General features: G+C 34.2%; 1 protein-coding gene across 1 annotated transcript; it reads right to left on the minus strand.

Annotated features, from left to right (window-relative positions):
* Window positions 1–28329: 28329 nt before the first annotated feature.
* LOC142222628 (fatty acyl-CoA reductase wat-like) lies at window positions 28330–54917 on the minus strand. The gene is made up of 8 exons (XM_075292868.1): window positions 54810–54917; window positions 42891–43003; window positions 42547–42798; window positions 39058–39322; window positions 35940–36141; window positions 35630–35872; window positions 35291–35548; window positions 28330–28681 (listed from the first exon to the last, which is right to left on the minus strand). The coding sequence occupies exons 1-8, from the start codon at window positions 54883–54885 to the stop codon at window positions 28582–28584; spliced, it is 1509 nt and encodes a 502-aa protein (XP_075148983.1). The 5' UTR covers window positions 54886–54917; the 3' UTR covers window positions 28330–28581.
* Window positions 54918–72089: the final 17172 nt, after the last annotated feature.

The raw sequence follows: 72089 nt of genomic DNA on the forward strand, positions 1-72089 counted from the left end.
TCAAAAATTTATTTTTGTAGAAAATTTTGCCAAAAATTTATTTCTATAGTTGGAGAGGAATATTTTGCAAACTCTTCCAAAACATCAAGAATTCTACCAATCTACCAAACAGTAAAAAAATATGACATTTTTGGTAGATTCGTTTTCATAATTGTATATTGCGCCCATATAAAGCGACCCCGATATTTCAATTGTGGCTCTATAATTACCGCACAAAAGTTCATATCGGCTCGTAATTATTTCTTCCTTATATATACCGGTCAAGAACTAAATATATACGTATTTAATGGACCTTTCTTTTGTCTACTATATATCCCGCAAGGACTAACTTACAATTTAGAAGATGATGTTAAGAAGTTTTAAGATGCCTTGCCATCGGCCGCAACCCAAGTAATTTAACTGTGGATGACAGTCTTTCGTAGAAGTTTCTACGCAATCCATGGTGGAGGGTACATAAGATTCGGCCTGGCCGAACTTACGGCCGTATATACTTGTTTTTATAAATACTTTTTGTCTCAGTTAATGAAATGTTCTTTTTCAGTTTTAAACAGTTTGTACAGCTCAGAATCATCAACACGTTGTTGTTATTGGTCAAATGTGAGCTCGCGCGGCACCCATTTTGCACAGAGCTTCCGCATATCCCAATATTGATGAATGATATGACCAACACGTTCCTTTGATATATTTAATGCCTCTGCTATCTCGATCAAATTCATTTTACGGTCATTCCAAATAATTTTGTGGATATTTTTGATGTTTTCGTCGGTGAACGCAGTGGACGCCCGAAAGAGGTAACCACCTCTTTGGGAGCCACCGTGGTGCAATGGTTAGCATGCCCGCCTTGCATACACAAGGTCGTGGGTTCGATTCCTGCTACGACTGAACACCAAAAAGTTTTTCAGCGGTGGATTATCCCACCTCAGTAATGCTGGTGACATTTCTGAGGGTTTCAAAGCTTCTCTAAGTGGTTTCACTGGAATGTGGAACGCCGTTCGGACTCGGCTATAAAAAGGAGGTCCCTTGTCATTGAGCTTAACATGGAATCGGGCAGCACTCAGTGATAAGAGAGAAGTTCACCACTGTGGTATCACAATGGACTGAATAGTCTAAGTGAGCCTGATACATCGGGCTGCCACAAAACCTAACCTAACCTAACCTACAACCACGTTTGCCACAGTTGGTAGAATTCTACCCAAAATAGTAATCTTTTTTGTTAAATCTCTATAAAAATAAAATTTTTCTATACAAATAAAATTTTGACAATAAATTCTATAGAAATAAAATTTTGAAAAAAAAAATTGCATAGAAATAAAATTTTGAGAAAATTTTTTATAGAAATAATATTTTGAAAAAAAATTCTATAGAAATAAAACTTTGACAAAATTTTCTATAGAAATAAAATGTTGACAAACTTTTCTACAGGAATAAAGTTTTGACAAACATTTCTATAGAAATATTTGTTTGGTAGATTTGTGGTAATCTTCAAATTTTGTTAGATTGTTTTTGACACGAGTGGTAAATGCTGTTACCACACATTTTTAAAGATCAAGCCTAGCCGGCATGGCTTAACAAGAAGGTTAAATCATGGGGCCGTATGATTACAATTTTTTTATTTCGACCAAATTTTAAGATGTCAAAATCATATGTTTATGGTGATTGCAGCTCTCCAAATGACACTGCATAGCAAATGCATCTCAAACAAACTCGCGCATTCATAGCTGGAGAATTGTTCAAAGATGACTTGAGTATCTTGATAACATATTCCAGACCCAAAATACCAAGCACATCAGTTTTTAAACTGCATCATAAACTGTTTTTGTTAATAGATGGCGAATATCAATTTGACTGACTTCCATTATTAACTTTGGTCTCATATCGGCGTTCCTCGGATGAATTATCCACTTCACAATAACTCATAGGTGACGCAATTAAATTTGAACCTTTATTTTTCTATGGATTTGAATTATTTTTTCAGGACAATTGAAGGAATAAATAATTGCCACTTTTACCAATGCCATACGATTCTTTTATCAGCTGATTTTGACTTCTTAAAATTGTAAACAACATATTGAAATTTGTTGTTTTTGTTATCGTGATTCAACCTCCTTATTCAGCCATGCTAGCCGGCTTCTAATTTCCTCCACAAATTGTGTTGAGTGAAAATGACCCTACATTGGGGTCCTACATGCCTACAAGATGCTAAATATTAGAAAACCCCTATATATAGGGAAGTAGGGAAACTTCTAGCAACACTGGCTGTAGTTGATATTGCCACTAATATTGAGCCCATTATTAAAAAAGAGAAAATCGTTCAATTAGTGTGGGTAATAAATCCAAATTAGTAAAAATCGAGCAATATTCTTATGTAAGAGCTACAGGTACGTATAAATACGATCGGCCAGTACATCAAAATTTGAAATTTGAGTAACATTGGTTAATATATATGAGTACTATGGCCAAATTTGGGAAAATCGAGCGATGCATATATATAGAAGCTATATCTAAATCTGAACCAATTTGCATAATATTTTGCGGGTTTGATTAATACCCCAAAAGGTTACATTGTGCAAGATTTGAGTAAGATCAGTTAAGAAATGAGGCCTGTATGGTCAAACATAAGGTTATTAAGGGCGAATTTTTCAAAATCGGGCGATGCATATATTTATTTATTTATTTATTCAGTCTTTGGATAATTCACAATATAATCCTTACAGACTCGCTAATTTCTAATTTGTATATATACTTCTAAAATGTTCTACTTAAAAATGTACTAATTTCTAAAATAAAATACATCCAGAATTTGATCAAAATCTTTTAAAGGAACGGATAGATCAATATTACAATTTAAATTTATTGAATTAAATTCTCTCAAAGCTCTTGTAATAGGCTCATTGCAAGCATAATTATTCCTATGCATAGGTACATGAAAGTATTGGAAAAATCTTAAACTCCTAGCAGGAACATTGAAGCCAATTTCACGAAGCAAAAGCGGGCAATCAATATAACCATTAATTAACTTATACAAAAATAATAACGAATCTTTCTTTCTCCTATTGGCCAAAGTCTCCAAATGTATGAGTCTACATCTGGATTCATACTCAGGAAGAGGTTCAGTAAAACGAAGACTTATTAGTGCAAATTTTATGAATTTCTTTTGCAATCTCTCAACTCTATCAGAAATACCAACAGTATACGGGTTCCAGACCATTGACGCATATTCCAACTTTGATCTGACAAACGAAGTATATAAAATCTTGCGGGTATATGGACTGATGAAATCCTTACTATTCCTTTTAATAAATGCAAAAGTAGAATATGCCTTAGGCAAGATATAATCAATATGGGATTTGAAATTTAGCTTACTATCAAAATAAACACCTAGATCTAAGATCCTATCAATCACTTTCAAAGACTGATCATGAATGCAATAATTCGAAGAAACGCGCATATTACCCCGACAATAAGGAAGAAAATAACACTTCTCAACATTCAACGGCAAATGATTCTCACTACACCAAACAGCAAGCCTATTCAAGTCATCCTGAAGCAGTAACGTGTCCTCCAAACATGATACATTCAAAAACATCTTAATATCATCTGCGTAGATCAAATACTTAGCAAAACGAAAACATTTACCTATGTCATTAATAAATAAAATAAAAAGTAAAGGCCCTAAAATACTACCTTGGGGAACACCCGAAGTAGCAACATATAAATAAGAGCTTACTCCATTGAATGATACATAACATCGCCTTCCATTCAAATATGACTTAAACCACCTTACAATCAATGGATGAAAACCAAACTTTGCTAATTTCAATAACAGAAGTTCATGGCATACTTTATCAAGGGGAGCTATATCTACATCTGCACCGATTTCGATGAAATTTTGCACATATAGTTAGTACTATAGAAGATTACATTTAGCCAACTTTTAGTAAGATCGGTTAATAAATAAGGGTTCTATGGCCAAATTTGGGAAAATCGGGCTATACATATATATGGGAGCTATATCTAAATCCGAACCGATTTCGATGATTTTTTGCAAATATAGTTAGTGCTATAGAAGACTACATTTAGCCAGATTTGAGTAAGATCGGTTGATAAATAAGGGTTTTATGGCCAAATTTAGAAAAATCCGGCGGTACATATATATGGGAGCTATAGCTAAATCTGAACAGATTTCGATTTTTTTTTGCGCATATTGTTAGTACTATAGAAGATTACATTTAGCCAACTTTTAGTAAGATCGGTTGATAAATAAAGGTTTTCTGGCCAATTTTGGGAAAATCGGGCGATACATATATATGAAAGCTTTACAAATCTGAACCAATTTGGATAAAATTTTGCAGACTTGAAGGGCGATGAAAAAGATTACCATTTGCCAAATTTGGTGACGATCCGTTTGAAAAAAAAAACGCAACGTGACCCCTTTTGTCGAAATCGGGCGATACATATATATGAGAGCTATATCTAAATTTGATCCGATTTCTTCCAAATTCAATAGCTTTAGTCCTTGTGCCCAAAAAAACTCCCTGTACCAAATTTCATCAAAATCGGTTAATAACCGGAATCCTGTGAACAACAAATACATGGACAGACGGACGGACGGACACAAGCGCTAGATCGACTCAGAAGGTGATTCTGAGTCGATCGGTATATATTTTATGGGGTCTAAAATCAATATTTCTGGTAGGCACAATTTTTGGCAGATCAAACTTATTATACCCTGACCACTATGTGGTTTAGGGTATAAAAATGTGCCATGTAGATATTCTTTTTTACCATTTTTGCATATTGTATATTTTTTTAGGAATCGGTGTTCTTGTGCATTTAAGGGTTAAGGAAAATCTGCCTTTGTTCGAAAACATACGACTTTACAGGAGGGACACAAATTTCCTAGATTCGTGTCCTAAATATTAAAAAAAAAATAAATCTAAGATTACAAAATTTCTTTTACTTAATTTTTTTTAAGAAATTAGTACTTAATGTTGTGTAAATTGCATAATTTTTCAGTGTAAGTTTTTTTTTTCTTCTTAGAAACTCAAAAAACTGGAATATGCATTTAACGCATCGAAGCTATACGACTACTTTCACTGGGTTATTATACGTTCTTCATTTCCATTCAACCGAACGAAGTATGGGTATAGTGTGAGCGTTGATGTTTGGCCTTAATTTTAAACGGATGCGGAAATGAACCATAGTTACGGATGTGGTTGTGTTCTTGTTTTTCCTTCTACGTCATAGACCAATGTTGTGTGCATGTTACGATCTAGGCATTAAAATAAGGTGCAATGGTGGAAGCAATGAACATTGTTGTGTACTAAAAGAAATTGTTTTATAGCAAGAAAATACTTACACTACGACACTGCCTATTCTCGGGGATGCTTTGTTAGACTTTTTGTCTAGAGGGACGTTAACGAGGGACAGTGATAGTAGTTAGGATGAACAAAAATATGTACCAATATAACCACATTGCTGAGTACTTTACAAAATGGTATATTACACTGCTAAAAATTATTTATCTAATATGGGGATTTTTTACTAGTTTATGAATAATGTGCTAGAAATTAAAAACGTTTGTATTAAATTTACAATAGCGTTCATACTTGAAATAAGAAGTAGACTCCATTCAAATATTGAAATACTAGTGAATATTTTCAAAATAAATGTCGAAATGTATTTTATCCTCTGAAAAAACAAAACTTTAAATTCATAACTGATTAAAATGAATTGAATGACACTTGAATAGAGGTTCATAATTTCATAAAATTAAAAATGTTTCAAATCAAAACCCAATAGTTCTATAATACATCTTTGAAAGTTTTTTTTTTATATATGATAATATAGTTTTGGTGCTTTTTACCCTTCGGGAGTTGGCATCACTGCTTGAGGTACTAAATTCTGTTGTTTTAATTAATGTGTCTTTGTCTTTTTATACCCTCCACCATTCCGTTTGTCATTCCGTTTGTAACACATGGAAATATTGCTCTAAGACCCCATAAAGCATATACTCGTATATTCTGGGTCGTGGCGAAATTCTGAGTCGATCTAAGCATGTCCGTCCGTTCGTCCGTCTGTTGAAATCACGCTAACTTCCGAAGGAAACAAGCTATCGACTTGAAACTTGGCACAAGTAGTTGTTATTGATGTAGGTCGGATGGTATTGCCAATGGGCCATATAGGTCCACTTTTATGTATAGCCCCCATATAAACGGACCCTCAAGTTTGGCTTGCGGAACCTCTAACAAAAGCATATTTCATCCGATCCTGTTGAAACTTAGTACGTGGTGTTAGTATATGGTCCCTACCAACCATACAAAAATTGGTCCACATCGGTCCATAATTATATATAGCCCCTATATAAACCGATCCCCAGATTTGGCTTACGGAGGCTCAAAGAGAAGCAAATTTCATCTGATCTTGCTGAAATTTGGTACATGGTGTTGGTATATGGTCCCTAACAACCATACAAAAATTGGTCCACATCGGTCTATAATTATATATAGCCTCCATATAAACCGATCCCCAGATTTGGCTTGCGGAGCCTCTAAGAGAAGCAAATTTCATCTGATCTTGCTGATATTTGGTACATGGTGTTGGTATATGGCCTCTAAAAACCGTGCCAGATTTGGTCCCTATCGGTCCATAATTATATATAGCCGTCATATAAACCGAAGCCCAAATTTGACCTCCGGAGACCCTTGAAGGAACAAAATTAATCCGATCCTGTTGAAACTTAGTACGTGGTGTTAGTATATGGTCTCTAATAACCATGCAAAAATTGGTCCACATCGGTCCATAATTATATATAGCCCCCATATGAACCGTTCTCCAGATTTGACCTCTGGAGCCCCTTGGAGGAGCAAAATTCATCCGATCCGGTTCAAATGAGGAACGTGGTGTTATTATATGGCCGCTAACAAACATACCAAAATTGGTCCATATTGGTCTATAGTTACATATAGGCGATCTCCAATCACACAAAAATTGTTCCATATCGGTTCATAATCATGGTTGCCACCCTAGCCAAAAATAATCTACCAAAATTTTATTTCTATAGAAAATTTTGTGAAAATTTTATTTCTTTAGAAAATTTTATTTCTATAGAAAATCTTGTGAAAATTTTATTTCTATAGAAAATTTTGTCAAAATTTTATTTCTATAGAAAATTTTTTCAAACTGAATTATATACGTATTTAATCGATCTTTTTATACACTCCATCATAGGATGGGGGTATATTAACTTTGTCATTCCGTTTGTAACACATCGAAATATTGCTCTAAGACCCCATAAAGTATATATATTCTGGGTCGTGGTGAAATTCTGAGTCGATCTAAGCATGTCCGTCCGTCTGTTGAAATCACGCTAACTTCCGAACGAAACAAGCTATCGACTTGAAACTTGGCACAAGTAGTTGTTATCGATGTAGGTCGGATGGTATTGAAAATGGGTCATATCGGTCCACTTTTACGTATAGCCCCCATATAAAGGGACCTTCAGATTTGGCTTGTGGAGCCTCTAACAGAAGCATATTTCATCCGATCCGGCTGAAATTTGGTATATGGTGTTGGTATATGGTCTCTAACAACCATGCAAAAATTGGTCCACATCGGTCCACAATTATATATAGCCCCCATATAAACCGATTCCCAGATTTGGCTTGCGGAACCTCAAAGAGAAGCAAATTTCATCCGATCCGGCTGAAATTTGGTACATGATGTTGGTATATGGTCTCTAACAACCATGCAAAAATTGGTCCACATCGGTCCATAATTATATATATATATACCCCATAAAAACCGATCTCCAGATTTGACCTCTGGAGCCTCTTGGAGGAGCAAAATTTATCCGATCCGGTTCAAATGTGGAACGTGGTGTTAGCATATGGTCTCTAACATCCATGCAAAAGCTTGTTCACAGTTATATATATCCCCCATATAAACCGATCCCCAGATTTGGCTTGCGGAGCCTCTAAGAGAAGCATATTTCATCCGATCCGGTTGAAATTTGGAACAGGGGTTTAATATATGGTCTCTAACAACCGTGCCAGAATTGGTCCATATCGGTCCATAATTATATATAGCCCCCATATAAACCGTTCTCCAGATTTGACCTCCATAGCCTCTTCGAGGAGCAAAATTCATCAGATCCGGTTCAAATTTGAAACGTGGTGTTAGTATATGGCCGCTAACAACCATACCAAAATTGGTCCATATCGGTCTATAGTTATATATAGCCGATCTCCAATTACACAAAATTGGTCCATATCGGTTCATAATCATAGTTGCCACTCGAGCCAAAAATAATCTACCAACATTTTATTTCTATAGAAAATTTTGTGAAAATTTTATTTCTATAGAAAATCTTGTAAAAATTTTATTTCTATAGAAAATTTTGTCAAACTGAATTATATACGTATTTAATCGATCTTTTTTTATTTAATAACAGGTTGGCTGATAACTCCCCGGTCTAACAACGAAAAAAACATTTTTTTTGTCAAAATTCGTTTTTATTATTCAACATAGTTCCCTTCAACAGCGATACAACGATTATAACGACCTTCCAATTTGTTGATACCATTTCGGTAGTACTCCTGCGGTTTTGCCTCAAAATAGGCCTCAGTTTCGGCGATCATCTCTTCATTGCAGCCAAATTTTTTCCCTGCGAGCATCCTTTTGAGGTCTGAGAACAGGAAAGAGTCGCTGGGGGCCAGATCTGGAGAATACGGTGGGTGGGGAAGCAATACGAAGCCCAATTCATGAATTTTTGCCATCGTTCTCAATGACTTGTGGCACGGTGCGTTGTCTTGGTGGAACAACACTTTTTCCTTCTTCATATGGGGCCGTTTTGTTGCGATTTCGACCTTCAAACGCTCCAATAAGGCCATATAATAGTCACTGTTGATGGTTTTTCCCTTCTCAAGATAATCGATAAAAATTATTCCATGCGCATCCCAAAAAACAGAGGCCATTACTTTGCCAGCGGACTTTTGAGTCTTTCCACGCTTCGGAGACCGTTCACCGGTCGCTGTCCACTCAACCGACTGTCGATTGGACTCAGGAGGGTAGTGATGGAGCCATGTTTCATCCATTGTCACATATCGACGGAAAAACTCGGGTGTGTTACGAGTAAACAGCTGCAAACACCGCTCCGAATCATCAACACGTTGTTGTTTTTGTCCACTCCGTTCACCGTCCTCCGTGCTCATTTCACCACGCTTGAATTTTGCATACCAATCAATTATTGTTGATTTCTGTGGGGTAGAGTCCGGAAACTCATTATCAAGCCAAGTTTTTGCTTCCACCGTATTTTTCCCCTTCAGCAAACAGTATTTTATCAAAACACGAAATTCCTTTTTTCCATTTTTTTTCACAATAACAAAAGTTGCATCACAAAAGACGCTCCATCTCACAAACTAATTGACTCAAGGGAGCCACCGTGGTGCAATGGTTAGCATGCCCGCCTTGCATACACTAGGTCGTGGGTTCGATCCCTGCTACGACCGAACACCAAAAAGTTTTTCAGCGGTGGATTATCCCACCTCAGTAATGCTGGTGACATTTCTGAGGCTTTCAAAACTTCTCTAAGTGGTTTCACTGCAAGGTGGAACGCTGTTCGGACTAGGCTATAAAAAGGAGGTCCCTTGTCATTGAGCTTAACATGGAATCGGGCAGCACTCAGTGATAAGAGAGAAGTTCACCACTGTGGTATCACAATGGACTGAATAGTCTAAGTGAGCCTGATACATCGGGCTGCCACATAACCTAACCTAACCTAACAGACGTCAAATTTTGACACGAATCATTTGAAGGTTGGTACTATATAAAAATAATATTCATTTAATACCAACCTGTTATATACCACGAATGGACTTACATACAATTTAGAACACGGTGTTAGGAGGTTTTAAGATACCTTGCCATCGGCAAGCGTTACCGCAACTTAAGTAATTCGATTCTGGATGGCAGTGTTTAGAAGAAGTTTCTACGCAATCCATGGTGGAGGGTACATAAGCTTCGGCCTGGCCGAACTTACGGCCGTATATACTTGTTTTATCTTGTGTCCAATATAATGTAATTGTTGAATCACTCCAAACATACACATCTTAATCCGTTTTGACAACACTAATTATTCTAATAACCGTACCACAGCGTAAATGTTCATTCATTCTCAAATCCTGAAATTTTAATTTTAGTACTGGATGAAGTGTTCAGCCATATGGATACTTGGACTTCTTGTAGAGATGAAATCCAAGTAACAAACTCTCTCCAGCATTCCTCAATCTCCCCATTTTTTGATACTGATCCAAGCAGATCAAAAATGTTCGCAAGTCAATATCAATTATAAAATTAGTTGTATCAATTAATTTCATAATCGTAACAAATGTTGTTTCTAGATATGTGGTGGTGGTTTGTCACAACATTGAAATTCTATTTGCCATTCTGGGACTAATATTCTAAATCTGCAATATCGTGCAGATATAAAAAAACGATTCCCCAAACTGCCTACCTTCTTCGTCGGCATGGTATTAAGGTATCTCCCATTGCTTACATTCATACTTTTGGGTTTTGGGGTTACATCTCAACTTGGAGATGAAAGCTAGTGTCAACATTTTTGAAGTTGGAACTTTTGGTGGTTTTGTTTTGTTCTTATCCTCAACACTTTATTTCATGAATGAGTTTTAGTCCTTTTCCACACAAGGCTGACTGCATACTGGCACTCGTGTGTTTTGTACATTTGGGTTTTTCAACACACACTCATATATTTAAAGGGTGATTCTTTTGAGGTTAGGATTTTCATGCATTAGTATTTGACAGATCACGTGGGATTTCAGACATGGTGTCAAAGAGAAAGATGCTCAGTATGCTTTGACATTTCATCATGAATAGACTTACTAACGAGCCACAACGTCGAATTTTCAGTGAATGGGCCCTAGAAAAGTTGGCAGAAAATCCGCTTTTTTATCGACAAATTTTGTTCAGCGATGAGGCTCATTTCTGGTTGAATGGCTACGTAAATAAGCAAAATTGCCGCATTTGGAGTGAAGAGCAACCAGAAGCCGTTCAAGAACTGCCCATGCATCCCGAAAAATGCACTGTTTGGTGTGGTTTGTACGCTGGTGGAATCATTGGACCGTATTTTTTCAAAGATGCTGTTGGACGCAACGTTACGGTGAATGGCGATCGCTATCGTTCGATGCTAACAAACTTTTTGTTGCCAAAAATGGAAGAACTGAACTTGGTTGACATGTGGTTTCAACAAGATGGCGCTACATGCCACACAGCTCGCGATTCTATGGCCATTTTGAGGGAAAACTTCGGAGAACAATTCATCTCAAGAAATGGACCGGTAAGTTGGCCACCAAGATCATGCGATTTGACGCCTTTAGACTATTTTTTGTGGGGCTACGTCAACTCTAAAGTCTACAGAAATAAGCCAGCAACTATTCCAGCTTTGGAAGACAACATTTCCGAAGAAATTCGGGCTATTCCGGCCGAAATGCTCGAAAAAGTTGCCCAAAATTGGACTTTCCGAATGGACCACCTAAGACGCAGCCGCGGTCAACATTTAAATGAAATTATCTTCAAAAAGTAAATGTCATGGACCAATCTAACGTTTCAAATAAAGAACCGATGAGATTTTGCAAATTTTATGCGTTTTTTTTTTTTAAAAAGTTATCAAGCTCTTAACAAATCACCCTTTACAATCGTATTCACAAATGAAAATATCCTGTCGTGTTGCAATCGTTGCAGTCAAAGGTTTTGCATCTTTTACTGTCGCTGCTGCTACTGCTGTTCCCGAATGGAAAAGAAGTTAACAAGATAGTATGAGATACGAAGGACAGGGATTCGAATAAACTCCATGGAATAAGAGTTCTTATGTCAGCTTTAAGCATTCAGTTGAAATTGAATTCTCATGTAAGACGAATGAATTGTTGTTCGTCCATTAAATATTGGTATTAAGTGGAATATTAAAAAAAAACGGACGAAATTTTAGCGGGAAATTTTAAAGCGTCTGAGAAATTGAGTTTAGCTTGAGTAAAATCTAATTCATATACGAAAAGAAGAAGAAGAAGACAGTGATAGTGTGAAAGACGTATAAAATTTCTATTGACAATGTTTTGTTTTATACAAATTGTTGTGATATTTACCTTTTCTTCAATCTTACAACGAACTTTTGTACAAAGTTCTTCGGCTAGCGGAAATGTTGATTCCGTTTCTGATTCTTCACAATTGTTGTTGTTTCCAAAGAATGATGTCGCAGATAATACAACACAAAGTACTTTGTGCTTGGATACGAATGCAGTTGCTAAGAATATTAGTAATAATAGTGCTACTGGAGTACAAATTGTAAATGCAACGAACCGTAAGTAAAAGTTCTAGATGGTGTTGTATGTTTAAACATAAAATATTTTTTTTATTACAAAGGTGTAAAAGAGTAGAAAGTTAAAAATTTACTTTAAGACACTCCAAAAATCCCAGCAAAAAAGCGTAGGCGAAAAAAAGCAATAAAAAAAGTTCCTTTTCGATCCGGATGTGGTGCAAAATTGGCTCAGAGGCAATGAATTTTACATGCACCGAAAAAATGTGAACTGTTTTATAGGATGAATGAACTACCACGCACGACAATTGAACTAAATTTTACTCCATATTTTGAGATTTCCACAAAGCGTTGTTAAAACCAGGAAATTTTAATGCCCTGTTGTACTTTTTTAACTGCAGTTCACGAAATTACATCATCTCATAGAAGAAAAAATTAAGTATAATTAAAGAAGAAAATCATTGGCGCCAAATCATGACCATTTTAACCATACAGTAGTTCATTCTTACTATTTTTGGGGATCGTACGAAAATTTTCATTTGTTTTAGTTCATATTGAACTTATGTTTACCGTCATTGAACTTTATACTCACGTTTAGTTCATAAAATTTTTGAGACATACTTAAAAAAGTAAGATTTCATTAAGCTGTGAAAAATTTCAATAAAAATAATAAAATTTAAATACAGTAGAATTCGGTTATAGCGACCGCCAAGGGACCGAAATTATACGTCGTTATAACCGAACGTCGTTGTATCCAAATAAGTGTACACAATATTTTTAAATTTTTGTTTTATATCATGTATATTCATATTCATATTTATTGAGATTGGAAATAGTTTAGAATTGTGGTTTGTTTTCTATTTACAAGAATTTCTTTTAATAATTTACTTTCAATAATTTCAACGGAACCATATAAACTCACTGATATATCAGAACACCCAAATCGTAAATACTGTTTTAATGTGTGCACCGCACACAAGGTTTCTGTCCTAGTTGGAATTTTGATTGGCTCATCTTCGTCATCTGGTTCATTATCGCTGTGAGTTTCATCATTTTCTTTTGTGTTCTCCACTATTTCTCTCAATGAAGGCTCTTCTGATGTCACGACGTTGTCATCGACATTTACGAACTCATCCCAGTCCTGGTTTGATCTCGAACTCATCCCAAACTGGTTTGAAAATTTCTTCTTTGTCATTTGCACCTCTGTTTGGGATAGTCGAAAACAAATTCTGTGATTCCCCGCAGTACATGTTTCTTTATTTAGTATTGGCTGACGACAAAAAATTGAATGAAAAAAATAAAAATTAGTACACAGAGCTTACATCGTCGTTATAACCGAATTTCCATTCCAAAGCAGACGTGCAAATTGGTCGTTAAAAGCAGATGGTTGCTAAAACCGGAGTCGTTCTAAGCGAATGCTTGCACATGTACAAATTATTAAGAACCAAACTTGCTTTGAAAATCCGTCGTTATAAACGGATGGTCGTCATAACCGAGGTCGTTATAAATTAATTCTATTGTACAAGCAAATAATTTTTTTTCCAATAAAAATAAGTTAAATTTAGCATTAGTTTAACTGCGGAAATTTTTTTCATTATGGGCTTTTGTCATAAGGCGGATGTAATCTTTTTAAGCAGCACTGCATTGATTTCGCATTAGTTCTTCAGATGTAATGCTACACGCAAAACAATAATTCTTTCCTCCCAAACGAAATTTTAGACAAAACCAAGTATATACGGCCGTAAGTTCGGCCGGTCCGAATCTTATGTACCCTCCACCATGGATTGCGTAGAAACTTCTACGAAAGACTGTCATCCACAATCGAATTACTTGGGTTGTGGTATCTTAAAACTTCTGAACATCGTTATCTAAATTGTGAGTTAGTCCATACGTGGTATATATTAGCCAAAAAGTTATGTATAGCTAGGTCTACAAATAATTACAAATCGATATGGACTTTTCGCACGATACGTAGAGAGCCAGAATTGAAATATGGGGGTCGCATATATGGGGGCTATATACAATTATGAACTTGATATGGACCAATTTTTGTGTGATTGGGGATCGATTTATCTGAGGGCTATACATAACTATAGACCGATATGGACCTAGTTAGGCATGGTTGTTAACGGCCATATACTAGCACAATGTACCAAATCCAAAACCAAATCTCGGGATCGGTTTATATGGGGGCTATATATGATTATGGACTGATATGGACCACTATTGGCATGGTTGTTAAATATCATATACTAACATCACGTACCAAATTTCAACCGAATCGGATGACGTTTGCTCTTCCAAGGGGCTCCGGAGGTCAAATCTGGGGATCGGTTTATATGGGGCCTATATATAATTATGGACCGATTTCGACCAATTTTTGCATGAGTGTTTGAGGCCATATATTAGCACCACGTACCAAATTTCAACTGAATCAGATGAATTTTGGTCTTCCAAAAGGCTCCGGAGGTCAAATCTGGTGATCGGTTTATATGGGGTATATATATATAATTATGGACCGATGTGGACCAATTTTTGCATGGTAGTTAGAGACCATATACTAACACCAAGTACCAAATTTCAGCCGGATCGGATGAAATTTGCTTCTCTTAGAGGCTCCGCAAGCCAAATCGGGGGATCGGTTTATATGGGGGCGATATATAATTATGGACCGATGTGGACCAATTTTTGCATGGTTGTTAGAGACTATATACTAACACCATGTACAAAATTTCAGCCGGATCGGATGAAATTTGCTTCTCTTAGAGGATCGGCAAGCCAAATTTGGGGGTCCGTTTATATGGGGGCTATACGTAAAAGTTGACCGATATGGCCCATTTACAATTCCGTCCAACCTACATCAATAACAAATACTTGTGCCAAGTTTCAAGTCGATAGCTTGTTTCGTTCGGAAGTTAGCGTGATTTCAACAGACGGACGGACGGACATTTTCAGATCGACTCAGAATTTCACCACGACCCAGAATATATATACTTTATGGGGTCTTAGAGCAATATTTCGATGTGTTACATCGAAATATTGCTCCTATCGTGGAGGGTATAACAAGTTCGTTTCTCATTTGCTTTTCGCTGTAAGGAAGTTTCTTTGGGAGAAAAGTATATACCTTTTGTGATAAACGTTTATTCTTTTCCAGGATGTAAAAAAATTTCATAAAGACTAACTCAAAAACATTATTTTCTGGTTAATTGCATTTCCCCTTACATTTGTCTCACTTCCACGAGGTTTTTTTGTTCTTAGCACCTTTTTCTGTAATACAAACAATGTAGAAGAAATTATTCGATTTTATAATTTTTTTAAATTTTACCTTTTGCCTGGACGGAGAATCGAACCGCGGACCATGCAATTTATAAGCCTGTCATCAATAGATAATTATCCATATAAGTTATATTAATATAGTATAGCTTGCGGCGCCCACGAACCGATTAAACAAACTTTATTTAACAGAAACAAACATTTAGTTGGGCACCGTGGAGCAGTGGTTGCTACGTCCGCCTTGGATGCCAAGAGTCGTGGGTTCGAGCCCTGCTTCGACCGAACTTTTTTTTACATATATATTTTTTACATATATTCCAGAAAAGGTGTTCAACATTACATACTACTATATTAAATGTTTACTATTAAACTGTAAAGTGTGTCTTATTAAAGACTTAAAGTCAGAAAAGAACAATGCTTGATATAAACGAAATGGACTGTGTTGTTAGTTCAAAAATATTTTTTTTTATTGAAAAAATAAAAACTTTGTAACAAACGAATTTTTTTGGTGATAAAAGTTTAAAATTTTCGAAGAAATTCAAAAAACTCTAACAATAGAAAACCGTTTTCGGTACACGTTTTCCAAACGTTTTTTTTTTTCTTTGCGTGTATTTCAATATTTTGGTTTAAAAAAAATGGGAATAACTTACAAAAAAATTAAATTTCTCTTAACTGTTTAGACTTATCTCAACGTAAAGATTGTTTGAATAATACTAGCCAATATTTTATAACAATTTTTATTTCAGTGGAGAAATGGATCCGTACCCTTTTCAAATATTTATTTGGAAATTTCTATTATTTTATTAGTCCTTTTTAATTTTTTATTTAATTGTAAAACCGTGTTAAATAAAAGATTTTTATATATTACCTCAAAATAACTTCTTGTTAAGTCCATCTCTAGAAAAGCATTTTTCGATGTACTTTAAAAGTAATGACATAGTAAGAACTTCCAAATTTGTTTGCTGGGATGTTACCTCCAAAGAATTTGACATTTCCTTAAGAATTTTGGTATGGATTCCGAGTGGGACTTATATTCTAAAATTAAAATTAGAATACAGATCTCATTTATACACCCTTAAAAAAATCGGTTCTTTAACATATGTTCCAAACATATTTTGCAGGAAGCACATATATTGTTGGATACTGCCGAAACAGTAATATGTTTGTTTTATGTGAACATATTATATGTTTGGAAGCATTTTGAGCCCAAAAATATTATATGCTTGGAAGAATTTTTCCCAAAGACGATTGTGCTCATTGCCTAACATACTCGTAATTTTCACTTCCACGAAATATTTTAGTTCTGGGCACCTTTTTCTGTAATACAAATAATGTTGAAGAAATTATTCACTTTTATAATTTTTTTAAATTTAAAAAAATTATAATAGTGAAAAAATTATAATAGTAAATTTTTCGCCTGCACGGAGAATCGAACCGAGGACCATACAGTTTGTAATCCAACACACTATCCACTGGACTACGTAGCTGTTATAGTTACCAGTAGATAATTATCGTTATAAGTTACATTTATATAGCATAGTTTGCAGCGCCCACGAGCCCATGCCAACATAACATTATTTAACAGAAACATACATTTGTTTGCCACGTGGAGCAGTGGTTAGCATGTCTGCCTTGCATGCAAAGGGTCGTGGGTTCAATCCCTTTTTAACAAATCTATTCATGGACAAATGAATGTCGCTTTTTAAAACTGTTCCCAATGGTAACGCAGTTTAAGCCTGGTAAAATATATGTTCCTGAGTACGAATCTCTACACCGAAAAAAATATTGTCGTTAGGCCAAAGATTTCATGTCCTTAAAATACTAATGCAAATTTTGCTTAGCATAGAAGACGCATTTCTCTAACATAAAGTTTTGTTCCTTGTCCAAAAGTCGATAATCTTTTCAATGAAGTCGTATTATCCTTATAATTAAGTGATTTCACTTAAAAATGGGTGTCACAACATTAAAAAAAATTTTTGGGGTAAGGTCAACTTGACTTTAATAGTTCAGAAAATTTCTTTAAAATAAATGAAATTTTCTTTATATTTGTTGTCTTTTTGCATCTTGACTACAAAGCAAAAATCGTTCAAAAATAGGACATGTTTTTCAACACTTTATTTTAAAGGCATTTCTTACTTGAAACATAGAATAATTTCTCCTGGAAGTCAAGTCTGAATTTGGAAAATAAAGTTGTCGTTATCTCGTTGTTAAAGGACTTTGATTGTATATATAGAAAAACAGCTGAAAAAATGAAAAATTAAAATTTGCTTCCTAGAAGCAAGTACACAAAACCTGATTTTAAAAGAGAATTGTGTCTTAAAAGTATCCTTACTTGCATTCTCTGTTTCTTTGGCTCGGAATCAATACCAAAAGGAGAAAGTCTTAAATCCCGGCCAAAGGCCATCCACGCAAAACGTAAACCTGATGCGATACAATGCTATTCGGAACAACAAAAGTGTGTATAGGTTCCAAATCCCAGAATGCGAAAATTGAAAACGAAACACAATCCCAAAAAGGATATTGGGGTTCATTGTAATTTATTTTCTAAAATAGGTTTTAAAAGTAAAAAGAAGTTACTCCCCAAAAAAACATAAAAATTTCATATTGTTGTTTACCATATAATTTTTTTGGGGTCCATTGTCATAGCGCCAAAACATGGACGATTTTTGGTTTTTTCTCTTAATTGTATCAGCGTATACTAAATGGAAGCCACCATGGTGCAATTGTTAACATGCCCGCTACGCATACACAGGGTCGTGGCTTCAAATCCAATTTCGACCAAATACCAAAAAGTTTCAGTCGTGGATTATTTCCCCTCAGTAATGCTGGTGAAATTTCTGAGTGTGTCAAAGATTATCTATGTGGGAGCCACCGTGGTGCAATGGTTAGCATGCCCGCCTTGCATACACAAGGTCGTGGGTTCGATTCCTGCTTCGACCGAACACCAAAAAGTTTTTCAGCGGTGGATTATCCCACCTCAGTAATGTTGGTGACATTTCTGAGGGTTTCAAAACTTCTCTAAGTGGTTTCACTGCAATGTGGAACGCCGTTTGGACTCGGCTATAAAAAGGAGGTCCCTTGTCATTGAGATTAACATGGAATCACAATGGACTGAATAGTCTAAGTGAGCCTGATACATCGGGCTGCCACATAACCTAACCATCTATGTTGTTGCACTGAAATTTGGAACGCCGTTCGGGCTTGGCTATGAAAAGGAGGTCCTTTTCATTGAGCTTAACATGGAATCGGGCAGCACTCAGCGATAAAAGAGAAGTTCACCACCAAGGCCGTATTCAGGGGGGGGGGGTGAGGGGGATCAAACCCCCCCCCCCCCCCCCGAAATGAATGAATATTTTTATATAAATAAATATATATTTTTAGCTGCATACACTGAAAAAACAGTGAACCCTTTTCCATTGCAAAATGAACTAAACTGTAGTAATATTGACCATGATTTAGCCCTTAAGATTTTTTTCAACTTGTCTAGTTTATAATTTTCTTGAATTTTAGTTCATCTATAACATTGTAGTTTAGTTCATTTTTACAACACCATAAGATTTATATACCCCTACCAAGTTAAAAAGTCAGTATTATTTTGGTTTACTTGCTTATTTTGTGAGAAACCCGATAATAAAAATTGGTTAACAGTCTCTTTAAAATGCCGACGACTAAACTATTTTTAAATCAATCATTCCACAGTACAGAGAAATTAAATAATTAAAGGAACAACAAACCGTTTTACTATTATGAAAATTGTCATACATTAAAATTAAACTTTCTTTAAGCAAAAGTACTTTATTATAAAAACTTATGATGAAAGTTCTTAATACAATGTTTTTTGCGAATAAAAATTATGACCACGTGGAACAGAGAGTAGTTAATTTGAACTCGCTGTTTGGACATTTTGACTTATCCTTTTTTATTCATCGTAGGTAATTTTTTCAAATATCTTGCTGGAAAAAAATGGAAACAATAATGAAAACTGTTAAAAATTAACACCATGTAATGAAATATAATTTTTAATTCTTCATTTTAGCTTGTAACTTACAATATTTGGGGCATTTTATCAAATGGTGTAAGGAATTTAACTTTTCTTTGGAAAACGTATTTCATAAAATTTGTACCTGAAACAATTAGAGAAATAATGATGTATTCTAAATAAACTCATAAAACTGTGTTGTTATCGATGTGAAAGATATAATAAAATAAATATTCTAGTTGAAAGAAAGCCAAAGTTTTAATTTAAACTTACCAATTCTCTATTAAATTGTACGCTGAGGGGAAATATAAAAAGTTGTCCAAATTTATTTGGGTTACTCTGAAATTATATATTTATTTTTTACATTAAATAAAATTATTAAATAGGTTTTCAAAAAATCTAATGAAAAAAATAATAATATGCATAAAAAACCAAATATTCTTGATATCCCTAGACAGTCATCATTCGTCAAAATGACGACACGTAATTTCATTTTCGATTTAAAATGCATTTTAGTCTATTGGGAAATGGTAAATTTAAGTTATACTAATTCGACCGTTTTATGAATTTTTGTTTTATACTACTTAAAACCAACTTTAGTAAGAAAATAAATTCAAGTTTGGTTCACTTTTCGCTCACGATGAAAATTATAGCGTCTTGAAATCAGCCGTAGTCAAAATGACGAAGGATGACGTTAATGTACAAAAAATAAGGATGACTGTCCAGGGTTAAAAGAAAGTTAAAGAATACTTACCAATTCACTATTAAATTACAGGCAAAGGAGTACTAAAAATTTGTCCAAATTTTTAAAGGGTTATTCTGAAATTAAATATTTGTTTTTACATTAAAAATATTACATTGGTTTCCAAAAAATTTTATTAAAGAAATACTAAAATAAGGTATTAAAAACTGTAATTTTGATGATAAAAAGGTCATAAAAACGTAAATATTCTAGTCGAAAAAAAGGCAATTTTTAAAAGAAAACTTACCAATTCTCTATTTTTTAAATTTGTTCGAATCCATCTGGAGTTGCTCTGAAATGAAATATTGTTTTTACAACAAAGAAAAACATTAAACTGGTTTCCAAAAAAAAAATAATTAACAAATAATAATATACATAAAAAATATTCTTTTTAAAAGAAAGTCATATTAAAAAAATACTTACCAATTTATGAATAAACTATAGGCTGAGATATAATAAATTCATCTGGAATTGAATATTAATTTTTTACATAGAATAATACAAATTTCAATACACTTTCAATTTCAACATATTTTCCTAAATATTCTTAATAACTTTTTTCTAAACTACCGATAAAATATTAATAACTTTCATTTTAAAGGTTTAATAAACAAACACCAATATATGTCTCAAAGATCCAAAATATTCCATGCCTTTATATTCCCTTGTTGCATACCAGCTAAAAAGATGCAACAGCCCACGCCAACGCCAACTATACAACTGAAGCACGCCAAACAAAACCAAGCAAAGCCAAAACATTCCCACAACAACAAAAACACATATGCCTTTATTGAAAACAACACCTCACCCACACAAACCACTAAATGGACAAAAATAAAAACAACCCCACGCTCATGTATACACAACAAAACTCAAGTAACATAATCTTTACATTAATCACATTCCACTATGCCGATAAAGATCTCTGTACTATGCATTAGTTCATAGCATCTGCTGACAATTTACTCTAAGAATAATATTCGTAAAGGCACACCAGTTTATGAACGATGAAACGTTTAACTTAAAATTTGCAAAATTTTCATGAAATGTTATCTACCATTTTTGACGAAAATGTCTATAAATTTAATTACATGTGAACTAAAAATATTTCATTGGGTAATTTTTTACCAACAATTATTAACTATAGGAATTGTCAGTAAGAAATTCCTATCCACTTTCAAGTTCATTTTTCGTAAAAAAATATTTTCTCATACAAAAAAATCTTATAGTAAATTGCACTTATTATTTAGAAAATACTTTACATTTCACAAATAGTTTTATAGCATGAGAAACGAATTTTTAACTACCAGTTAAGAAATTTTTTAAGGAAATTTCCATCGTATTTTGTAGGCCATGAACTAAACGATTGCTACTTAGAATTTGTAAAATTTCCTTTCGAGTAGTTAATTTTCGTTGAAGATACGAAAAATGAACTAAAATTCTGGAAAATTCTTGTAATAAATTATTGTAAAAATCTTCTTAAATTTACGAGACACTTTTTTTTCTGTGTAGAAAAATCTTATCGAAGATGTTGAAGAAAAGCTGGAGGTTTTATTTTGAAAAACGCTTACCTATAAAACTTGCACAAATCATAGAATACTATTTGAAAAGCCCGTCAAACGGTGGTCGAAAAAAAACTGATTGTTTTTGTTCTCGCACCACAAATTTCATTTTTGGAAAATGTCTTTCTGCTTTTTATTTGTGTTTGTTGTTCTTTTTGTGAACATGACTCGCTTTGTTTGGCCATAGCAACAACAACGAAACAGCCAAATACACATGTGTAAATGAAATGGCGGAAAACCTGCGAAAAGAACCTGCCTAATTCAGCGATGGAAGCACTTGGAGAGTGCAATAAAGAGATATTTCCAAACGTGCATATTCTTTTAAAAATTTTGGTCACTTTGCCAGTTACTCAGGGATGGAAAATACAATTTTTAAGAAAGTACAAAAAAGGTATTTTTTGAGCGGAAAGGTACTTTTTACTAAATTTCAACAAAAATTTCACTGGAAAATTATTGTCAAGAGACTAAATTTTAAAGAAAATAAAATTTTGACAAAAGTTTCTATATAAATAAAATTTTGCAAAACTTTTCTATAAAAATAAAAATTTGCAAAAAAATCTGTAGAAAAAAACTGTTGCAAATTTGTTTCTATAGAAATAAAATTTTGCAAAAATTTACTATAGAAATAAAATTTGTACAAAATTTTCAATTGAAATAAAATTTTGACAACATTTTCTATAAAAATAAAATTTTGCAAAAATTCTATATAGAAATAAAATTTTGACAACATTTTCTGCCGAAATAAAAAATCGATTATATAGAATCGCATTCTTTTTTCGACTAAAACATTCTTGAAGTTCAATAAAATCCTGTTTTTGACTATGTCTTTAACAAAATCTAGATTTTCTTCCCACATGAACATGTCTGTTTTGCCATATTTGTAAAAGACTATTAGCAAATAAGGTTGATAAAGACTTTCTCAAAATATTAAAATATTTTGTCAAAGCTATTGTACCATAAATCTGATATCGACTCAAAAATGTCTACACAAAAGGTACTAAATCATTCGCGGGGGTACTACGGTACTGAGCGGGGTGAAAAAGTATTGAAAAAAGTACTATAGTACTGCATTTTCCATCCCTGCAGTTACTACGTACTCATCCGAACTTTCATTTTCAACAATGAAGAGATTAAAGACGTATCTTAGAAATTCGACTACCCTGCCAACATTTTTTGAATTTGGGGGCGCTTCTAAGAATCCCCACTACGTCGAAAACAATCATATACGACATCAAAAACTCGTCGGAAAAGCGCCGTCACTATTGAGAAGTTGTACCACGCCAAGTTACTACGAAAAAGTTTCTCATCAGTGCAATTATTAGGTGCCTATTTAGATCAATTTCGAAGGACGCCAATAAGAACCCCTGCAAACTATCAGAAAAAGTGCATTTTAAGGTATTTGTAGAAGAATCATTGTGGTCAAGTAAAACACGATTGTGTAGATGTTTATTGATTTGATTAAACATTTATAATTTCTTATAAATAAAACATTTTTCGGTTTATCTCATCACATTTAACATAATTTTTTGCATTAATAAAAGAATGATGTTGAGTTTTAAGTAGTAAGTTACATATTGCAGAATCTGTCAGCCAGTTTGTTTATTTTCGACGGAGACAGCGTGCCTGGAAAAATATTTGAAAAACGATCACTTTATTCTATTTGGAATGTCGAAAATTGTTCACCATATACCTTTCACAATTTTAAGCGTAATATCTATGCCTTCAATACTTTATTTTCGTTTTTATTTAAATAAAATATAACAAGCTGGTTGCGCTTGGCGTTTCACAAAAAATAAAATGGCTCTTCTAACAGTAGTGATGGCAAAATACTTTCATGTACATTTTGTACTTTTTGATATGCTTCCCCCATTACAGTTCGCGATGGTTGTGGTGACATTTACGAGTCTGTGGTAGCGATGAGGATGAAATGGAACTTTGAAATGCTGGCAGGGTAGCGAGAGTAGACTCAATGGATTGGTTCATCACCGAATAAATGTGCCGACTGAAGAAGTAATTGATTTATTTGCTGCCCAAAAAGCCCGTCGGCTCAATTTAATATTATAAAAATATTGTATACATACCTATGCATAAATAAAATTTTCTACACATGAGATTATATGAATATTTTTTTTTTTTTAAGTTGAACCCCCCCTCCCCAAATTAAAATCCTGGCTACGGCCTTGTTCACCACCCATATAAACTGACCCCCTTATTTGTCTTGCGGAGCCTCTTGAAAGAGCAAATTTCATCCGATTCGTTTGAAATCAGGCACGTGAAGTTAGTAATTCAATAGGAGCCACAGTGGTGCAATGGTTAGCATGCCCGCCTTGCATACACAAGGCCGAGGGTTCAAAGTTCAAAAAAGTTGTTCAGCGGTGTATTATCCCACCTCAGTAATGCTGGTGACAATTCTGAGGGTTTTAAAAGCTTCTCTAAGTGGTTTCACTCCAATGTAGAACGCCGTTCGGACTCGGCTATAAAAAGCAGGTCCCAGGTGTCATTGAGTTTAATATGGAATCGGGCAGCACTCACTGACAAGAGAGAAGTTCACCACTGTGGTATCACAATGGACTGAATAGTCTAAGTGAGCCTGAAATATGGGGCTGCCACTATACCCAACCTATCCTAGTAATTCAATGGTGGATGACTGTCTTTGGTAGAACATACCCACAAAGAAAGCGTTGCCAAAAAAGTAGTGAAAATGTTCTTTTTGGATCCGGAAGTGGTGCAAAATTGGAGCAGAAGCGATGAATTAACATTGGTTTGTCATAGAACGGATGTCTATCATGTCAACAGCCGTTGCACTGAATTTGCATTACCGCTTAACGTGCACACAAACAAATTTCTCGAAAATTTTTCCAATTAAAATTTTGATTGAGTTTTAAAAAATATTCAATTAAAAATTTAATTGATTCAACAATTTTTTTAATTGAAACAAAAATCAATCACAAAAATAATAGTATCAATTAATTTTTTAATTGGATCAATTAACTTTTTAATTGACCTTCAATTAACTTTTTAATTGACCTTCAATTAATTTTTTAATTGATACTATCATTTCTGTAAATGAAGACATTTCAATTAAAAATTAATTGGATCAATTAATTTCGTGATTGAATCACAAAAAAATTTTTTTGTGTGTGTGATTCGAATTTAGTGGTTTGGATTTGAATTAAAAAGTTTTGTAATATTTTGCAAAAGAAATAATTTTTATAATTTTTTATGATTTTTAATGCATTCTAACGCTTGTCGGAAACGTTTGACTTGAACTGTTTTAAAAAATTCGCAATTTCTACATTGGATTTATCATTTTTTTTCGACAAAATTTTAATAATTTGTACGATTTTTATTAATTCTTAATCTGTTTTTAACCCATTTGAAACACCGAAAGTTAAATTACCCATTAAAAAAGCGAGTTAAAAAAAACATTAATGAAAACATTAATTAATTCCTATGCAGTTAAAATAAAGAACATCTTTGGGGGGACATTTTTGGAATTTTTTCGCTGGAATTGGACGCAATCCATGAGCGGCCGTATATACTTGATTTTTTGGTATTTTTTCATGACGATTTGCATTTGCCCAATATTATTCGTCTAGTTTTAATAATTCTTACTCAGCTTATTTCAATATCTAATTAAGAACTTATACCGCGATAACCTGTTCTATTGAAGATTCAGTCGATTAAACACTCACTCTTTCCCTCCATCCATTTCATTCCATTATGAAGATTGTTTACTTTCCGCACGTGTTTATATTGAAACGAGAAGTTTGATTTGTTTTCTGGAAACCATTTATCTCTCAATGAAATATTTAATATGTTTGTTATTTCGTTTGTTAAAAATTAAAATATCAGGTTCTAACTGGAATGTATAGTTATCAAAATGAATTTTTAAATTCTCTATCAATTTTTTTACTCCCGATTATGTTATTTTGAGTAAGTCATAGAAATTGGACTACTTGGCCATTTTAAGTGGAAAATTAGGCATAAGCCCCATATAAATCGATCCCCTGATTTGAATTGCGGATCCTCTGGTTGAAATTTGTTTATTAAAATCATTGTAATTTGATGTGGGGTAAAATTTGCATTGCAATAATAGGATTCCCATGCCAAAATTAAGATGTCGATAAAAGCGTTACTCAATTTCTCATGCCTTTTGTATGCAATGTTTAGTACTAAGTTCGTTTATGCGAAAAACGAATACCTTGATCTATCTCCGTAAATAGGGTCTCAAACCCATGGATGTTAACTTAATTATGCGAAATAATGTGCCTGCCTATTTTTTTCGTGCGAAAAATTCAGGGTTGTATAACTATGTGTCTGAAAATACTCAAAACAAAGATTTCGCATTTATTCCGCGCTAAAGTTTTTTATATGGAGTATAACAGTTGTTCGTGCGAAAATGTGATCTTAGTACTAGGCTTAACAGGTTGGCTGATAAGTCCCCGGTCTACCAAAGAAAAACACATTTTTTTGTCAAAATTCGTTTTTATTAACAGGTTGGCTGATAAATCCCCGGTCTAACGAAGAAAAACACATTTTTTTTCAAAATTCGTTTTTATTATTCAACATAGTTCCCTTCAAGGACGATACAACGATTATAACGACCTTCAAATTTTTTGATACCATTTTGGTACTACTTCGTTTTTGCCTCAAAATAGGCATCAGTTTCGGCGATCACCTCTTCATTGCAGCCAAATTTTTTCCCTGCGAGCATCCTTTTGAGGTCTGAGAACAAGAAAAAGTCGCTGGGGGGCTAGATCTGGAGAATACGGTGGGTGTGGAAGCAATTCGAAACCCAATTCATGAATTTTTGCCATCGTTCTCATGGACTTGTGGCACGGTGCGTTGTCTTGGTGGAACAACACTTTTTTCTTCTTCATATGGGGCCGTTTTGCCGCGATTTCCAATAACGCCATATAATAGTCACTGTTGATGGTTTTTCCCTTCTCAAGATAATCGATAAAAATTATTCCATGCGCATCCCAAAAAAACAGAGGCCATTACTTTGCCAGCGGACTTTTGAGTCTTTCCACGCTTCTGAGACGGTTCACCGGTCGCTGTCCACACGCAGAGAAGGAATATGATCACCTCAAACATGTTTCAAGAGCAAAATGTTATTTTTGTATGGTGACCATGTAACATGTTTGTCACTAAAATGTTATTTTCTCGTCAAATATAGCCTGCTTGCCGAAATCAGATACATGATTTCCGAGAAAATAAGATTGTTGCGAAAATCATGTTACATGGTCACCACCCAAAAATAACATTTTGCTCTTAAAACATTTTTGAGATGATCATATTCCTTCTCTGGGTGCACTGTGCCGATTGTCGATTGGACTCAGGAGTGTAGTGATGGAGCCATGTTTCATCCATTGTCACATATCGACGGAAAAACTCGGGTGTATTACGAGTTAACAGCTGCAAACACCGCTCAGAATCATCAACACGTTGTTGTTTTTGGTCAAATGTGAGTTTGCGCGGCACCCATTTTGCACAGAGCTTCCGTACATCCAAATATTGATGAATGGTATGACCAACACGTTCCTTTGATATCTTTAAGGCCTCTGCTATCTCGACCAATTTCATTTTACGGTCATTCAAAATCATTTTGTGGATTTTTTTGATGTTTTCGTCGGTAACCACCTATTTCGGACGTCCACTGCGTTCACCGTCCTCCGTGCTCATTTCACCACGCTTGAATTTTGCATACCAATCAATTATTGTTGATTCCCCTGGGGCTGAGTCCGGAAACTCATCATCAAGCCAAGCTTTTGCTTCCACCGTATTTTTTCCCTTCGGAAAACAGTATTTTATCAAAACACAAAATTCCTTTTTTTCCATTTTTTTTACAATAACAAAAGTTGCTTCACAAAAGACGCTCTATCTCACAAATTAATTGACTTACAGACGTCAAATTTTGACACGAATCATTTGAAGGTTTGTACTATATAAAAATAATATGCTGGGGACTTATCAGCCAACCTGTTAACTTACAATTTAAAAGACAATGTTAAGATATTAGACTATACTTTGCCATCAGATACTGTTATCACAACCCAAATAATTCGATTGTGATTGACAACTTTCAGAAGAACTTTGTACGCAATTCATGCTAGAGGGTACATAAGACTCGGCCTGGCCGAAATTACGTACGTATTTATTTGTTTTATCTAGCATGGTTTCCATAACATACAATTTAGAACATAATGTTAAGAAATCGGTAACTGTTACCACAATCCAAAAAAATCAATTGTAGATGACAGTCTTTAATAGAACATTGTACGGAATCCATTGGGAAGGGTATATAAGATTCGGCCTGGCCGAACTTTCGGAAATTTATAATTGTTTTAGATTTACATTTTAACGCTTCGGATATAAAATCGAATATATATGTAGAATCTGGAGTTGACGATGTTTAAAATTTATAAATAAAAGTCTTTGCCGATAAAGTTGAAATTGACAACTGGCTGAAACCGAGAGTCAAAGGAGGAAGTATATTTAGTAATATATTTATGAAATTCGTTACACAAAGTTCCAAATACAAGAATACTATACTTTAGATACAATATTAACCGATTTTGAAAAAATTTATATCTACACCATTAATTATCTTAATAGGTAGTTAGAATCCCATATGTAATTTGCCGTTATGAGCTTGCGTTTTAAGTAAAGCATCATGCATGCAATCTTATGTACCTTATATTCCAGTCGAGAAGACCCTTTGAAGAAGGAACCATATTAGACGCATCACGAGGAACAAGACAACACCATGGACAACGTAGTTGGCAATTACAAATCTGTGAAATGAAAATAAAAATATTACAAAAAATTTGTGTGTAAGATATTGTAACAATAGGATAGGAATATGAGAAATTAACAGCATAGACTTTGGAGGTTCAAACTCAAGTCGCAGATGAGTTTGAAGAACTAATCAGAATACTGAAAAATTAAAATTTTTTGTGAGTAGCCAGTGGCCTTATGAATATTCAATAAGAAATTACCTAAATCATTCTAATATATTTTTTTTTTTATAAAATCATGATAAATACAACATCCAGTTCTTAATTAATTAAACTCCATGTTTAATAGGTTTGTATTAAAATAATAAATGCATTTTTATTTGGATTTGATTTAACATAGAATGAACTAATGAAAATCCAGTCAGGAAACTAGTTACCTCTAACCAACATTTTTAATCGATGATATATTGGAATTTGTTTAATAAATACGGATTAGGTGCACCAAAAAAAAAAAAAAACAAAGTTCAACATACAAACAATTTTTTTTTTATTTTGTTTTTTTACATTCCAGTAAAAACTTGGTTGAATCAGCAAACATTGAAATGGATTTCGATATTATTTCAATTAAAAAAAAAATAATTATTCTGACAACTAAATTTTTTGGCAATCGCCAAAATGGTGCCAGTAAAAAAGTGTCGCCAAAAAAATAGTGAAAATGTTCTTTTTGGATCCGGAAGTAGTGCAAAATTGGCGCAGAAGCGATGAATTTAACATGGGCTTGTCATAGGACGGATCTACACAATTTCAACAGCCGTTGCACTGAATTTGCATCACTTCTTACTCTGTGATTCGAATTCAGTGTTTTGGATGTGAATTAAAGAATGTTGTCATATTTTGACAAATAAATAATTTTTAATGCATCCCAGCAAAAAAAATTTGGAAGTTCTTCCAAAGGCACTACTTTAAAAGCACTTCCAGAAGATGTACTCCCAATGAAGTTATTTATTTTAACTACCCAGGAAGTTCTTTTAATTCAATTTTTAAAACTTGGGTTTTTCATACTTTTAATGGGTAATTTTAATTTTTCTGTTTCAAATAGTTTTAAAACAGAGTAAGAATTCATAAAATGGTACAAATCATTTATATTTTGTCCAAAAAAATGCTAAATCCATTCTGCAAAAATTGTGAATTTTTGAATATATTTGAGGTAAAACGTTTCCGACAAGCGTTAGAATCCATTAAAAATATCGCAGAATTTTATAATTTACATCCAAAATATTGAATTCAGATCGCACCTAAAGAAGTGATGCAAATTCAGTGCAACGGCTGTTGAAATGGAGGACTTCCGTCCTATGACAAGCCCATGTTAAATTCATCGCTTCTGCGTCAATCCACTTACGGATCCAAAAAGAACATTTCCATTACTTTTTTGGTGACGCTTTTTTTGCTGGGATACTAACGCTTTTCTGATATGTTTGAATTAAAATATTCCCAATATTTCTTGAATGGATTTAGAATTTTTGTCGACAAAATTTAAAATAAGTTGTACCATTTTTTTAATGCTTATTCTGTTTTTAACCTTTTTGAAACAAAAAAAAAATAATTTACCCATTAAAAATAAGAAAAAAGCGAATTATAAATAATTGAATTAAAAAAACTTCCTATGTAGTTAAAATAAAGAACATCTTTGGGAGTACATCTTTTGGAAGTGCTTTTGAAGTTGTGCCTTTGGAAGAACTTCCAAATTTTTTTGCTGGGGTCATCTATATTTCTAACAAAGCAAAAAAAGCGTCGCCAAAAAAGTAGTGAAAATGTTATTTTTGGATCCGGAAGTGGTGCCAAATTGACGCAGAAACGATGAATTTAACATGGGTTTGTCATAGGATGGATGTTCACCATTTCAACAGCCGCCGCACTGAATTTGCATCACTTCTTAAGGTGTGAGACGAATTCAATGTTTTGGATGTGAATTAAGAAATTTTGTGATATTTTGAAAAATAAATAATGTTTAAATTTTTTTATGATTTTTAATCCATTATAACGCTTGTCTGCAACTTTTGCGATCAAACATTTTCAAAAATTCGAAATTTTTCTACAAAGAATTTAGCATTTTTATACCCTGCGCCACACTGTGGAACAGGGTATTATCAGTTAGTGCATATGTTTGTAACACCCAGAAGGAGACGAGATAGACTCATGGCGTCTTTGGCAATAATGCTCAGGGTGGGTCCCTGAGTCGATATAACCATGTCCGTCTGTCCGTCCGTCCGTCTGTCTGTGAACACATTTTTGTGATCAAAGCCTAGGTCGCAATTTAAGTCCAATCGACTTCAAATTTGGCACATGTTCCTAATTTGGGTCAGAATAGAACCCTATTGATTAATTTGGAAGAAATCGGTTCAGATTTAGATATAGCTCCCATATATATCTTTCGCCCGATATGCACTAATATGGACCCAGCAGCCAGAGTTTTATACCGATTTGCTTGAAATTTTGTACAAACATAACACTTAGTCGTATAGTCATGTGTGCAAAATTTGATTGAAATCGGTTCAGATTTAGATATAGCTCTCATATATATCTTTCGCCCGATATGGACTTATATGGCCCCAGAAGCCAGATTTTTGGCCGAAATTGGTTGAAATTTTGCACTAGGAGTACAATTTGTAGTATAATCAAGTATGCAACATTTGATTGAAATCGGTTCAGATTTAGATATAGCTCCCGTATATATCTTTCACCCGATATGGACTAATATGGTCCCAAAAGCCAGAGTTTTGGCCCAATTGGGTTGAACTTTTGCACAGGGAGTAGATCGATTCAGATTTAGATATAGCTCCCATATATATCTTTCGTCCGATATGCACTTGTATGGACCCAGAAGCCAAAGTTTTATCCCGATTAGCTTGAAATTTTGCACAAGGAGTACAATTGGTAGTATAATCATGTGTGCCAAATTTGATTGAAATCGGTTCAGATTTAGATATAGCTTCCATATATATTTTTCGCCCGATATGGACTTACATATATGGCCCCAGAAGCCAGAGTTTTGGCCCAATTTGGTTGAAATTGTGCACTAGGAGTACAATTTGTAATATAGTCATGTGTGCCAAATTTGATTGAAATCAGTTCAGATTTAGATATAGCTCCCATATATATGTTTTTCTGATTTCGACAAAAATGGTCAAAATACCAACATTTTCCCTTTTAAAATCGCCTCTGCTTAGTCGAAAACTTCTAAAAAGGACTCTAATTTTCCTTATCATCAAATACATATATATCGAGCGATAATCATAAATAAACTTTAGCGAAGTTTCCTTAAAATTGCTTCAGATTTAAATATTTTCACATTTTTTTTACAAAATTTTTTTTTGCTAAAATTTTGTTCCACCCTAGTGCATTAGCCAACTTAAATTTTGAGTCTATAGATTTTGTAAAAGTCCATCAAATTCTGTCCAAATCGAGTGATATTTAAACGTATGTATTTGGGACAAACCTTTATATATAGCCCCCAACACATTTGACGGATGTGACATGGTATCGAAAATTTAGATCTACTACACTGAAAAAAAAAGCATACTCGGTTCCAAAGATTTTGTCTTTACTTTAAAAAATTTGGTATTGATTCCGAGCCAAAGAAGCGGAGAATGCAAGTAAGGATACAATTCTCTTTTAAATTTAGGTTTTGTGTACTTGCTTTTAGGAATCAAATTTTAATTTTTCGCTTTCTCAGCTTTTTTTCTTCATATGCTATCAAAGTCCTTTAAAAACGAGTTAACGGCAACTTTATTTTCCAAATTAGGACTCGACTTCCAGTAGAAATTATGCTATGTTTGAAGTAAAAAACTTCTTTAAAATAAAGTTTTGAAAAACATGTCCTATATTTGAACGATTTTTTGCTTTGTAGTAAAGATGCAAAAAGACAACAAATTTAAAGACAATTTCATTAAATTTAAAGAATTTTTCTGAATTATTAAAGTCAAGTTGACCTTAGCCTATAAATTTTTTCTTTCATGTTAAGATACCAATTTTTAAGTCAAATCACTTAATTATAAGGACAATACGACTTCATTGAAAAGTTTATCGACTTTTGGACAAGGAAAATAACTTTATTTTAGAGAAATGCCTCTTCTATGCTAAGCAAAATTTGTATTCGTATTTTAAAGACATGAAATCTTTGACCTTACGACAATATTTTTTTCAGTGTAAGTGGTGCAGGGTATAATATAGTCGGCCCCGCCCGACTTTAGACTTTCCTTACCTGTTTTTCGGCTAAATTTAAATAATTTGTACCATTTTATTAATTCTTAATCTGTTTTTAACCTATTTGAAACACAAACAAAATAAATTTCCCATTAAAAATATGAAAAAAGCGCGTTATAAAGAAATTGACCCAAATTAACTTCCTGTGCATTTAAAATTAAGAACATCTTTTAAAGAGCATTTTTGGAAGTTCTTTTAAAGTTGTGCCTTGAGAAGAACTTCCAAATTTTTTTGCTGGGAATTGGGTAATAATCCAACAGTCGAAAACTTATTTTCTTATTTCTACAATAATTAAAATTCATATGATTTTTTATAACCACAGGAGCTTTACAAACGTTGTTATACTATTTTTAAAAAAGAGAAATATTGGTCTGAGACCGCGAAAAGTAAAATATCTGACAATACATTTGAAGCCTCACACACGGGAAAAATATAAGGAATATTTTCCATTTAAAATTTTAATTGAATTTAAAAAAAAAAATAATTCAAAATTTAATTGATTCAATCATTTTTGTAATCAAAACTAATAACATCAATTTCAAATTTATTTGATTCAACGATTTAGCAGTTTGTGATTATAATTATAGTCGGATTTGTCTTTGGATTTGAACCAAAATTTTATACTTCTCGTATGTATATACATATTTCTATTTGGAAATAATTTTTTAAATTAATTAAAATTTTAATTTAGATAATTAATATTTTATTAAAAAAAAAAAACGTAAAAATTTCATTTGCTTAACTTCACACAAAAAATTTTTTCTCTGATTCAATCACCAAATTAATTGATCCAATTAATTTTTTAATTGAAATGTCTTCAATCACGAAAATGATAGTATCAATCACAGTTTTAATTGGGCATAGAAAAAATTCTTGATTAAAAAATTAATTGATTTTTTCAGCAAAATTCAATTAATTTTTTAATTGATTCAATTAAAAATTTAATTGATCTTGATTGCAAAACGCAATTAATTTATTAATTAAAAAAGGTAACTATTTTTAATTACTTAGTTAGATTGGCTTAGAGTTTTTATTTGGATTAACAAATGATTGTTTGAAATACATTTTTAATTAAAAAAGTAAAAAAAATCAGCACTTTTTTTAACTGAATTAGTCTTCCGAATTTGATTAAAAAGTTAATTGTATCAATTAATTTTTTAATTAAACATTTTAAAAATTTCAATCATTGACTTAATTAACTTAATGTTTCTATCATGATTAAAAAGTTAATTGTATCAATTAATTTATTAATTGAAAAAAATTTCAACTTCAATTAACTTTTTAATTGGAAATATTTTGGTGATATTTTTTTCTGTGTTCATCCAACTTTTTAATTCGAATTTATTAAGGTGATATATTTTTCGTGTATTGGTATATTTGAAAATATTTTTCAATTTAATTAAATTTTTTATTGAAATAATTAATATTGTATTTTAATTAGAGACTAGAGGTGTGCACGTGAGTAATATTTTACTCACGCACACACACGCACGATATTGTTTGGTAGGACTCACGCACACTTACGACGAAAAAATCTTACTCACGCACAATCACGTAGGATATTGTTTGGTAGGACTCACGCACACTCACGAAAAGAAAATTTGTACTCACGCAGGAAATGTCGTGACTCACAAAAAATACCGTGACTCACGAAAAATTTCGTGACTCACGAATAATTTTATTACTAATTTACCTTAGGGACGTGTTTGAAAACGTGAGCATGATTACAATCGAGAGCGTTATTAAACTCTTAACATCCCAGGTGTCACAAAAATTGTAAATGATTTCATCTCGTAAACGTTTTATGTGCGTAGGCGTGATTTTTTTCGTGAGCTTATTTTCCGAAATTCGTTTCTCACGCACACTCACGAAGAAATATCTTCGCGACCCACGCTCACGCACGACTTTTGGTTTGTTAATCACGTTCACGCACACTCACGCTGTTGCCATTAGCGTGACTCATGACTCACGGGTGAGTCACGAAATTTTTCGTGATTCACGACAATTTCGTGTCACGTGCACACCTCTATTAGAAACGTATCTCAATAATTTTCTTAATTGACTTTTGTCTAATTTGATTCACACAAAATAATATTATAATTTTTGAGCTAACAATAAATTGTTGTTACAGAAAATTTTGAAGTTCAACTAAATTTTTGTTGATATAACAAAATGTTTGTTGATATAACAAACTTAGTTGCTAAAGTTACTAAAATCGTAATTGTATTTACAAAATATGTTGTTAGCTCAAATTTAAACATAATTTTAATTGTATTGACAATCAAATTAATTGATATTTTTTTGTGTGATTAAAAATTTAACTGTTTCAGTTTATATTCAAATAGTCTTGTTATTTTGTACTGTGTACTGCATAATATATGCATAATAAGATACAATACTTACATCTTCAATTTTTCACAAGCTTTCGGAATTGTCGATGGATCTTCTTTGACCAAATATAAACGCATACCCTTTGTAGCTTTTAGCAGATAGTCTGGCCAGTCCAAATTGGACATATTAAAATTGAACATTTTTTGATCGTCTGGTGACATAACAGTCCAAAGATTATTACAATTCCTGGTATCGAAAGTGAAATCATGCGCCGTAAAGTATTTTATAAGCCTGCATTGCTTATGGATCTTTTTATAGATTTTAATCATTCTATAGGATAAATGAAAAAAAAAACAACACAAACAATTAATTGTTTACAATATCAAATTCGTAAAAAAGAACAATGCTTACCTTGGCGATTTACCCAACAATACCTGCGACAAATCTATAAGAAGTCCTGGTATTAAATGATAAATGAAAGTTAGCAATGTGTAAGCAAATTCGGATTCAGCAAATATTAAAATAGGACACCATATCATTGTGGAAGCTGGCATTTTATAACAATTTTCCAATAGGAAATTTCTAAAGTTTTCCCATGTCAAAGTATTCGATTTGCTTGGGACTAAAGTGAAAATTGGAGGTTCCTCAGGCTTACTAGAAAACGATAGTGGACTCAATTAAAACCGAATTCAACTGTAGAAAACCATTCAAAAAAACTTACATTTCTTCAAATTTCTTTGCCGTATACCAAGCACTTGCCAGCATTGAATTGACGCAATAATCGACCGGTGCAAAACCGGCATTCAGATTACTTCGAGCATTTATTACTCTTAAAACACCTAAACCACATCCATAGCAAATGCTTAATGGTCCATAGAGATTATCAACCCATCCTGGTACTGGTTCGTCACATGAGCCTACAACTGAAAAAAGTAAAAAAAAATATATATATTTTACAATAATTGAAATCAAAAATTATTAAAAGGTGACAACCGATATGTTCTTAGCTTTAGTGTCTGATGAAGCAGTATCGGGCAATTTGCTTTAGTAAATATTCAGCCAAACGGACTAGTATAAGGGGTTTTACTACGTGTCAAAGTCTCAGCGTATTAAAAACGTAAAGAGAAATAACAGGTTGGCTGATAAGTCCCGGTCTGACACATAGATGGCGTCGCTAGTATTAAATGCATATTATTTTTATATAGTACCAACCTTCAAATGATTCGTGCCAAAATTTGACGTCTGTAAGTCAATTAGTTTGTGAGATAGAGTGTCTTTTGTAAAGCAACTTTTGTGAAAAAATGGAAAAAAAGGAATTTCGTGTTTTGATAAATTCTGTTTTCTGAAGGGAAAAAATACGGTGGAAGCAAAAACGTGGCTTGATAATGAGTTTCCGGACTCTGCCCCAGGGAAATCAACAATAATTGATTGGTATGCAAAATTCAAGCGTGGTGAAATGAGCACGGAGGACGGTGAACGCAGTGGACGCCCGAAAGAGGTGGTTACCGACGAAAACATCAAAAAATCCACAAAAAAATTAAGTTGATCGAGATAGCAGACGCCTTAAAGATATCAAAGGAACGTGTTGGTCATATCATTCATCAATATTTGGATATGCGGAAGCTCTGTGCAAAATGGGTGCCGCTTCCGCTCACATTTGACCAAAAACAACAACGTGTTGATGATTCTGAGCGGTGTTTGCAGCTGTTAACTTGTAATACACCCGAGTTTTTCCGTCGATATGTGACAATGGATGATACATGGCTCCATCACTACATTCCTGAGTCCAATCGACAGTCGGCAGAGTGGACAGCGACCGGTGAACCGTCTCCGAAGCGTGGAAAAACTCAAAAGTCCGCTGGCAAAGTAATGGCCTCTTTTTTTGGGATGCGCATGAAATAATTTTTATCGATTATCTTGAGAAGGGGAAAACCATCAACAGTGACTATTATATGGCGTTATTGGAGCGTTTGAAGGTCGAAATCACTGCAAAACGGCCCCATATGAAGAAGAAAAAAGTGTTGTTCCACCAAGAAAACGCACCGTGCCACAAGTCATTGAGAACGATGGCAAAAATTCATGAATTGGGCTTCGAATTGCTTCCCCACCCACCGTATTCTCCAGATCTGGCCCCAGCAACTTTTTCTTGTTCTCAGACCTCAAAAGGATGCTCGCAGGGAAAAAATTTGGCTGCAATGAAGAGGTGATCGCCGAAACTGAGGCCTATTTTGAGGCAAAACCGAAGGAGTAAAGGGTGATACGGTCTAAATTTTGTCAAGGGAAAACGCGTGTAAATCGGTGAAATCGTTTATTTAAAAAATCAAATTAAATTTCTTTTTCAAGTTCAATTAGTATAAAATTCAGGAAAAATATTCAGTTAGGCTTTCGATTTTCCAAATCCGAATTGCCGGGCCTCACGCTTGCCACCTGCCATCAGATTTTGTACAGCCACCTTGTCCACCTTCTTCGCCGCAGAAAGCCAGTTTGCCTTGAACTGCTGCTCGTCCTTAGCAGTTTTTTTGGTCTTCTTTAGGTTCCACTTGACAATAGCCCAGTATTTCTCAATTGGGCGGAGCTCTGGCGTGTTGGGAGGGTTCTTGTCCTTGGGAACCACCTGCACGTTGTTGGCGGCGTACCACTCCATGGCGTTTTTACCGTAATGGCAAGATGCCAAATCCGGCCAAAACAGTACGGAACAACCGTGTTTCTTCAGGAAAGGCAGCAGACGTTTATTCAATCACTCTTTCACGTAAATTTCTTGGTTGACAGTCCCGGAAGCTATGAAAATGCTGCTTTTCAAGTCACAGGTACAGATGGCTTGCCAATCCAGATATTTCTTTGCGAACTTTGACAGTTTTATGTGCTTGAAAATATCTGCTACCTTTCCCCTTCCTTTTGCCGTATGAAACTCCTGTCCCGGAAGCTGCTTGTAGTCGGCTTTGACGTAGGTTTCGTCGTCCATTACCACGCAGTCAAACTTCGTCAGCATCGTCGTGTACAGCCTCCGGGATCGCGCTTTGGCCGTCGTATTTTGTTTATCATCGAGATTTGGAGTCACTACCTTCTTGTAAGTCGATAGTCCGGCTCGTTTTTTGACTCGATGCACGGTTGTAGATGATACAACCAGCTTATATGCGGCATCTCGGAGAGAGAAGTTAGGGTTTCGTCTCAGCGGCTTCCGGTTTTCGATTTCCCCCCGATCCAGACTTCCTGGCTGTCGACAAACGTTCCCCAAACACTTTAATTACATTTGTAACGGTTGATTTGGCAACTTTTACCGATTTTGCCAGCTTTGCGTGCGAGTTGCTCGGATTTTCGCGATGCGCGATCAAAATTTTGATACTCTGCTTTTCTTTCTTGGACGGCATTTTGACAACTGAAGAGTGAATTCCAAAATCAAAATAGGAGCAACATTACACACACATTCAAAATGAGGGGTGTTCAGGTTTTTTAAATACAAAATTGAAAGAAATACTTTTTTTGTTTATGCACGAAATATAGCCCCTGATCAACAACGATCTGCGTTTCTTTTCGATCGGACTTCAAATGACGACACAGCACAATAAATTGTATTTCGGGGGGTCGTAGGGTGCACGGAAAAAAGTTTCGGTGTTCTGAAATTGTCTTCGAATATGCTACAAAACTGGGGGGGTGACCGCATCAACTTTTTTTCGTCACCCTATCTAGTGTGCATTATCTTCTCATTTAACTACGATTTCTTAATTATTGTAATCATTCACCTAATTGATTTGTTACTCTGATTATCAATTTTGTTTGGCTTGCGATCAATTGAACTTCAGTTTGGACTCAGTTAGTCATCGAGTTAATAGTATACTTACTAATTGGTGATCTAAATATGCAAATTGGTAATACAACACTGCCATGTTTAAGTACCACTTCCTCAGCCAGCGATTTAGTAAAACAATATGTGTTTGGAAACTTTCCAATCAACGTAGATTCCATACGGTTGAATACTTCAGCTTCTAATTCTTCTTTAAGAGACAGTAATTTATCACTGGTTACACTTAAATACTCTGTATAGAATTTTTCTTCAGAATCTAGGACCAGGCAATTGGCGAAGGCTGATGAAACATGGACAAATACCTACGAATATATAAGAAAATAAAAAACTAAGTACATATCCTACAAAAAAATGTGAACATTTTGGGAAATGTGGCAATTTATTTTTTAACGCCATCTCCTTGGAAAATAGTACACTCAGCGCAATAATTCTCCAATTTGTTAAGATATTTTTTTTACGGCGTTAAAAATAGACTTGGAAGGCTGTGATGACTTCCTCGTCCACCAGTTAGAATCTGAATTGAATTTAAATTATAGCCAATTATTCAAAATAAATTAATCTATTAATCAACAAATTGAAATTTTTAACTAGATAAATTTATTCATTTATTTTATTTAAGTGAGTCGATTTCAATTTAAAGTTAATAGGATCAAATTATTTCGTGATTGAAAAACAAAAAATACTTTTCTGTCAAATTGGTCATGATTTTCTTACAATTCCAAGGAAAATCGGGATAATACATTGTCATACACAGAAAAAAAATCTTATTCAATGGCGAAATTAGTTGATCCAATTAATTTGTTAATTTAAATTACTTCAATCACGAAATTTATAGTACCAATCACAGAATTAATTAGAAATAAAAATTACACTTGTTCAAAAAATTGATTGATGTCTTAAAGACTTTCAATTAATTTGTAATTGGTTCAATTAAGAATTTAATTGATTTTGGTCGCAAACCACAATAAATTTTGTAATTGAGACAATCAGTTATTTATTGTATTATTATTTGTTAATTTATAATCATTTGATGAAATGATTTTCTTGTAATCTTCTAAGGGTTTATATATTCTTTTAAATATTCCAATTATAATTTTTCTAAATTTTCGACAAAAAAAAAAATTAATTATATTTTTGATTGTAAATATTTTATTTGTAAACTTAAATATGTTCAATCATTTTTAAAACCCCAACCATAGGATGGGGGTATATTAACTTTGTGATTTCGTTTGCAACACATCGATTCAGTTGAAATTTTGTATGTAGTGTTAGTATATGGCCAGTAACAACCGTGCAAAAATAAGTCCATATCGGTCCCTAATTATATGTAGCCCCCATATAAATCGGTCCCCAGATTTGACATCCGGAGCCTCTTGGAAAAGCAAATTTCATCTGACACGGTCGTGGGTTCGATTCCTGCTTCGACCGAACACCAAAAAGTTTTTCAGCGGTGGATTATCCCACCTCAGTAATGCTGGTGACATTTCTGGGGGTTTCAAAGCTTCTCTAAGTGGTTTCATTGTAATGTGGAACGCCGTTCGGACTCGGCTATAAAAAGGAGGTCCCTTGTCATTGGGCTTAACATGGAATCGGGCAGCACTCAGTGATAGGAGAGAAGTTCACCAATGTGGTATCACAATGGACTGAATAGTCTAAGTGATCCTGATACACCGGGCTGCCACCTAACCTAACCATCTGACTCGGTTGAAATTTGGTATGTCATATAAGTATATGGCCGCTTACAACCACACGCAAAAAAATAATTCTTTCCTCCCAAACGAAATTTTAGACAAACAAAGTTCGTTTCTCATTTGCTTTTCGCTGTAAGGTAGTATATTTAGAAGAAAAGTATATACTGTTTGTGATAAACGTTTATTCTTTTCCAGGATGTAAAAACAATCTTGTAAAGACAAACTCTAAAAAGAAAAAACATTGTTTTGTTGCTAATTGCATTTTCCCTTACATCTTTCTCACATCCACGAGGTTTTTTTAGTTCTTAACACCTTTTCCTGTAATACCAACAATGTAGAAGAAATTATACAATTTTACAAATTTAAAATTTTTTTTACCTTTCGCCTGGACGGAGAATCGAACCGCGGACCATGCACTTTGTAAGCCAACACACTAACCACTGAGCTATGTACCTGTTATGGTCATCAATAGATAAATATCCATATAAGTTATATTTATATAGCATAGCTTGCGGCGCCCACGAACCAAATAAACAAAGTTTATTTAACAGAAACAAACATTTAGTTTGGCACCGTGGAGCAGTGGTTGCTACGTCCGACTTGCATGCCAAGGGTCGTGGGTTCGATCCCTGCTTCGACCAAAGTTTTTTTTGTTGTTTTTTTTTTTTTTTTTGTGACATATATTCCAGATAGGTTCGGAAGATTCCGAAAAAATGTTCAACATTACATTGTAGTATATTAAAGTTTGAACTGTAAAATGTGTCTTGTTAAAGACCTAAAGTCAGAAAAGAACAGTGTTTGATATAAACGAAATGGACTGTGTTGTTGTTTCAAAAATAACTTTTTTTATTGAAAAAATAAAAATTTTGTAACAAACAAATTTTTTGGTGATAAAAGTTTAAAATTTTCGAAGCAATTCAAAAAACTCTAACAAAAGAAAAACGTTTTCGGCACACGTTTTCCAAACGTTTTTTTTCTTTGCGTGCATGACAAAAATTGGTGCACATCTGTCTACAGTTATATATAGCCCCCAGATTTAATTTGATCTTGCTAAAATTTGATACGAATCCCACAAAAATTGGTCCATATCGGTTCATTATTGTATATAGGCCCCACATAAACCGACCCCCAAGTGAAAACTTCTGGCTCTCTAATTACCGCGCAAAACTTGGTTCATGTCTGCTCGAAATTATTTATAGGCTCCCCTATAAACATACCTGTCAAGAACTGAATTATATAGGTTATAGAGAATTACCACAACCCAAATGATTCGATTGTGGATGACAGTATTTAGTAAAATATTTTTCGCAATCCATGGTGGAGGGTACATAAGATTCGGCCTAGACTAGTCTTAATTAACTTTAAAAAAAGTCGAGTAGACGTTTTGCAATATTTCAAGTCGATTAGTTGACTTTGGAGTGTTTTGCAAATCGACTCATATTAGTCGTTGAAAAAAAGTTGAAAATCACTATTCGTCAAACATGTTTCATGTTCACCGTCCAAAAATAATATTTTTCTCTTGAAACGTGTTTGGGGTGATCATGGTTAGGTTAGGTTAGGTTAGGTATAGTGGCAGCTTTATATTTCAGACTCACTTAGACTATTCAGTCCATTGTGATACCACGCTGGTGAACTTGGGGTGATCATATTCCTTCTATGAGTGCAAATAATTTGATTATGGATGGCAGTCTTTTGTAAAACCTTATTCGCAATCTATGGTATATAAAATTCGGCCTGGTCGAACTTACGTCCGTTTATACTTGTTTCTATATAGTTGCCGCCGACACTCCCGCTTCCACAAAGCAGATGTTTCTTAGTTTTCAACATTAACCCACCTTTAAATTCTTCATTTCCTTGGCAATTTCCAGAAGATCTTTCGTTGCTGCAACATTAATTTGTGTGGCCTCGTAAAGTGGTTCATTGAAACGTACTGTGGCTGCACAATGCATTACCACATTGACATTGTCAATTAAGTCCTGCCGATCAGTTTGCGATAGACCCAGGTTCGGCAAAGTACAATCACCCACAATGGGTTTAATTTTAGATTTTAAAATGTTCGGTTGTGTACTCAGCAATTTTTCAAAAATCTGTTAAATAATAGAAATATTATTATTATTTATTTATTTCCAAATTAAAATTACAATAAATAATAGAAATATTAACTCGAATGCAAACTTACCGGTTGATTTATCAATTCATTTATTCGTTCATTGACATCTTTATCCTTTTTATGTCGGACTAATAAATAAATGAATTTGATATCTGTAGAACGTACCAATTTCTCTATTAAAACTGCAGGGAATAAATAGAAAAAAAAATAAAATAAAAAAAAAAAATTGTCAATATGTTAATCTTGATCTTATTTAGAGTGATCAAAAAACCCGGGTTTTTTGAAAGTCGAGTTTTCTCAGTTCTAAAAAACCGGACCATTTTTTAAAACCGGTGGGCGGTGTTTTAAAAATTAAATAACCGTCATAACCGGTCCAACCGGTTTTTTCCCAAAAGTAGCAAAAACGCTTAATCTAATATAAATTAAGGAAAAATACTTCAATATTTTAATGTAAAAACAAGTAAGTACAGTCTAAAGTCGGGCGGGACCGACTATATTATACCCTTCACCGTTATGTAGACCAAAATTTGTGTTACCATTTCAACTCCTTTACATTTGTTGGGAGTTATTATCAAGGTTTATATTCCCATATACAAATAATTATATCTGAAAAGATTTAGAGACAATTGTTTGTACTTCTACAAAATCGCTAGAATTACAAATTAAATCGGCTAACACCCTGGGATGAAACTCAATGTTAGTAAAAAACAAGTAAGGAAAGTCTAAAGTCGGGCGGGGCCGACTATATTATACCCTGCATCACTTTGTAGATCAAAATTTTCGATACCATATCACATCCTATATATAAAGGTTTGTCCCAAATACATACATTTAAATATCACTCGATCTGAACAGAATTTGACAGACTTCTACAAAATCTATAGACTCAAAATTTATGTCCGCTAATGCACTGGGGTGGAACGCAATGTTATGGGATACATTTAAATCTGAAGCAATTTTAAGGAAACTTGGCAAAAGTTTATTTATGATTTATCGCTCGATATATATGTATTAAAAGGATAGGAAATTTAGAGTCATTTGTACACCTTTTTGACTAAGCAGTGGCGATTTTACAAGGAAAATGTTGGTATTTTGACCATTTTTGTCGAAATCAGAAAAACATATATATGGGAGCTATATCTAAATCTGAACCGATTTCAACCAAATTTGGCACGCATAGCTACAATGCTAATTCTACTCCCTGTGCAAAATTTCAACTAAATCAGAGTTAAAAATTGGCCTCTGTGGTCATATGAGTGTAAATCGGGCGAAAGCTATATATAGGAGATATATCTAAATCTGAACCGATTTCAACTAAATTTGGCACGCATAGCTGCAATGCGAATTCTACTCCCTGTGCACAATTTCAACTAAATCGGAGCAAAAAATTGGCCTCTGTGGTCATATGAGTGTAAAATTTGGCACGCATAGCAACAATGGTAATTCTACTCCCTGTGCAAAATTTCAATTAAATCGGTGTAAAAGATTGGCCACTGTGGTCATATGAGTGTAAATCGAGGGAACGATATATATGGGAGCTATATCTAAATCTGAACCGATTTCAACCAAATTTGACACGCATAGCAACAATGGTAATTCTACTCCCTCTGCAAAATTTCAATTAAATTGGTGTAAAATATTGGCCACTGTGGTCATATGAGTGTAAATCGAGGGAACGATATATATGGGAGCTATATCTAAATCTGAACCGATTTCAATCAAATTTGACACACTTAACTGCACTACTAATTGTACTCCTAGTGCAAAATTTCAAACAAATTGGGCCAAAACTCTGGCTTCTAGGACCATATTAGTCCATATCGGGCGAAAGATATATATGGGAGCTATATCTAAATCTGAATCGATTTCAACCAAATTTAGCACGCATCGCTACAATGCTAAATCTACTCCCTGTGCAAAATTTCAACCAAATTGGGCCAAAACTCTGGCTTTCAGGACCATATTAGTCCATATCGGGCGAAAGATATATATGGGAGCTATATCTAAATCTGAACCGATTTCAATCAAATTTTGCACACTTTACTATACTACTAATTGTACTCCTAGTGCAAAATTTCAACCAAATTCGGCCAAAAATCTGGCTTCTGGGGCCATATAAGTCTATATCGGGCGAAAGATATATATGGGAGCTATATCTAAATCTGAACCGATTTCTTCCAAAATCAACAGGATTCTATTCTGACCCAAATTAGTAACATGTGCCAAATTTGAAGGCGATTGGACTTAAATTGCGACCTAGACTTTGATCACAAAAATGTGTTCACAGACAGACGGACGGACGGACGGACGGACAGACGGACATAGTTATATCGACTCAGGGACCCACCCTGAGCATTATTGCCAAAGACACCATGTGTCTATCTCGTCTCCTTCTGGGTGTTACATACATATGCACTAACTTATAATACCCTGTTCCACAGTGTGGCGCAGGGTATAAATATGGGAAAAATTTAAATCTGAAGCAATTTTAAGGAAACTTCGCAAAAGTTTATTTATGATTTATCGCTCGATATATATGTATTAGAAGTTTAGGAAAATTAGCGTCATTTTTACAACTTTTCGACTAAGCAGTGGCGATTTTACAAGGAAAATGTTGGTATTTTGACCAGGGATCCGGAGCGGAGCGGAGCGGAGCAAGCCCTTTTTTTGCCGGAGCGGGAGCGGAGCGGGAGCGGTATTTTTAAAATCCGGAGCGGAGCGGGAGCGGAGCGGTTTCCAAATGAAAAACCGCTCCGCTCCGAATAAAATATTACTTGAATGAAATGTGTAACTTTGAAATTCCACTGTGTAGGTAATTTCAAATTTAGCTAGTACTTAGCGTAGTGTGAGTAAACGTTTAAAATGTGCGATATGTATTTTTGTACGTACGTACATTGGGGAAAACACAACGTGTTTTTATACCCTTCACCACTACTGTGGTACAGGGTATAATAAGTTTGTGCATTTGTATGTAACGCCAAGAAGGAGTAATCATAGACCAACCTTTTAGTATACGGATTGGCTTAGAATTAAATTCTGAGTCGATTTAGCGATGTCCGTCTGTCTGTCTGTCTGTCCGTCTGTCTGTCCGTCTGTCTGTCTGTCTGTTGATGTATTTTTGTGTGCAAAGTACAGCTCGCAGTTTTAGTCCGATTGTCCTAAAATTTGGTATACGGTCCTGTTTCGGCTCAAAGACGATCCCTATTGATTTTGGAAAAAATCGGTTCAGATTTAGATATAGCTGCCATATATATTTTTCACCGATCTGGTCATAATTGGCGTGTATATCAACCGATCTTCCTCAAATTCCGTACATCCGAATATTTTATGAGTCTCGAAAAACTTGCAAAATATCAGCAAAATCGGTTCAGAGTTAGATATAGCTCCCATATATAGCTTTCGCCCGATTTACACTCATTTGCCCACAGAGGCCAATTTTTTGCTCCGATTTAGTTGAAATTTTGCATAAAGAGTAGAATTAGCGTTGTAACTATGCGTGCCAAATTTGCTTGAAATGGGTTCAGATTTGGATATATCTCCCATATAAAGCTTTCGCCCGATTTACACTCATATGACCACAGAGGACAATTTTTAACTCCGATTTAGTTGAAATTTTGCACAGGGAGTAGAATTAGCATTGTAGCTATGCGTGCCAAATTTGGTTGAAATCGGTTCAGATTTAGATATAGCTCCCATATATATGTTTTTCTGATTTCGACAAAAATGGTCAAAATACCAACATTTTCCTTGTAAAATCGCCACTGCTTAGTCGAAAAGTTGTAAAAATAACTTTAATTTTCCTAAACTTCTAATACATATATATCGAGCGATAAATCATAAATAAACTTTTTCGAAGTTTCCTTAAAATTGCTTCAGATTTAAACGTTTCCCATATTTTTTTACTAACATTGTGTTCCATCCTAGTGCATTAGCCGACTTAAATTTTGAGTCTATAGATTTTGTAGAAGTCTATCAAATTCTTCCAGATCGAGTGATATTTAAATGTATGTATTTGGGACAAACCTTTATATATAGCCCCCAACACATTTGACGGATGTGATATGGTATCGAAAATTTAGATCTACAAAGTGGTGCAGGGTATAATATAGTCGGCCCCGCCCGACTTTAGACTTTCCTTACTGGTTTTTTACTAACATTGTGTTCCACCCTAGTGCATTAGCCGACTTAAATTTTGAGTCTATAGATTTTGTAGAAGTCTATCAAATTCTTCCAGATCGAGTGATATTTAAATGTATATATTTGGGACAAACCTTTATATATAGCCCCCAACACATTTGACGGATGTGATATGGTATCGAAAATTTAGATCTACAAAGTGGTGCAGGGTATAATATAGTCGGCCCCGCCCGACTTTAGACTTTCCTTACTGGTTTAGTAATTGTTTTCAAAAACGGCAAATGTCAAAATATATATCTAGTATGTGTTGTAAAAGTAACAACAGTACTTTCGATCAATTTCATCCCGTATTACTACAAAGATGTTTGTAATGAACGTCAAATAAATGCAATTGAACGATCTTATTTATATTTAATTTCTTAGTTTTCTACACTGAAAAAAATATTGTCGTGAAGTCAAAGATTCCATGTCCTTAGAATAAGAATGCAAATTTTGCTTAACATGGAAGACGCATTTCTCTAAAATAAAGTTTTTTTTCTTGTCCAAAAGGCAATAAACTTTTGAATGAAGTTGTAATGTCCTTATAATTAAGTGATTTTACTTAAAAATGTGTATCATAACATGAAAGATAAAATTTTTGAGGTAAGGTCAACGTGACTTTAATAATTAAGAAAAATTCTTTAAAATTAATAAAATTGTCTTTAAATTTGTTTCCTTTTTGCATCTTGCCTACAAAGCAAAAAATCGTTAAAAAATAAGACATGTTTTTCAACACTTTATTTTAAAGACGCTTTTTACTTGAAACATAGCATAATTTCTACTGGAAGTCGAGTCTTAATATGGAAAAAAAAATAACTCGTTAACTCCTTTTTAAAGGATTTTGATAACAACTGACGAAAAAAAATCTAAAAAAAATAAAAATTAACATTTGCTTCCTAGAAGCAAGTACATAACCCCCAAATTTAAAAGAGAATTACGTCTTTAAAGTATCCTTACTTGTATTCTCCGCTTCTATGGCTCGGAATTAATACCCAAACTGTTAAAGTAAAGACAAAATCTTTGGAACCGGGCATGCTTTTTTTCATTCACATTTGCTTTACTATTGTACTATACCTAGCATTCTCTTATTTCTGATATTAGTTCTCGAAAATTTAATTAAAATTATGGATAGTTTCAATTTTGGTTGAAAAATGTGCGCATATACATTTATTATACAATAAAGGGGAAAAAAGCGAAATTAGGTAACACTAGAAATGAGTAAGAATATTCGTAGGTATACCACGGACTGATGTCGATGGAGGTTGTTGCAAACATAAACATACACACACACACATTACAAATATAACAAAACCTCTTCTCTACGTCTGTTGCAAAACAAAAAAAAACTTTCGGAGAGTAGTTACTTATACTCTGTGTATAGACTTTCAATTCCAATCAGCGTTGCCGTTTTGGTCCGATCGGACCAAAATTGGTCCAAAAGATTTCTAATTTTTAAATTTAGTCCGATGGTCAGACCAAACAGAATTTGGTCCATTTTGGTCCATTTTCATAAATTTGGTTTCTATCACATATTAAATAGTAGATGGTGCACCGCAAAGAATATTGTCGGGAGGCCAAATATTTCACATGCTTAAAATACGAATACGAATTTTGTTTAGAATAGAAGACGTATTTCTCTGAAAGAAAGTTTTTCCTTGTCTAAAAGTCTCTAAACTTTTCAATGAAGTCTGTTTGTCCTTATAGCTAAGTGATTCGACATAAAAATGTGTATCCTAACATGAATGCAAATTTCGTTTTAATGAAGTCAAAATGGATTTAATATTTCTGAAAAAATCTTCAAAATTAATAAAATATTTCAACACATTGTTTTAAAGTCATTATACCCTAAAGCACATAGTGGTTAGGGTATAATAAGTTTGATCTGTCAAAAAATGTGCCTACAAGAAATATTGATTTTAGACCCCATAAAATATATACCGATCGACTCAGAATCACCTCCTGAGTCGATCTAGCGCTTGGCGTCCGTCCGTCCATCCGTCCGTCTGTCCATGTATTTGTTGTTCACAGGATTTCGGTCGCAATTATTAACCGATTTTGATGAAATTTGGTACAGGGAGTGTTTTTGGGCACAAGGACGAACGTTATTGAATTTGGAAGAAATCGGATCAAATTTAGATATAGCTCCCATATATATGTATTGCCCGATTTCGACAAATGGGGTCACGTTGCACTTTTTTTACTAACCGATCGTCGTCAAATTTAGCACAAAATAATCTTCTGTATCACCCTTTAAGTCTGAAAATTTCATCGAAATCGGTTCAGATTTAGATATAGGTCCCATATATATGTATCGCCCGATTTTGTCAAATTAGGTCATAAAACCCTTATTTATCAACCGATCTTACTCAAAGTTGGCGAAATGTAATCTTCTATAGCACTAACTATATGTGCAAAAAATCATCGAAATCGGTTCAGATTTAGCTATAGCTCCCATATATGTACCGCCCGATTTTTCTAAATAAAATAAAACTCAATTGAACAAATAATACAATGTTTGTACTATAATTTTCTCGAAGAGGAGCGGAGCGGAGCGTGGAGCGGAGCGGAGCGATTTTTTTTTTCTCGGAGCGGAGCGAGGAGCGGAGCGGTTTTTTTTTCTCCGGAGCGGGAGCGGAGCGGAGCGAAAAAAATGGACCGCTCCGGATCCCTGATTTTGACCATTTTTGTCGAAATCGGAAAAACATATATATGGGAGCTATATATAAATCTGAACCGATTTCAACCAAATTTGGCACACATGACTATATTACTAATTGTACTCCTAGTGCCAAATTTCAACCAAATTGGGCCAAAACTCTGGCTTCTGGGGCCATATAAGGCCATATCGGGCGAAAAATATATATGGAAGCTATATCTAAATCTGAACCGATTTCAATCAAATTTGGCACACATGACTATACTATCAATTGTACTCCTTGTGCAAAATTTCAAGCTAATCGGGATAAAACTCTGGCTTCTGGGTCCATATAAGTGTATATCGGGCGAAAGATATATATGGGAGCTATATCTAAATCTGAATCGTTTTCAACCAAATTTGTCACGCATAGCTACAATGCTAAATCTACTCCCTGTGCAAAATTTCAACCAAATGGGGTCAAAACTCTGGCTTTTAGGACCATATTAGTCCATATCGGGCGAAAGATATATATGGGAGCTATATCTAAATCTGAACCGATTTCAATCAAATTTCACACTTGACTATACTACTCCTAGTGCAAAATTTTAACAAAATTCGGCCAAAAATCTGGCTTATGGGGCCATATAAGTCCATATCGGGCGAAAGATGTATATGGGAGCTATATCTAAATCTGAACCGATTTCAATCAAATTTTGCACACTTGACTATACGACTAAGTGTTATGTTTGTACATAATTTCAAGCAAATCGGTATAAAACTCTGGCTGCTGGGTCCATATTAGTGCATATCGGGCGAAAAATATATATGGGAGCTATATCTAAATCTGAACCGATTTCTTCCAAAATCAATAGGATTCTATTCTGACCCAAATTAGTAACATGTGCCAAATTTGAAGGCTATTGGACTTAAATTGCGACCTAGACTTTGATCACAAAAATGTGTTCACAGACAGACGGACGGACGGACAGACGGACATGGTTATATCGACTCAGGGACCCACCCTGAGCATTATTGCCAAAGACACCATGTGTCTATCTTGTCTCCTTCTGGGTGTTACAAACATATGCACTAACTTATAATACCCTGTTCCACAGTGTGGCGCAGGGTATAAATATGGGAAAAATTTAAATCTGAAGCAATTTTAAAGAAACTTCGCAAAAGTTTATTTATGATTTATCGCTCGATATATATGTATTAGAAGTTTAGGAAAATTAGCGTCATTTTTACAACTTTTCGACTAGGTAGTGGCGATTTTACAAGGAAAATGTTGGTATTTTGACCATTTTTTTCGAAATCAGAAAAACATATATATGGGAGCTATATCTAAATCTGAACCGATTTCAACCAAATTTGGCACGCATGACTATATTACTAATTGTACTCCTAGTGCCAAATTTCAACCAAATTGGGCCAAAACTCTGGCTTCTGGGGCCATATAAGTCCATATCGGGCGAAAAATATATATGGAAGCTATATCTAAATCTGAACCGATTTCAATCAAATTTGGCACACATGACTATATTACTAATTGTACTCCTAGTGCCAAATTTCAACCAAATTGGGCCAAAACTCTGGCATCTGGGGCCATATAAGGCCATATCGGGCGAAAAATATATATGGAAGCTATATCTAAATCTGAACCGATTTCAATCAAATTTGGCACACATGACTATACTATCAATTGTACTCCTTGTGCAAAATTTCAAGCTAATCGGGATAAAACTCTGGCTTCTGGGTCCATATAAGTGTATATCGGGCGAAAGATATATATGGGAGCTATATCTAAATCTGAATCGTTTTCAACCAAATTTGTCACGCATAGCTACAATGCTAAATCTACTCCCTGTGCAAAATTTCAACCAAATGGGGCCAAAACTCTGGCTTTTAGGACCATATTAGTCCATATCGGGCGAAAGATATATATGGGAGCTATATCTAAATCTGAACCGATTTCAATCAAATTTTACACACTTGACTATACTACTCCGAGTGCAAAATTTTAACAAAATTCGGCCAAAAATCTGGCTTCTGGGGCCATATAAGTCCATATCGGGCGAAAGATGTATATGGGAGCTATATCTAAATCTGAACCGATTTCAATCAAATTTTGCACACTTGACTATACGACTAAGTGTTATGTTTGTACAAAATTTCAAGCAAATCGGTATAAAACTCTGGCTGCTGGGTCCATATTAGTGCATATCGGGCGAAAGATATATATGGGAGCTATATCTAAATCTGAACTGATTTCTTCCAAAATCAATAGCGTTCTATTCTGACCCAAATTAGGAACATGTGCCAAATTTGAAGGCGATTGGACTTAAATTGCGACCTAGACTTTGATCACAAAAATGTGTTCACAGACAGACGGACGGACGGACGGACCGACGGACAGACGGACATGGTTATATCGACTCAGGGACCCACCCTGAGCATTATTGCCAAAGACACCATGTGTCTATCTCGTCTCCTTCTGGGTGTTACAAACATATGCACTAACTTATAATACCCTGTTCCACAGTGTGGCGTAGGGTATAAAAATTATGGATTTGTCTTATTATACCCTGCTCCACACTGTGGAACAGGGTATTATAAGTTAGTGCATATGTTTGCAACACCCAGAAGGAGACGAGATAGACACATGGTGTTTTTGGCAAAATTGCTCAGGGTGGGCTCCTGAGTCGATATAGCCATGTCCGTCTGTCCGTGAACACATTTTGTAATCAAAGTCTAGGTCGCAGTTTTAGTCCAATCGACTTCAAATTTGACACAAGTATGTGTTTTGGCTCAGAAAAGATCCCTATTGATTTTGGAAGAAATCGGTTCAGATTTAGATATAGCTCCCATATATAATTATTTCGCCCGATATGGACTTATATGGCCCCAGAAGCCAGAGTTTTACCCTAATTTGCTTAAAATTTTGCACAATAGGAACAATTAATACTATAGTCAAGTGTGCCAAATTTTATTGAAATCGGTTCAGATTTAGATATAGCTCCAGTATATAGCCTTCGCCCGATTTACACTCATATTACCACAGAGACCAATTTTTTGCTCCGATTTATTTGAAATTTTGCAAAGGGAGTAGAATTAGCATTGTAGCTATACGTGCCAAATTTGGTTGAAATCGGTTCAGATTTAGATATAGCTCCAGTATATAGCTTTCGGCCGATTTACACCCATATGACCACAGAGGCCAATTTTTTGCTCCGATTTAGTTGAAATTTTGCACAGGGAGTAGAATTAGCATTGTAGCTATGCGTACCAAATTTGGTTGAAATCGGTTCAGATTTAGATATATCTCCCATATATAGCTTTCGCCCGATTTACACTCATATGACCACAGATGCCAATTTTTAACTCCGATTTAGTTGAAATTTTGCACAGGGAGTAGAATTAGCATTGTAGCTATGCGTGCCAAATTTGGTTGAAATCGGTTCAGATTTAGATATAGCTCCAGTATATAGCTTTCGGCCGATTTACACTCATATGACCACAGAGGCCAATTTTTTGCTCCGATTTAGTTGAAATTTTGCACAGGGAGTAGAATTAGCATGTAGCTATGCGTACCAAATTTGGTTGAAATCGGTTCAGATTTAGATATAGCTCCCATATATATGTTTTTCTGATTTCGACAAAAATGCTCAAAATACCAACATTTTCCTTGTAAAATCGCGACTGCTTAGTCGAAAAGTTGTAAAAATGACTGTAATTTTCCTAAACTTCTAATACATATATATCGAGCGATAAATCATAAATAAACTTTTGCGAAGTTTCCTTAAAATTGCTTCAGATTTAAATGTTTCCCATATTTTTTTTTTTACTAACATTGTGTTCCACCCTAACGCATTAGCCGACTTAAATTTTGAGTCTATAGATTTTGTAGAAGTCTATCAAATTCTGTCCATATCGAGTGATATTTAAATGTATGTATTTGGGACAAATACATATAGCCCCCAACACATTTGACGGATGTGATATGGTATCGAATATTTAGATCTACAAAGTGGTGCAGGGTATAATATAGTCGGCCCCGCCCGACGTTAGACTTTGCTTACTTGTTTTTGCTTCCATTTGTTGAAGAGTCTCGAAAATATATGCTCCTAATTGAACAAGCACGATTTGTTTATATTTCATTGAAATTTCTCTGGTATTTCTTTAGAAAACCAACGAATTTTAGTTGGTTAGTTTTCTTATTTTAGTTTACATTGAAAAAAAAAGAAAACGAAAATCGACTTTTATGATATTAAAAACACCGGTTCTACCGGTCCACCGAAATGGGATTTTATTCAAAACCGACAATCGCTGCAAAATGAAAACCCGGACCACCGGTTTTCACCGTCCGGTTTTGATCACTCTAATCTTATTGTAACTTGAAAATTGTCATAACAAAAATTTTATTTTTTTATGTTAGCCTGATATCAATGCAGGCTGGTTTTCATCCAAAAATTTAAATTTTCATGAAGTGCCCCTATTTTTTTTTCACACGTAAATCATAAAAATATCACTTTACTTGTACAATAGTAAAAAAAAATTAACTTTTTGGTTTATATAAATCATTTAAACCAGAAAGAATTTTCGATATTTTGTTCGCTTGTAAATGTTATCTAAATATGCATAGGCACTGTCCCTACAATTTTTCAAATCACTGTGTGTCCCAAATTTATATGCTTGCACTTAACAATAATCTGCTTTGAGGTTTGAGTTCTAACCATATAATTTTTACACCGAAACAAAGGAAAGCATTCTTTTTTTGTTCGTGTAGTCAAGCTTGTGTAGATTGGTAACTGGCATTTTCTTTAAAATAACTTGATAATACCAAGTCCTTAATCTTTATATCCAATAACGAAAATTGAAATGATATGTAAAAATTATTTTTGTTTTTTTAATTTTGATTTTTTACAGCAGACTTTATTCTTTTATTTTTTGTAAAACATCTACTACTGCCCTACAAACTCCGATATCACAAAACTAACTAAATATTTTTCGACAAGAAAATTTCTTAGTGTAAAGGAAAATAAGTGGAGTTCAAAATAGCCAAAATATCTTTGGACGCAGTTTTGTGGACAATACGAATCTCTATACTCCAGGTTAACTTATTCTTGATGAAATCCTTAAGATTTATTTTTTTACTTTTTTACACTCAATCACACCTTTTCCAAGAAATCCAGTGCCACCGGTAATTAATACAACTTTATTACGAAAAAAGATTTGAATATCTGACACCATTTTTAACACAAAGAATAATTTTCTCCCTCCGAATTAAAATGTTTTCTTCTACACACTATAATGCAGAATGAAAGATTTAATGTATTTTCGTTTGTTGTGAGCAATGCATTGCATTTAGTATATTCCAATATAAATTAGTAATTAAAATAAATTAAGATTCCAGTCTAATACAGGTTAACTATTTATTAATTTCTAGAATTGCAAATAGAACGCTTCTTTTTAACATATCTCATCGAAATCGAATAAACAAAATTGAAAAGTACACCCAAAACAAGTAAAGGGTGATTCTTTTGAGGTTAGGATTTTCATGCATTAGTATTTGACAGATCACGTGGGATATCAGACATGGTGTCAAAGAGAAAGATGCTCAGTATGCTTTGACATTTCATCATGAATAGACTTACTAACGAGCAACGCTTGCAAATCATTGAATTTTATTACCAAAATCAGTGTTCGGTTCGAAATGTGTTTATCGACAAATTTTGTTCAGCGATGAGGCTCATTTCTGGTTGAATGGCTACGTAAATAAGCAAAATTGCCGCATTTGGAGTGAAGAGCAACCAGAAGCCGTTCAAGAACTGCCCATGCATCCCGAAAAATGCACTGTTTGGTGTGGTTTGTACGCTGGTGGAATCATTGGACCGTATTTTTTCAAAGATGCTGTTGGACGCAACGTTACGGTGAATGGCGATCGCTATCGTTCGATGCTAACAAACTTTTTGTTGCCAAAAATGGAAGAACTGAACTTGGTTGACATGTGGTTTCAACAAGATGGCGCTACATGCCACACAGCTCGCGATTCTATGGCCATTTTGAGGGAAAACTTCGGAGAACAATTCATCTCAAGAAATGGACCGGTAAGTTGGCCACCAAGATCATGCGATTTGACGCCTTTAGACTATTTTTTGTGGGGCTACGTCAAGTCTAAAGTCTACAGAAATAAGCCAGCAACTATTCCAGCTTTGGAAGACAACATTTCCGAAGAAATTCGGGCTATTCCGGCCGAAATGCTCGAAAAAGTTGCCCAAAATTGGACTTTCCGAATGGACCACCTAAGACGCAGCCGCGGTCAACATTTAAATGAAATTATCTTCAAAAAGTAAATGTCATGGACCAATCTAACGTTTCAAATAAAGAACCGATGAGATTTTGCCAATTTTATGCGTTTTTTTTTTAAAAAAAGTTATCAAGCTCTTAACAAATCACCCTTTATATACGGCCAGGATGATCCGTTTATATAGAGGAGTTTATAAATAGTTATGCAACAATTTCCACATCCCAGCAAAAAAGAGCTTCCAAAAAAGTAGTTTGGATCCCCAATCTGTGATCCGGAAGTAGTGCAAACTTGGATCATCTCCAATGAATTTTACATGGGCTTGTCATAGGACGGAAGTACTCCCTTTTTGGATCCTTTGCTTTGCTTTAGAAGTTGTGCCCTGGAAGATAATTTGAATGAAGAAATTTAAAAAGCAAAAAAAAAATTTTTTTTCAACCAATTTCACTTTTTCTTTTATCCATATGTTTTATTACACTATTATTTTCCTATTATCTAATTTTTACAATTTGAAAAACTTTTTCGCTCCGACCAGGGATTAAACCTGGGTTTGCTGGCACCATAACAGAACGCCTTAGCACACTCAGCCACAAACGCCATTGAACATAAAGCGTCGAAAGGTCAATTCAAATTTTTGTGATATGATCGTAATACGACACCAAGGAATAACATTCTAATTGCTTCTCGAGATGTTCTTTATTAGTATGAACGAAAAAAATAAGAAACGCAGGTTCAAATCTCACCAGCGGCAATTTTTTTTTATAAAATATTTTTCTAAAATCGTTTTTATTTTTTATTTTCGGCATATATTTTCGTATAAATATATTTTTTCCATTAAAAATCAAAAAAAAAAGAAATTAAAAATTCTCGTAATTTGCAAAACCTTCTCAAAAGAACTTCCATGGAAGCGAAAAAGTCAAACGGCACAGGTTCAAATCCCAGCGGGGATAGATTTTTTTTTTTTTTTTTGATTATTATTTTTTTACTTTCACCTTAAAGGTGAGTACTATGTTCGGGTTTAATGTTCGGCGCTAATTTTCACTAAAGTGAAAACTAAATCAGTAAAATAGTTATAAAATTATACATATTTGTTGCAGATTTCATTATAACTTGATGGGGGAATATCCCAAAGCAAATTTTCACAAAGTTTGTATTCCTTAAAATGGATTATTAAAGAAAAGTAATCGTGAAAAAATTACGATTTTAGCGGCTAAACTCGAACTTAATACTCATCTTAATACAAAAAGTTAATAGTTGGAAATTAAAAATATGAATTTCGCAAAAATGCATTTATGATTCATTCATTGAAAAAATTGAAAATTTGTGCCATTTCTACAAGATTTCGACTTAACAGTGAGTATCAGTGAGCATACAATTTTGGATAAATTTTTGTCTAGTAAATAAAATTTTGAAAAATTTTATATAGAAATTTTGAATAAAATTTTTATAGAAATAAAATTTGGCAAAATTTTTTATAGAAATAAAACTTTGAAAAAATTATCAATAGAAATACAATTTAAAAAATATTGTGTAGCAAACAAAAGTTTGCAAAATTTTCTATAGAAATAAAATTTTGCAAAATATTCTATAGAAACAAATTTTTGACTAAATTTTCTATAGAAATAAAATTTTGACTAAATTTTATATAGAAAAAAATATTTCTATATTAATAAAATTTTGAATACATTTTTTATAGCAGTGAGTATCAGTGAGCATCAGTAAGAAACAAAAATTTTGAGAAAATTTGCTATAGAAATAAAATTTGACAATTTTTTCTTATAGAAATAAAATTTTGAAAAAATTATCAATAAAAATACAACTTTAGAAAAATTTTTGTGTAATAGATAAAATTCTGCAAAATATTCTACAGAAACAAAATGTTGACTAAATTTTCTATAGAAATAAAATTTTGACCAAATTTTCTAATAAAAAAATCTATTACTATAAAATTTTGGCAAAATTTTCTGTAGAAATAAAATTTTGACTTAAATTTTTATAGAAATAAAATTATCAATAGAAATAAAATTTTGAGAAAATATTTGTGTAACAAACAAAATTTTGCAGAATTTTCTATAGAAATAAAATTTTGCAAAATAATCTATAGAAACAAAATTTTGACTCAATTTTCTATAGAAATAAAATTTTGAATAAATTTTTTATAGAAATAAAATTTTGAAAAAATTTGCTACAGAAATATAATTTTGACAAAATTTTTTTATAGAAATAACATTTTGACAAAATTTTCTATAAAAAACAACTTTGAAAATTTTTTTCTGGCAATATTCCACATATGTATGTGACCTTAAAATAAAATTACAGAAAAAATAATTTCGATTGTTGGAAATATTTCAAATAAATTGATATGGGCATTAAAATGGATCGATCCAGCCCATCTGCTAGTCTAACATTCTAGGAAACATAAAAAGATAGCCGTAATTGGAAGTTGATTTTCATTTACAATCATGCTGTACATTGATCGATTGATTAACGAAATGGAAACTAATTTGCGTAAAAACTTACATAGTTACAAAAATTTGAAGTGTTTTAAAAAATTTGGTTTAGCCGGAGTCGGAGTCGAGCAAAATTTTTACGACTCCGACTCCACCAAAGTCTTCAGACTCCGACTCCGACTCCGGCTCCACAGCCCTGGTTAGAACATATTATGTTTGGGACATAAAATGTTTGTAAATATGTTATAATATGCTTAGATGCAATCATATATTAATTTGGAAATAGCCTATAAACATAACAGGTTGGCTGATAAGTCCCCGGTCTGACACATAGATGGCGTCGCTAGTATTAAATGCATATTATTTTTATATAGTACCAACCTTCAAATGATTCGTGTTAAAATTTGACGTTAAAGGGTGATACGGTCAAAATTTGGTCAATATAAACTTGACGTATTTCTTTCAATTTTGCATTTAAAAAACCTGAACACCCCTCATTTTGAAGGTGTGTGTGTGTGTGTGTAGAATGTTGCTCCTATTTTGATTTTGGAATTCACTCTTCAGTTGTCAAAATGCCGTCCAAGCAAGAAGAGCAGCGTATCAAAATTTTGCTCGCGCATCGCGAAAATCCGAGCTACTCGCACGCAAAGCTGGCAAAATCGCTAAAAGTTGCCAAATCAACCGTTACAAATGTAATTAAAGTGTTTGGGGAACGTTTGTCGAAAGCCAGGAAGTCTGCATCGGATGGAAATCGAAAACCGGAAGCCGCTGAGACGACAAAGAGAGTTTCCGGTAGTTTCAAGCGAACCCCTAACCTCTCTTTCCGAGATGCCGCAAATAAGCTGGGTGTATCGTCTACAACCGTGCATCGAGCCACAAAAAACGAGCCCGACTATCGACTTACAAGAAGGTAGTGACTCCAAATCGCGGTGATAAACAAAATACGACGGCCAAAGCGCGATCCCGGAGGCTGTACACGACGATGCTGACGACGTTTGACTGCGTGGTAATGGACGACGAAACCTACGTCCAAGCCGACTACAAGCAGCTTCCGGGACAGGAGTTTTATACGGTAAAAGGAAGGGGAAAGGTAGCAGATATTTTCAAGCACATAAAACTGTCAAAGTTCGCAAAGAAATACCTGTTTTGGCAAGCCATCTGTACCTGTGGCTTGAAAAGCAGCATTTTCATAGCTTCAGGGACGTCAACAAAGAAATTTACGTGAAAGAGTGTTTGAATAAACGTCTGCTGCCTTTCCTGAAGAAACACGGTTGTTCCGTACTGTTTTGGCCGGATTTGGCATCTTACGATTACGGTAAAAAGGCCATGGAGTGGTACGCCGCCAACAACGTGCAGGTGGTTCCTAAGGACAAGAACCCTCCCAACACGCCAGAGCTGCGCTCAATTGAGAAATACTGGGCTATTGTCAAGCGGAACCTAAAGAAGACCGAAAAAACTGCTAAGGACGAGCAGCAGTTCAAGGCAAACTGGCTTTCTGCGGCGAAGAAGGTGGACAAGGTGGCTGTACAAAATCTGATGTCAGGTGTCAAGCGTGAGGCCCGGCAATTCGGATTTGGAAAAGCGAAAGCCTAACTGAATATTTTTCCTGAATTTTATACTAATTGAACTTGAAAAAGAAATTTAATTTGATTTTTTAAATAAACGATTTCACCGATTTACACGCGTTTTCGCTTGACCAAATTTTGACCGTATCACCCTTTAGCATAGCGACTTTATATCGATGCTTTCTAGGGTTCAGATCTCTATCGACAGATATTTTCTGACCTTGCTAATGCTTTTGTATTTCTTTGTACTTGCATAACATCGGCTTCATTTGCAAATTCTACTCTTGCTGTCTGCACATTGTATCTCTCATACAATGTTGTAGCCGAAGTTATTGATGGCTGGACATTTAGTTTTTCTGCACAGATATTTTTGACTATGTTTAACACTGGCTTCTCGTTAGGGATATTTTTAAAAATTAGTCTCGTGGACGGAATTTGATGTTCCAGCCATACCATATTCTTTCTATTCTCTTCCAATTTGTACTTAAGCAACTCTAACTCCTGTTTTAGTTTTGCATTTTCTTCCTTCAAATTGGTTATCTCCCCTGTTGTAATAGCTATACCAGCCTTGAGTTCATCCACATCTTGCTTAGTAGGCAACTTTTTAAGTTTTTCGTCCAACAGACTATTCAGTGTGAGCTTCATGACCTCCATTAAGTCATCAACCTCCATGTTTCCAACGTGCTTCTTGACCATATTATTCTCCTCCGGTGAGGTTTCGACTAGCTTGCGTTTTGTTTGTTGGGATGCGTATGATTGTGGGGTATGGGGCATACCGTGGTGGGTTCTATGGATGGCAATTATCCAATGCACGAACCATAGACAATAAAAGAGCTGAGTAAGTTATGTTTAGTATAGTTTCAGGCGCAGACTTAAACACCAGCAATCGAAAAATAATTGTAATTATACTTACAGCGTACGAGTGGAGCGTGCAAATTTTATTTATTAATACCAAAATATAGTGTTCAGTGATTCACGGACAGTAGTTAGTTTGTACTATTGATCATACAGCTGTATTACAATAATTTGTTATTTTGTTAGTAAGATTTGTTGTACTACGAAAGGGTAAATCTACTTTCAGAGTTGTATCATGTGAGCCATTTCTGCTAAACATACTAAACACAGCACATCAAATTGTCAACATACCATATGTTTATACCCTTCACCGCTACTGTGGTACAGGGTATAATAAGTTTGTGCATTTGTATGTAACGCCAAGAAATAATTGTCATAGACCCATCTTTTAGTATACCGATCGGCTTAGAATTAAATTCTGAGTCGACTTAGCGATGTCCGTCTGTCTATCTGTCTGTCCGTCCGTCCGTCTGTCTGTATATGTAATTTTGTGCACAAAGTACAGGTCGCAGTTTAAGTCCGATCGTCCTCAAATTTAACATAACGTCTTTCTTCGAGTAGAAGACAATCGCTATTGATTTTGGAAAAAATCGGTTCTGATTTAGATATAGCTACCATATATAGTTATCACCGATTTGATCATAATTCGCGTATTTATGAACCGACGTTCTTCAAATTTTGTACATCTGAATGTTTTGTCAGTCCCGTAAAAACTGCCAAATATCAGCTAAATCGGTTCAGATTTATATATAGCTCCCATATATATCTTTCGTCCGATTTGGACTTATATGGCCCCAAAAGCGAGAGTTTTGCCCTGATTTGATTAAAATTTTGTACAAGGAGTACGTTTAATAGTATCGTTAATTGTGCCAAATTTAGTTGAAATCGGTTCAGATTTAGATGTAGCTCCCATATATATCTTTCGACCGATTTGGATTTATATGGCCTCAAAAGCCAGAGTTTTGCCCTGAGTTGCTTGAAATTTTGCACAAGGAGTACGTTTTATAGTATCGTTAATTGTGCAAAATTTAGTTGAAGTCGGTTCAGATTTAGATATAGCTCCCATATATATCATTCGCCCGATTTGGACTAATATGCCCACAGAGGCAAAAGTGCTACACTGATTTACGTGAAATTTTGCAGAGGAAGTAGAATTGAACTTGACACTTTGCACAGGCAGTAGAATTAAGGTTCTGCATATTCTGCATTTTCCGTCATATGACCACAGAGGTCAAAGTTGTTATCCGATTTACGTGAAATTTTGCACAGGGAGTAGATTCAACATAGTAACTATGCATGTGAAATTTCATTGCAATCGGTTCGATATAGATTCCATATATATGTTTTTCAGATTTAGGCAAAACTGGCCGAAATACCTACATTTTCCTTATCAAATCGCCACTGCTAAGTCGAAAACTTATAAAATGACTCAAATTTTCCTACTACTCTATTACACATCTATCGACCGATAAATCATAAATACACTTTTGCGAAGTTGCCTCGAAATTGGTTCATATTTAAATGTTTCCTATATTTATACCCTTCACCACTACTGTGGTACAGGGTATAATAAGTTTGTGCATTTGTATGTAACGCCAAGAAGGAAAAGTCTGAGACCCATCGTTTAGTATACCGATCGTCTTAGAATTAAATTCTGAGTCGATTTAACGATGTCCGTCTGTCTGTCTGTCTGTCTGTCTGTCTGTCTGTCTGTCCGTCTGTCTGTCTGTCTGTTGATGTATTTTTGTGTGCAAAGTACAGCTCGCAGTTTTAGTCCGATTGTCCTAAAATTTGGTATAGGGTCCTGTTTCGGCTCAAAGACGATACCTATTGATATTGGAAAAAATCGGTTCAGATTTAGATATAGCTGCCATATATATTTTTCACCGATCTGGTCATAATTGGCGTGTATATCAACCGATCTTCCTCAAATTCCCTACATCCGAATATTTTATGAGTCTCGAAAAACTTGCAAAATATCAGCCAAATCGGTTCAGATTTAGATATAGCTCCCATATATAGCTTTCGCCCGATTTACACTCATTTGCCCACAGAGGCCAATTTTTTGCTCCGATTTAGTTGAAATTTTGCACAGGGAGTAGAACTAGCATTGTAGCTATGCGTGCCAAATTTGGTTGAAATCGGTTCAGATTTAGATATAGCTCCCATATATATGTTTTTCTGATTTCGACAAAAATGGTCTAAATACCAACATTTTCCTTGTAAAATCGCCACAGCTTAGTCGAAAAGTTGTAAAAATGACTCTAATTTTCCTAAACTTCTAATGCACCTATATCGAGCGATAAATCATAAATAAACTTTTGCGAAGTTTCATTAAGATTGCTTCAGATTTAAATGTTGCCCATATTTTTTTAATAACATTGTGTTCCACCCTAGTGCATTAGCCGACTTAAATTTTGAGTCTATAGATTTTGTAGAAGTCTATCAAATTCTGTCCAGATCGAGTGATATTTAAATGTATGTATTTGGGACAAACCTTTATATATAGCCCCCAAAACATTTGACGGATGTGATATGGTATCGAAAATTTAGATCTACAAAGTGGTGCAGGGTATAATATAGTCGGCCCGCCCGACTTTAGACTTTCCTTACTGGTTTTTTAATAACATTGTGTTCCACCCTAGTGCATTAGCCAACTTAAATTTTGAGTCTATAGATTTTGTAGAAGTCTATCAAATTCTGTCCAGATCGAGTGATATTTAAATGTATGTATTTGGGACAAACCTTTATATATAGCCCCCAAAACATTTGACGGATGTGATATGGTATCGAAAATTTAGATCTACAAAGTGGTGCAGGGTATAATATAGTCGGCCCCGCCCGACTTTAGACTTTCCTTACTGGTTTTTTACTAACATTGTGTTCCACCTCAGCGCATTAGCCGACTTAAATCTATAAGTATTGCAGAACTCTGTACAGATCTGCTCAGATATACAGAATATATGTGTATGGATTCATATAGCATCCACCACATTGGACGGATTTGATATGGTATCGAAAATGTGGACTTACAAAGTGGTGAAGGGTATAATATAGTTGGCCCCGCCCGACTTTAGACTTTCCTTACTTGTTTTTGTTGTCTCACTGTGCGCTGAATATAATGTCATTAACAGCGAAGAGAAAAATTCCCAAAATGTTGCCTCGTTCTTCAATTTTTCTTGAGAATATTGTATAATTACGCCAAAAAATCGGGCCAGATGTTGAAGTATCGGCGGGTATTCGATTTTCCAGCAATTCCTCCGCCTAATGTGGTTAGACCAATTCACTCCAGTGGCCAAACTAGGTGATGATCAGGTAAAAAGCAAATATTGATGCAACTGGGTTACAAACGCGTGCACTTCCCTTAGCAGATGTATATTGCCAACATACTATTCACTGGGCTAAGTAGCTGTTATAGTCACCAGTAGACAATTATCGCTATAAGTTACATTTATATAGCATAGTTTGCAGCGCCCACGAGCCCATGCAAACATAACATTATTTAACAGAAACATACATTTGTTGGCCACGTGAAGCAGTGGTTAGCATGTCTGCCTTGCATGCAAAGGGTCGTGGGTTCAATCTCTGCTCCGACCGAAGACCATTTTTTTTAAATATATTTTTTTAAAATATAATTTTTTATAGCAAAAAATAAATACGGATTCTAGGGTCTATATGGGGGCTATATCAAAACATGGACCGATACACCCCATTTTTTGGCATACCTCTTTATGGTCCTAGAATACCCCTAGATTTCCAATTTCAGGTAAATCCGATAGAAAATACACTTTCTAGACGCCCAAGATGCAAAATCGGGAAATCGGTCCATGCGGGGGCTATACCATAATATGGACCGATATGCACCATTTTCGGTACACTTTTTGATAGTCCTAAAATACCTGTAGATTTCAAATTTCAGGCAAATTGTATAAAAACTACAGTTTTTATAAGCCCAAGACCCAAATCGGGAGGTCGGTTTATATGGGGACTATATCAATACTTGGACCGATATAGTCCATCTTCGAACTTGACCTGCCTACAAACGAAAGACGAATCTGTGCCAAATTCAGGACGATTGAAGGCTGTAGCGTGATTACAACAGGCAGGCGGGCAGACGGACATGCTTATATCGTCTTAGAATTTCTTATTATACCCCCGTAACCTTTCTGTGGTGGTGGATATAAAAAAGAAATAAAATTTGGATAAAATCTTCTATAGAAATAAAATCTTCTATAGAAATGAAACAAGCTATCGACTTCAAACTTGGCAAAAGTAGTTGTTATTGATGTAGGTCGGACGGTATTGCAAATGGGCCATATCGGTCCACTTTTATGTATAGCCCCCATATGTTATAAACGGACCCCCACATTTGGCTTGCGGAGCCTCTAAGCAGGGTTGTGGAGTCGAGTCAATTTTGCCCGACTCCAGCATTTCTTATTAGCCTCGACTCGGGTGGTGTACCTAAATCTCATTTTAACAGTATTCATATTGAAGGTGTAGTGTTCCGAAAATAGATCGATTTAAGTATTCTATTTTGCCATAAGTGTTTATATGTCAAAAAGAACTCTAATTTTTGCTACGACTCGACGACAAATCTCAGCATTTTAGGGGTGTAAAGAACTCTACATTTTAATTTCGGGCCAATAAATTAAAATACGACACAAGGCTATATAGAGACCACATCAAAATATGGCTAGATAACAACAATCTCCAGAATATGAAGTTATAAAAATACAAAATTTCAAAATAAATTAAGTTTCCAGAAGTAAAATCCTGGTATTGGTTTATTTATGCATTTTATAAAAAATAAATCTATATATGTTATACACAAACACCAAAATGTCGGGCGAATCAGACAGAAAGTTTAGATGTTAAAAAATATAATGTGTCAAAATATAAAACAAACAAAAACTGCCATAAATTAGGACAGGCGGAATTTTAAATAACCACTACCATACAGCATATGACAGTTACGAATATTGTTTCTATAGAAGTAAAATGGTAAAACATCGATTTATAAATGGACTATCATGGACATTAGAGGCCATCAAATTAATGTAACGAATTTCGAGTGGCTTTGATGAAACGACCGGCTCAGATGGCAGTTTGGCAGAGGTTTAATTTAAAATTATAGCTGCCAAGGACATCGGGTGTATATGGAGATATGGGCAGACGGGAATTTTGCGCATTTGTTTATGGATCTCAAATCAACTCTAAATTTAAATTTTCTGACAAATCTTATGAAAATTTTAGACTGGGAAAAATTTCGTAAACCAAATCGGAAGATGGGTTTATATGTAAGTGCTGTATCACAAAATTGTCCGGTATGACACATCTTCGAACTCGACATATCTCCCAAAAAAAAGAACGTTAGGTTCTACTGCTATATTGCCTTAAAATTGTACCTTTATGAGGAGTATAACGGTTGGCTGATAAGTCCCCGGTCTGACACATAGATGGCGTCGCTAGTATTAAATGCATATTATTTTTATATAGTACCAACCTTCAAATTATTCGTGTAAAGATTTGACGTCTGTAAGTCAATTAGTTTGTGATATAGAGCGTCTTTTGTGAAGCAACTTTTGTTATTGTGAAAAAGATTGAAAAAAAGGAATTTCGTATTTTGATAAAATACTGTTTTCTGAAGGAAAAAAAGTGGAAGCAATCGAGATAGCAAAGGCCTTAAAGATATCAAAGGAACGTGTTGGTCATATCATTCATCAATATTTGGATATGGTGAAGCTCTGTGCAAAATGGGTGCAGCGCGAGCTCACATTTGACCAAAAACAACAACGTGTTGATGATTCTGATCGGTGTTTTCAGCTGTACACCCGAGTTTTTCCGTCGATATGTGAAAATGGATGAAACATGGCTCCATCACTACACTCCTGAGTCCAATCAACATTCGGCTGAGTGGACAGCGACCGGTGAACCGTCTCCGAAGCGTGTAAAGACTCAAAAGTCCGCTGGCAAAGTAATGGCCTCTGGTTTTTGGGATGCGCATGGAATAATTTTTATCGATTATCTTGAGAAGGGAAAAACCATCAACAGTGATTGTTATATGGCGTTATTGGAGCGTTTGAAGGTCGAAATCGCGGCAAAACGGTCCCACATGAAGAAGAAAAAAGTGTTGTTCCACCAAGACAACGCACCGTGCCACAAGTCATTGAGAACGATGGCAAAAATTCATGAATTGGGCTTCGAATTGCTTCTCCACCCACCGTATTCTCCAGATCTGGCCCCCAGCGACTTTTTCTTGTTCTCAGGCCTCAAAAGGATGCTCGCAGGGAAAAAAATTTGGCTGCAATGAAGAGGTGATCGCCGAAACTGAGGCGATGAGAAAAATAACAGTGGGTATGTAGTTATAAAGCAATTTAAATTAATCATTAAAATTCACGAAAAAAACACAAACAAGATCGCTAAAAAATTCCGTAAATTTATTTGAAAATTTGGCATTGTGAATTTGATGTTTTTCAGCGTTACGGAGTAGTCAGTCTAAGAAAAAGCGTGTTCACGTTATACAGTGTTCACGTTACCGCGAGTGCACTGTATATCATAATTTGAGGATTTTGGCAGCTATATGTCACCCCGTGCAGCCACTAGGGACCAACAAACTTCTAAACTTAGAGAACAACACACACGCACACAATTCACACAAAGAAAACATTATGTTGATATCTTTATCTATTCAAAAGTTGCAGAATTATTCCCAAACATCGATTTGAAACCACTGCACTGTTAGAAAAATATGTTTTTCATATGTTCCGATATAAACAAAATGTGTTTAGGGAACAATTTTTAAACACGATATATTTAAGTGCAAACATGTAATGTTCCTAAACTAACACTAAATGTTTGGGACACATATGTTAATATGTTAGAATATATTATGTTTGGGCATGAATGTTTTATACAAATAATATGTGTGAATGTGAACATATATAAATTTACAAATTTCGAGTAAACATATATATGTTGTGATATTTTATTCAGAGAGCAACAGAGAGAGAGAGAGAGAGTATAGAAAAAGAAATAGAGATGGAAACCGGGAGGGTTGACGAAAGATATCAACATAACACAGCGAGAGAATGAGAAGCAATTTCTGTGAAACCGCTGGTATGTTGTTTCGGAAAACTGTTTTATGATAAGGGCAAAAATTTGATATGCTTAAGTCTAAATATTATTTAATTTGAATATTAGAATGAGTATTCGGAGTAAAGAGAATAAACATTCGGAACCAAGAGAATAGACATTTGAAAAAAAAAACAGAAAAAAATTTCACGAAAATTTTTCCAATTAAAATCTTAATTGAGTTTTAAAAAATATTCAATTAAAATTTAATTGATTCAACAAAATTTTTAATTGAAATAAAAATCAATCACACAAACTATAAAATATTTAATTGGATCAATTAATTTTTTAATTGACTGTCAATTAATTTTTTAATCATTTCTGTGATTTAAGACATTTCAATTAAAAAATTAATTGGATCAATTAATTTCGTGATTGAATCAGAAAATTTTTTTTGTGTGTATGTGTGGACATGTGTTTTGTTTATCATTTTGGCATTATGGGCACAATTTTTTTTCTTGGTTCGTTAAAAGAAATCAGAACGTATGCTAACCACTACTCCACGTGGCCAACAATTGTATGTTTCTGTTAAATAATGTTATGTTTGCATGGGCTCGTGGGCGCTGCAAACTATGCTATATAAATGTAACTTATAACGATAATTGTCTATTGGCGAATATAACAGCTACGTAGCCCAGTGGTAGTGTGTTGGCTTACAAAATGCATGGTTCCCGGTTCGATTCTCCGTCCAGGCGAAAGCTAAAATTTAAAAAAAATTATAAAATTGAATAATGTCTTCAACATTATTTGTATTACAGAAAAAGGTGCCAAGAACTAAAAATTTCGTGGAAGTGAAAATTATGTGAGGGAATGAGCATAATCTTCTTGGGGAGAAAATTCTTCCAAGCACATAATATTTTTGGGCTCAAAATGCTTCCAAACATATAATATGTTCACATAAAACAAACATAATAATGTTTCAGCAATATCCAATAATATATGTGCTTCCTGCAAAATATGTTTGGAACATATGTTAGAGAAGCGATTTTTTTTTGAGGGTGTGTGCATCGTTTCAAGAATTTGGCTAATATCTCCATATTTTTTCAATTTCAATGAGTCAAAATTCGTTCTTGTCTTTGTTATGTTTCATATCGATTTATTAGCACTTGCCAAATATTCTTCGTCTAGTGTTAATAATACGCATCAATAATGAAGACTCAGCACATTTAAATATCTATTTAGGGTATTAAACCATGGTAACCGGTTCTATAGCATCCATTCATTCCATCATGACGAATTGTTTACTTTCCGCACGTGAACATCTGCAGTGTGAAACGAGATCATTGTTTTGAAACCATCTATCTCCGAATGAAATATTTAATATATTTGTCATTTCATTAACATATCGGGTTTTAAATAGAATGATAAATAAACAAATATTGTGATGCTCCAGCAAAAAAAAAAAACAAAACAATAGATTTTTTTCTCTATCCATTTTTATAACCTACACCTCTGCTGCAGTAGAGGCGTACACGTGAAATGAAATTGTCGTGACTCAAGCTGATGGCAATGTCGTGAATGTGCCTTAGCGTGATTAACCAACCACATGTCGTGTGTGAGCGTGACTCACGAAAAGAATATCTGCGTGAGTGTGCGCGAACAGGGTTGGCCTGTCACAAACTGTGACTTTCGCGGCTTACAAACTGTGACATTCGCGACTTACATTTTCGACGGTGTAATACGTATGTCGCAAAAGTCGTAAACGTACTGTATCAAAACTAATTTTGAATAAAAAACAAGTATATACTACCGTAAGTTCGGCCAGGTCGAATCTTATGTACCCTCCACAAAGGATTGCGTAGAAACTTCTACGAAAGACTGTAATCCTTAATCGAAACTTCTTCACATCGTTTTCTAAATTGTGAGTTAGTCCATACGTGGTATATATTAGACAAAAAAGCAGCGTTGCCAGAATTGTTTCACCAAAAACCGCTAGATTTGTCCAAAAAACTAGCCAAAAAAAGCTAAAAAATTTAAAAAAATAGCTAGAAAAAAAGCTAATTTTTTTTGTATCAAAAGTCACATTTTTGATTGAAATTTAACAAACTAAAAGGCTTTATTTCACTTAAAATGCATATTATTTTAATTGTATTCAATTTAATTCCATTTCTGTGAGACTGTAAGAAAATCTAAGTCATATTAGCTCTGTTGGCGTACTCGATACATTTTGATTACTATCACAAATTTTTACTGGAAGTCCTTCGTTTATATTTCCTTGTAAAAACATTTTTACCAGTGAACTTGCAATTGTCAGCTGGTTAATCATGTCACATAGAACCGCATTAGAAAATATCTATATATTTCGTTTTAACTGAATTAATGATAAATTCGTGAACGTGTACACTTCTCCTAATTTTACCCAAGAGAATAAAACCCACTCTAACTGTCTTGAGAGTTTAAAATGAATAACTTTTATTCGAAAATTTCCCAAACCTATTGTTGTCCATTTTTCGTAAATGTAAATCCATCCCATTAATAAATAGCAGATTTGTTTTCATCCTATCACTACGAATTTTTTATTGCATTTTTTGGTGTTAAAAAAAATAATACCACATTCAAAACTTTATTTCCTTAATTATTTCTATGTTCGTTTCCAACGATTTTGTACACTAATGATTTTTGTATTGATTCCGAGTCAAATTGGAATTTATTCGTTTTCTCAGCTTTTTCTTCATGAGCTATCACAGTGCTTTAAAAACGTGCTAACGAAAACTTAAATTTTCAAATTCAGACTCGACTTTAAGTAGAAATTATTTTATGTATACGTTTTTAAAATGAAATGTTTAAAAGCCTTTTCTATTTTTGAACGTTATTTTGGTTTGTGGTCAAGATACAAAAACTCCACAAATTTAAAGACTACACCCTCAAAAAAAATCGCTTCTTTAACATATGTTCCAAACATATTTTGCAGGAAGCACATATATTATTGCATACTGCCGAAGCATTAATATGTTTGTTTTATGTGAACATATTATATGTTTGGAAGCATTTTGAGCCAAAAATATTATATGCTTGGAAGAATTTTTCCCAAACACGATTATGCTCATTCCCTAACATACTCGTAATTTTCACTTCCACGAAATTTTTTAGTTATTGGCACCTTTTTCTGTAATACAAATAATGTTGAAGAAATTATTCACTTTTATAAATTTTTTAAATTTTACCTTTCGCCTGCACGGAGAATCGAACCGAGGACCATACAGTTTGTAAGCCAACACACTATCCACTGGGCTACGTAGCTGTTATAGTCACCAGTAGATAATTATCGTTTTAAGTTACATTTATATAGCATAGTTTGCAGCGCCCACGAGCCCATGCAAACAACATTATTTAACAGAAACATACATTTGTTTGCCACGTGGAGCAGTGGTTATCATGTCTGCCTTGCATACAAAGGGTCGTGGGTTCAATCCCTGCTCCGACCGAACATTTTTTTTTTAATTTACACATTTATATTTATACTATATTAAATTTTTTTAAATGAAACTTCGAAATGTATGCTATTGAAGATTTATAGTCAGTAACAGTGCTTGATATAAACGAAATTGACTGATTTTTGGATAAAATATTTTATTGCAAAAATAACAAATTTTTAATAAAAAACTGTTTTTGTACAAAACTTTAAAATTTGGAAGGAATTCAAAAACTAACAAAAGAACGTGGAGTCGAGTATAAACATACATACATAATTTTATAATATAAACATAAATTTATTTAGGAGTGAACAGTTTTTTACTTGCATTTAACACCATCGCTCTAAAATTCCTTTTGTTTTTCTTTAATAATTCATTTTAAAGAAAATAAACTTTTTAAATTGTTTTAGCTGTAAAACTCGAACTTAATGCCCGCTTTTATATTTGATGGTGTCCGTCAACTCCTCGTGGACTACTTTTTAATAAAGAGGAACTAAAGTTTGTTTTTTTACATTTTACTGTGTAATTTTTCACTATTTCCTCCTTATTTCATTTTACTGTCCCAACTCTAAAAAGAGTATAGTGCCCTTTCGTTATTTTTATGAAGACCCCTGATTTATTTTAACGAAAAATTGTGCCAATAATGCCAAAATGATAAACAAAACACATGTTCACACATGCATAAAATGCTGCTCTCAAGGCGAAAACATTGCAGTTTGTTTTTCAAATGTCTATT

This window comes from Haematobia irritans, chromosome 1 (assembly GCF_050003625.1).
Source record: "Haematobia irritans isolate KBUSLIRL chromosome 1, ASM5000362v1, whole genome shotgun sequence".
Taxonomy (NCBI): Eukaryota; Metazoa; Arthropoda; class Insecta; order Diptera; family Muscidae; genus Haematobia; species Haematobia irritans.

Excerpts from the sequence above, each read along its gene's own strand:
- LOC142222628 (XM_075292868.1), bottom strand. The coding sequence starts at position 54,885 with ATGGTGTCAGATATTCAAATCTTTTTTCGTAATAAAGTTGTATTAATT. Across the intron at positions 43,004-54,809 it reads CACTGGATTTCTTGGAAAAG|TTTTAATAGAGAAATTGGTA; the intron begins GTGTGATTGAGT and ends TATTCCCTGCAG. Across the intron at positions 42,799-42,890 it reads ATGAATTGATAAATCAACCG|ATTTTTGAAAAATTGCTGAG; the intron begins GTAAGTTTGCAT and ends ATTATTTAACAG.